Raw genomic sequence first — 54,220 nt, 5'->3', positions numbered from 1 at the left:
CTAGGGGACCTCACAGACACAGCCATGATCCTTGGGGCCTTTCAGGGACGAGGGGCGCCTCCAGGTACGTTCCTAGGGACGTGTGAAGAGATTGCTCCCAGAGGCCCTTCCAGCGGTGGTGGCACCTTCAGGGGCCCCAGAGAGGCGGTGGCTCCCCAGGCCTCTTTGTAGGTGCCAATGCCAGGGACCCTGCCAAGGCCTGTAACTGGCAGACCACTCCTAGGGGAGGCGGCGCCCCAATACAATGGATAGTGGTGTAAAGTACATATTGCATTCTTCAAGTAATCTCTTCCTTAGCATGATTGGTGGAATAAAGAGTAGCATTAATGCAACTACAGCCAATAGAAAAACAGAGGAATCCAGTCAGCACAACACCCCAACTTATGTTTTGCTGTTGAATATTTTATTCTCCTTTTTCATTGTTCAGGTTGCGATAATACTGAAAATGCTATGGGCAGTGTGTATTATTTTATTTGCGTCATATCTCCCAGAGTTTAAAAATTTAAAACGAGAATTAATATCAGCAGCATAAGTTGGGGTATTGTTGTGCTGACTGATTGCTCTGTTGCTCTATTGGCTGTAATTTGATGACGTTACGCTAACTCCACCAATCACAGATAGAAAATCAAAGAGATTTCTGGGCCGAATGCAAAATGTATGACAAAACAATATTAACTTGGGGCGTGCTGCATGTGGAAGGGCCCCTAGAGTGTGCCCCTGGCGAACCCTGCCGCCCTGGGAAGAGCACCCACTGCTAGGAGGGGCCCATACCACCAGCGCCACACGGGCCCTAGGAGGGCTATAGGGAGTGCAGCCTGGCAGACCGCCCAGGGGCAGAGGCCCCCCATAGAACCCTGGGGAACACCGCCTCTGGAAGGAGCCTGAATGAGCCACCGCTGGTATGGCCCCTGGAGCGCCGCCGACCCTGGGAACACCCTGAAGGGGCCCCGTCCCTATGAGGACCTGGGATCCTCACTATCCTGTGAGGGGTCGCATTCCATGCCAGGCAAGGAGGCACCCCCACCAAAGGCCATCTCAGGGTCGGCCTTTAGAGAGGGGACATTCAGGCGCTGGATCCACCAAGGGCTCTCTTAGGGACAACTGCAATCCTAGGGGCCTTCTCCAGGGGAGGCCCGGAGTCACAGGGGCTCCTCCAGGAACAGGCAGGCTTTCATGGGCGGCCTCTCAGGGACAGCAACGCTCCACAGGACCCTCGCAGGGGCGGCAACACTCTAGGGACCATCACAAGGACGGCGGCGCCCCATGAGCCCTGCTAGGGGCGCTGGCGACCCTAGGGGCCCTCACAGACACAGCCATGATCGCCCAGGGGCCTTTCAGGGTTGGGGGCGCCTCAGATGCGTTCTAGGGCGTGGTGCTCCCAGAGGCCCTTCCAGCGGTGGTGGCGCCTTCAGGGGCCCTTCAGAAGGCAGTGATGGCTCCCCAGGCCTCTTTTATGGGGTGCCAATGCTCCAAGGGGACCCTGCCAAGGCCTGTGGCCCACAATAGGTCACTCCTAGGGAGGCGGCGCCCAAAACAATGGATAGTGGTGTCGTACATATTGCATTCTTCAAACCATCTCTTACTTAACTGTGATTGGTGGAATAAGAATGCGTCATCAAACTACAGCCAATAGAAAAACAGAGAATCAGTCAGCACAATACCCCAACTTATGTTTTGCTGTTGGATATTTATTCTCCTTTTCATTGTTCAGGTTGCGATAATACTGAAAATGCTATGGGCAGTGTGTATTTTTATTTAACCTCATATCTCCCAGAGTTTAAAAAGTGAAAGGAGAATAAATATCCAACAGCAAAGCATAAGTTGGGGTGTTGTGCTGACTGATTGCTCTGTTCTCCTATTGGCTGTAATTTGATGACGTTACATCTTGCTCCACCAATCACAGTTAAGTAAGGGATTTCTGGACGAATGCAAAATGTATGACAAAACAATGAAGTTCTTGGGGCGATGCTGCATGTGGAAGGGCCCCTGGGGGCGCCGTAGTCCCTGGCAGAGACCCTGCCGCTCCTGGAAAGGCACCCACTGCGACTAGGAGGGCCCATACCAGCGCCACCGTCCCTAGGAGGGCCAATAGGGGCGCCGCAGCCTCTGGCAGGGTCCTTGGGGTCAGAGGCGCCACATAGAAGGACCCTGGGGGAGACACCGCCTCTGGAAGGGCCTCTGAATGTGCCACCGCAGTGGTATGGCCCCTGGGAGCGCTGCCGTCCTTGGGAACACCCCTGAAGGCGCCGCAGTCGGTGTAAGGGTCCCTAGGACCGCCACTATCCCTGTGAGGGTCACTTGTCCATGCCAGGCAAGGAAGCACCCTCAGAGCCCTCTCAGGGACAGCGGTGCCCCCAGGGGACCTTTCAGGGGTGCTGGATTCACCAGGGGCTCTCTTAGGGACAACTGCAATCCTAGGGGCCTTCTCAGGGAAGGCGGCGTCCATAGGGGCTCCTACAGGAACAGCCGAGCTTCCATGGGCCTCTCAGGGACGGCAACGCTCCACGGCTCCCTCGCAGGGACGGCAACACTCCTAGAGACCATCACAGGGACGGCGGCGCCCCCATGGGCCCTGCTAGGGGCGCTGGCGACCCTAGGGGCCCTCACAGAGACAGCCATGATCCCTGGGGCCTTTCCAGGGATGGGGGCGCCTCCAGGTACGTTCCTAGGGACCGTGGTGCTCCCAGAGGCCCTGCCAGCGGTGGTGGCGCCTTCAGGGGCCCTTCCAGAAACGGTGGCTCCCCCCAGGTCTCGTTATGGGGTTCCAATGCTCCCAGGGACCCTGCCAAGGCCTGTGGCTTACAATAGGTCCTCCTAGGGGAGGCGGCGCCCCAAAACAATGGATAGTGGTGTCGTACATATTGCATTCTTCAAGTAATCTCTTACTTAACTGTGATTGGTGGAATAAGAGGTAATGTCATCAAACTACAGCCAATAGAAAAACAGAGGAATCAGTCAGCACAACACCCCAACTTATATTTTGCTGTTGGATATTTATTCTCCTTTTCATTGTTCAGGTTGCGATAATACTGAAAATGCTATGGGCAGTGTGTATTTTATTTAACGTCATATCTCGCAGAGTTTAAAAAGTGAAAGGAGAATAAATATCCAACAGCAAAGCATAAGTTGGGGTGTTGTGCTGACTGATTGCTCTGTTCTCCTATTGGCTGTAATTTGATGACGTTACATCTTGCTCCACCAATCACAGTTAAGCAAGGGATTTCTGGACGAATGCAAAATGTATGACAAAACAATGAAGTTCTTGGGGCAGTGCTGCATGTGGAAGGGCCCCTGGGGCGCAGTAGCCCCTGTGGCAGAGGCCTGCCGCCCCTGGAAGGCACCAGCTGCGGCTGGGAGGGCCCATACCAGCGCCACCGGCCTAGAAGGGCCTATAGGGGTGCCCGCGGCCTCTGGCAGGCCCTTAGGGGCTTGAGGCGCCCCAGAGGACCTGGGGAGACACCGCCTCTGGAAGGGCCTCTGGTGTGCCACCGCTGTGGTATGGCCCCTGGGAGGCTGGGTGCATGGGAACACCCTGAAGGCGCCCCGTGGTGTAAGGGTCCCCTAGGACCCGCCACTATCCCTGTGGTCACTTGTCCATGCCAGGCAAGGAGGCACCCCTGACCCTCTCAGGCAGCGGTGCCCCAGGGGACGCCTTTCAGGGGCGCTGGATCCTGGGGGCTCTCTTGGGGACAGCTGCAATCCTGAGGACCTTCTCCCGGGAGGCGGCGTCCTGGGGCTCCCTCAGGAACAGCCGAGCCGCATGGGCCTCTCTCAGGGACAGCAACGCTCCCACGGTTCCCTCGCAGGGACGGCTTAGCACTCCTGAGGACCATCACACGGGCCAGCCCTCGGCGGGCCTGCTAGGGCGCTGGCGACCCTAGGGGCCCTCACAGGGAATAGCCATGATCACGGGACTTTCAGGGACGGGTGCCTCCAGGTACGTTCTAGGGACGTGGTGCTCCCAGAGCCCTTCCAGCCGGTGGTGCTTCAGGGGCCCACCAGAAGCGGTGGCTCCCCCAGGCACCTCTTTATGGGGTGCCACGCTCCCAGGGACCCCAAGGCCTGTGACACAATAGGTCCTCCTAGGGAGGCGGCGCCCCAAAACAATGGATAGTGGTGTCGGCCACTATTGCATTCTTCAAGTAATCTCTTACTTAACTGTGATTGGTGGAATAAGTAATGTCATCAAACTACAGCCAATAGAAAAACAGAGGAATCAGTCAGCACAACACCAACTTATGTTTTGCTGTTGGATATTTATTCTCCTTTTTCATTGTTCAGGTTCGCGATAATACTGAAAATGCTATGGGCAGTGTGTGTATTTGATTTAGCGTCATATCTCGCAGAGTTTAAAAAGTGAAAGGAGAATAAATATCCAACAGCAAAAAGCATAAGACAGAAGTGTTAATGCTGACTACTCTATTAACATGGGCTGATGACATTACATCTTTAACTCCACCAATCACAGTCGCTGAGATTTCTGGACGAATGCAAAATATATGTTTCTGCTAATAAGTTACTGGGGCGATGCTGCATGTGGAAGGGCCTGAAGTGTATGGCCTGGCAGAACCCTGCCGCCCCTGCAAAGGCACCCACTGCCATTAGGAGGGCCCATACCAACGCCGCCGGCCCTAGGAGGGCCATAGGGGCGCCGCAACCCCTGGCAGGTTCCTTGGGAGTATAGACGCCCCATAGAGGGACCCTGGGAGAGACACCGCCTCTGGAAGGGCCCCTGAATGCGCCACCGCTGTGGTATGGCCCCTGGGGGCGCCGCCGACCCTGGGAACACCCCAGAAGGTGCCTTCGTCCCTGTAAGGGACCCTGGGATCGCCGCTATCCCTGTGAGGGTCACTTGGCCATGCAACTCACGAAGGCGAGCCCAGGGCCCTCTCAGGGACGGCGGTGCCCCCAGGGGACGTGTCAGGGGCGCTGGATCCACCAGGGGCACTCTTAGGGACAACTGCAATCCTAGGGGCCTTCTCAGGGAAGGCGGCGTCCACAGGGGCTCCTCCAGGAACAGCCGAGCTTCCATGGGACTCTCAGGGAAGGCAACGCTCCAAGGGACCCTCGCAGGGACGGAAACGCTCCTAGGGACCCTCACAGGGACAGCGCCGCCCCCATGGGATCTCCTAGGGGCACTGGTGACGTTAGGGGTCCTCACAGGGACAGCCATGATCACTGGGGCCTTTCCCGGGACAAGGGCTCCTCCAGGTACGTTCCTAGGGACCGTGGTGCTTCCAGCGGCCCTGTCAGCGGCGGTGGCGCCTTCAGGGGCCCTTCCAGAAGCGGTGGCTCCCCCCAGGCCTCTTTATGGGGCGCCACTGCTCCCAGGGACCCTGCCAAGGCCTGTGGCTCACAAGTTGTCCTCCTAAGGGAGGCGGTGCCCCAAAACAATGGATAGTGATGTCGCACATATTGCATTCTTCCAGTAATATTTTCCAACTTAACTGTGATTGGTGGAATAAGAGGAACGTCATCAACAAATTACAGCCAATAGGAAAAACAGAGGAATCAGTCAGCACAACACCCCAACTTATGTTTTGCTGTTGGATATTTATTCTCCTTTTTCATTGTTCAGGCTATGGCAATACTGAAAAATGCTCTATGGACAGTGTTTATTTATTTTAACGCTGTATCTTCCAGAGAATAGTGAAACGAGAATAAATATCCAACAGCAAAAAACAAAGACGAAGTATTATACTGACTTTATTATATTCTCCTAATAACAGCAATTTATTCAGTACATCTTGCTCACCAATCACAATTAAAAGACTACTGAACGGAAATAAAATGTATGACAAAACAATAATAAGTTCTTAGGGCGATACCCATATGTGGAGCCTAGAAGTGTACCGTAGCCCCTGGCAGAGACCCTGCCGCCCCTGGAAAGGCACCCACTGCGACTAGGAGGGCCCATACCAGCGCCACCGGCCCTAGAAGGGCCTATAGGGGTGCCGCAGCCTCTGGCAGGGTCCTTGGGGGCAGAGGCGCCCCATAGAAGGACCCTGGGGGAGACACCGCCTCTGGAAGGGCCTCTGAATGTGCCACCGCTGTGGTATGGCCCCTGGGAGCGCCGCCGTCCCTGGGAACACCCCTGAAGGCGCCCCCGTCCCTGTAAGGGACCCTGGGATCGCCACTATCCCTGTGAGGGTCACTTGTCCATGCCAGGCAAGGAGGCACCCCCAAGGCCATCTCAGGGTCGGCGGTGCCCCCAGGGGACCATTCAGGGGCGCTGGATCCACCAAGGGCTCTCTTAGGGACAACTGCAATCCTAGGGGCCTTCTCAGGGAAGGCGGAGTCCACAGGGGCTCCTCCAGGAACAGCCGAGCTTTCATGGGCCTCTCAGGGACGGCAACGCTCCACGGGACCCTCGCAGGGACGGCAACACTCCTAGGGACCATCACAAGGACGGCGGCGCCCCCATAGGCCCTGCTAGGGGCGCTGGCGACCCTAGGGGCCCTCACAGACACAGCCATGATCCTTGGGGCCTTTCCAGGGACGGGGGCGCCTCCAGGTACGTTCCTAGGGACCGTGGTGCTCCCAGAGGCCCTTCCAGCGGTGGTGGCGCCTTCAGGGGCCCTTCCAGAGGCGGTGGCTCCCCCCAGGCCTCTTTATGGGGTGCCAATGCTCCCAGGGACCCTGCCAAGGCCTGTGGCTTACAATAGGTCCTCCTAGGGGAGGCGGCGCCCCAAAACAATGGATAGTGGTGTCGTACATATTGCATTCTTCAAGTAATCTCTTACTTAACTGTGATTGGTGGAATAAGAGGTAACGTCATCAAACTACAGCCAATAGAAAAACAGAGGAATCAGTCAGCACAACACCCCAACTTATGTTTTGCTGTTGGATATTTATTCTCCTTTTCATTGTTCAGGTTGCGATAATACTGAAAATGCTATGGGCAGTGTGTATTTTATTTAACGTCATATCTCCCAGAGTTTAAAAAGTGAAAGGAGAATAAATATCCAACAGCAAAGCATAAGTTGGGGTGTTGTGCTGACTGATTGCTCTGTTCTCATATTGGCTGTAATTTGATGACGTTACATCTTGCTCCACCAATCACAGTTAAGCAAGGGATTTCTGGACGAATGCAAAATGTATGACAAAACAATGAGGTTCTTGGGGCGATGCTGCATGTGGAAGGGCCCCTGGGGGCGCCGTAGCCCCTGGCAGAGACCCTGCCGCCCCTGGAAAGGCACCCACTGCGGCTAGGAGGGCCCATACCAGCGCCACCGGCCCTAGAAGGGCCTATAGGGGTGCCGCAGCCTCTGGCAGGGCCCTTGGGGGCAGGGGCGCCCCATAGAAGGACCCTGGGGGAGACACCGCCTCTGGAAGGGCCTCTGAATGTGCCACCGCTGTGGTATGGCCCCTGGGAGCGCTGCCGACCCTGGGAACACCCCTGAAGGCGCCCAGTCGGTGTAAGGGTCCCTAGGACCGCCACTATCCCTGTGAGGGTCACTTGTCCATGCCAGGCAAGGAGGCACCCCCAGAGCCCTCTCAGGGACGGCGGTGCCCCCAGGGGACCTTTCAGGGGCGCTGGATCCACCAGGGGCTCTCTTAGGGACAACTGCAATCCTAGGGGCCTTCTCAGGGAAGGCGGCGTCCACAGGGGCTCCTCCAGGAACAGCCGAGCTTCATGGGCCTCTCAGGGACGGCAACGCTCCACGGGACCCTCGCAGGGACGGCAACACTCCTAGGGACCATCACAGGGACGGCGGCGCCCCCATGGGCCCTGCTAGGGGCGCTGGCGACCCTAGGGGCCCTCACAGAGACAGCCATGATCCCTGGGGCCTTTCCAGGGACGGGGGCGCCTCCAGGTACGTTCCTAGGGACCGTGGTGCTCCCAGAGGCCCTTCCAGCGGTGGTGGCGCCTTCAGGGGCCCTTCCAGAGGCGGTGGCTCCCCCCAGGCCTCTTTATGGGGTGCCAATGCTCCCAGGGACCCTGCCAAGGCCTGTGGCTTACAATAGGTCCTCCTAGGGGAGGCGGCGCCCCAAAACAATGGATAGTGGTGTCGTACATATTGCATTCTTCAAGTAATCTCTTACTTAACTGTGATTGGTGGAATAAGAGGTAACGTCATCAAACTACAGCCAATAGAAAAACAGAGGAATCAGTCAGCACAACACCCCAACTTATGTTTTGCTGTTGGATATTTATTCTCCTTTTCATTGTTCAGGTTGCGATAATACTGAAAATGCTATGGGCAGTGTGTATTTTATTTAACGTCATATCTCCCAGAGTTTAAAAAGTGAAAGGAGAATAAATATCCAACAGCAAAGCATAAGTTGGGGTGTTGTGCTGACTGATTGCTCTGTTCTCCTATTGGCTGTAATTTGATGACGTTACATCTTGCTCCACCAATCACAGTTAAGTAAGGGATTTCTGGACGAATGCAAAATGTATGACAAAACAATGAAGTTCTTGGGGCGATGCTGCATGTGGAAGGGCCCCTGGGGGCGCCGTAGCCCCTGGCAGAGACCCTGCCGCCCCTGGAAAGGCACCCACTGCGACTAGGAGGGCCCATACCAGCGCCACGGGCCCTAGGAGGGCCTATAGGGGTGCCGCAACCTCTGGCAGGGTCCTTGGGGGCAGAGACGCCCCATAGAAGGACCCTGGGGGAGACACCGCCTCTGGAAGGGCCTCTGAATGTGCCACCGCTGTGGTATGGCCCCTGGGAGCGCCGCCGACCCTGGGAACACCCCTGAAGGCGCCCCCGTCCCTGTAAGGGACCCTGGGATCGCCACTATCCCTGTGAGGGTCACTTGTCCATGCCAGGCAAGGAGGCACCCCCAAGGCCATCTCAGGGTCGGCGGTGCCCCCAGGGGACCATTCAGGGGCGCTGGATCCACCAAGGGCTCTCTTAGGGACAACTGCAATCCTAGGGGCCTTCTCAGGGAAGGCGGAGTCCACAGGGGCTCCTCCAGGAACAGCCGAGCTTTCATGGGCCTCTCAGGGACGGCAACGCTCCACGGGACCCTCGCAGGGACGGCAACACTCCTAGGGACCATCACAAGGACGGCGGCGCCCCCATAGGCCCTGCTAGGGGCGCTGGCGACCCTAGGGGCCCTCACAGACACAGCCATGATCCTTGGGGCCTTTCCAGGGACGGGGGCGCCTCCAGGTACGTTCCTAGGGACCGTGGTGCTCCCAGAGGCCCTGCCAGCGGTGGTGGCGCCTTCAGGGGCCCTTCCAGAAACGGTGGCTCCCCCCAGGTCTCGTTATGGGGTTCCAATGCTCCCAGGGACCCTGCCAAGGCCTGTGGCTTACAATAGGTCCTCCTAGGGGAGGCGGCGCCCCAAAACAATGGATAGTGGTGTCGTACATATTGCATTCTTCAAGTAATCTCTTACTTAACTGTGATTGGTGGAATAAGAGGTAACGTCATCAAACTACAGCCAATAGAAAAACAGAGGAATCAGTCAGCACAACACCCCAACTTATGTTTTGCTGTTGGATATTTATTCTCCTTTTCATTGTTCAGGTTGCGATAATACTGAAAATATTATGGGCAGTGTGTATTTATTTAACGTCATATCTCCCAGATTTTAAAAAGTGAAACGAGAATAAATATCCAACAGCAAAGCATAAGTTGGGGTGTTGTGCTGACTGATTGCTCTGTTCTCCTATTGGCTGTTATTTGATGACGTTACATCTTACTCCATCAATCACAGTTCAGTAAGGGATTACTGGAGTAGTTTTTGCACTATTTAGAACATCACATTTCCAAAAATATAGCATTCTGAAGAGGGTAACAGTGGATAGTATCTAACAGGAAAACATAAGTTGTGGTGTTGTGCTGACTGACTGTTCTCTTCTCCTATTGGCTGTAATTTGGCAGGTTAAAAGAATGATCCACCAATCATAGTTCAGTAAGAGACTGCTGGACGTAGGTAATGTATGACACAATGAACACGCATGCCATAGGGACCCTGAGGGCCCATGGGAGGGTCCCTGGGGGGACGCCGGCCCTTGGAGGATCCCTACAGGTCGCCTTCGTGTCTGGATGGGTCTTCAGGGATCCGCTGCCCCTGGAAGGGTTCGTGTGGGCGTCACCGACCCAAGGAGGGTTCATGGGATGGTCTCTGTTTGTGACCCTGCCCCTGGGAGGGTTTCTGGGGGCGCCACCGTTCCTGGGATAGTCCTTGGGTGAGCTGCCGACCCTCGGAAGGTTTCTGGAAGGGTCAGGGTGCCGCCGTCCATGGGAAGGTCCCTGGGGGCACCACTGTCCCCGGAACGTCTCTAGGGGTGCCGACACCCCTGGAAGGGTTCAGTGGGTTTCGCAACCCCATCCAGGGACCCTCCCAGGGGTGGAAGCGCATGCAAGGACCATCCCAAGGGCGGCGACGCCCTCAGCAACCCTCCCAGGGCCGGCGGTGCTCACAGGGACCCTCTCAGGGACGGTGGTGCCCTGCAGGGATCCTCACGGGGATGGTGACCCCCCAAGGATTCTCTAATGGCCGACGGTGCCCCCCAGGGACATTCCCATGGACAGCGGCCCCCCCAGTTACCCATCCTGGGACCCTCCCAGGGACGGCAGTGCACACATGGGCCATTTCAGGGGAGGCAGCTCCCCATGAACCCTCCCAAGGGCACAGTGGCATCCAGGAATCATCCCAGGAATCATCCCAGGGTCCCACTCAGAGGCGGCAGCGCTCCCAGGGGTCCTCCCAAGGACGACGACGCCTCCAGGGGCCCTGTCAGCGGCGTTGGCGCCCCCAGGGACACCCCCAGATGCGGTGGCTCCCCCAGGGACCTTTTCAAGAGCGGCGGCGCCCACAGCGGCCGTCTCAAGGACAGTGGATGCTCTCTCAGGGATGGCGGCGAATCCAGAGTCCCTCCCAGGGGCAGTGACGCGCCCAGGGGCCCTCCCAGGAGTTTCGGTGCCGCGATTTTGGTGTTAATGTGTTATTCTGTAAGTACTTAATTAGTTAAACCCATTAAATTTCAGTTCTTAATTAAAAGTATACTTTTGGCCTAAAATTAGATTTTGTTGAAAATCACATTATACTGTAGGTACTCCTGAGCATGGTGATTTCGAATATATGCTCCACGATTCGATTGTGGGGTAAATAGGGGCAGTGGCGCTCCCAGTTGCCCTGTGTGTGTGTGTGTGTGTGTAAGGAATCATGGTATATTCTGAAGGAGTTAACAGCATATTTTTCAGAAATATTTGATATTGCCAACTTTTGGTGTGGGTGGTGTGTACTGGTGCGTGGCTCGCCTGACACAGCCACCAGTAACTTGCACATGTAACAAAATCCGTGGCTGCCAGGGATCTTGTTGGCAAAAATTATCAGGGTATTAAAAATGCAATTTTCTTTATTAGTACATATCTAATTATATGAAGATATTATTAAAAATAATATTTATTTACAGTAATGTCAACAGGAAGCAAAACACACACAAGAAAAATCAGTTAAGATGGCACAGTCGCCCTGTGTATATGTGTGCCTACCTCTTCTACCATAAGAATTATACTCAATGAAAACTTATAAAAAGTAAATAATACTAAATTGTACTGAAAAAAATACTTGCGTACACAGAAGACGAAATTTTATGGCTTAAGAAATACTTAGAATATTTATACCAAAAAGTAATCTCTTGTTAATCTTATTCAATAATCAAAATTTATAATTTTTTTTTTTTTACTTTGGCAACTGAAACAGCAAGGTAGCAGCCTAACGTGTCAGTGACCATTTATTACCATGTCATGCGATAAAATCAGATCATACTAACTTGAGAATACTTTCAAGATCACTACTTGACGATGCGTTCAAGTTTCTACTACTACTACTGCGACACTACTCCTTGGCACGATGGAGGCGGCGGAGACGACGCTCACCAATCATCTTACACTTATGATAATTTTTCGCAACAGCACTAGACACTCTTAACACACATCACTGACGTCACCCATACCTTTTAAGCTCCGCCCACGGTCTTACCCACACACACACACACACACACACACACACACACACGTTTATTATTATTATTATTATTATTATTATTATTATTATTATTATTATTACACACACTTCCATATATCCCATACCCATTCTCTTATTATCCGCCTGCACACCTCAACCTTCATCATGAATATTAAAAATAGTCAAGATGGTTAGAGAGTTGTGTTGAGATTGAGAGGCGTGTGTATGCAGGAGTTGATTGTTGAACTTGAGCAGAGATACACTGAAGTTGTCTTCCGTGGGTGAGGGAGGTGAAGGGGTGTGGATGAGGGAGGTGTAAAGGTGTGTGTGAAGGATGTGTAGGGCTGTGGGCGAGGGAGGTGTAGGGGTGTGGGCGAGGGAGGTGTAGGGGTGTGGGTGAGGGAGGTGTAGGGGTGTGGGTGAGGGAGGTGTAAAGGTGTTGGTGAGGGAGGAAATAGCCGCAGCACACCATGCTGGTCGTCCTAAATTGTTGAGGTAAGATGACGGATCCCAGCGGTGCTGCACCACAACACCGCCTTTCACTTACCATCATCCTTGCTGATATATTATGGATCCGCGTTATCAAGATCCTTTATAGCATTATATATATATATATATATATATATATATATATATATATATATATATATATATATATATATATATATATAAGTTTTGTATATGCGGTTGTGGGTGTGTGAGTATCAGTTATATTTACACTACATTGTACACTGCACATTAGTTAACAACCTACAACAGGTGCGTGTAGGTGTAGAGGCAGGTATGGTCCACCAGATATACTGTATATAGGTTAGTGTGTGGTGGTTGACTTACCGGCCAGCGGGCAAGTTTTATCGCCGTGGGTGTCACACACACACACACACACACACACACACACACACACACACACACACACACACACACCAAGATAAATTTCCGGCAGCACATTATATGTGACTTGCTTAGAAGAATCGACAGCAGGAGGCAAGGGTGTTCTTGTTGTTGTTGTTGTGTTGAGACAGTAATACACGTCAGAGATACATTCCTGCTGGGGGACACCACTAAGGAAAGTGGAACACGAGCAATTATTATTGGGGGTCCCTGTTTTACAAGGTTACGCAATTCCCAGCAGAAGACGCACACTAGTCGGCACCACTGTAGAGTAGCGTAGTAAAAGTGTGGCAGCGTTGCACTGTGAATCACACCCGTAAGTGTGTCACATCCTACTTTACAGAAAGAACCAACACACGAACGCACGTTTGAACACACACTCACGCACACTGTGCGTCTCTTTGTGCTACCCAGCCAGCGATCACAGCGCTCACTGCCTCCTGTTATTACCGCTACGGAATGAGTAATAGTCAGAAAGTTTGTGAAGCGTTCTCTCCCGGCAGTGAAACCGTGGCAACACACACACACGCCATCAAGGAGGCCACACCCCACTACTGCTGCCATACACACCACATGTTTACCATACACTTTATAGCTTCAATCATACAGTAACTACACTACCATACACCATCTACCATACACTTTATAGCTTTGATCATGCAATAACATACACTACCATACACGTAATAGCATCAACCATACTGCAACATTCACTTCCGTGCACCATGTAACATCAACTATACAGTATATTAACATGCACTACCTTATATGTACTACCATACACCTTTTAGCTTAATCCACACATTAACCTATTTTATCATATATCCCTTTAGTCCAACCATTAATTAACATAAATTACCATACACCATCTACTACTATAATCCATACATGTAAAACCATACACCAAACATCCGTTACAATACACTATGTAACCACGACTACACAGTAGCCTATACTACCATACACATACTGCACCATACACCAACCATGTTGATTCACACAGTAGCCAACACAAGCATAAACAATGTTACCTCAATGTAGCCTCAACCACACAGTAGTCTTAGACAGTGGTTCTCAAACCTTTTAAACCTGGAAATTTGGAACCAGTTAATTCAGAAAACTACACACACAAATACCTTATACAGGTATCTCTTATGGTACAAAGTAAAAATATATAACTAGTTTCTCATCAACATTAATGAATTTTACAAAAATGTCTTCGCTCTCAGTTCAGTAAACAATGCACCACACATAAATATCGTGAACCATGAGAGCAGTGAGTTAGGTGGGGCGACTCTTGCTGATTCCTTCATCACAGGTTATGCTCAGGTAGCTACGTTTCATAGACCCACTTTGAGGCAGGAAACAGGTCATCAAAGCTTCATAGTGGGATGTTCTCTGATCCACCCCATCATCTAGAAAGGTGAGAAAGCAGAAGAATATCATGAACTAAAATCTGCGTACAGTGCATGATAGTGAGAGTAAACGTCTTAATTACCTCGCCAGAATAATACTGTTCTGTTCAAATGTGATATTATTTGTTTATAGATGTAGAGAGTGTAGTTTATGGCGTGTGTGTGTGGTGGGACACGCACGTACGGATGCTGGTGTGTGAGTGAGTGTGTTAGCAAAATCAGTTAGTAGGCCGTGATAATGACAACATACACTAGGTGCATGGCCCCTGAAGTACGCTACCCACACCCACCACCAGTAAAAGTGTTCCCCGCGGAAGATGACCGTCCACACTTTCCAGGAGACGTGGGCCAGTTGCGTCAGGTGAAGGAAAGTAATTCTCCTAAAGTGTTAACGCAGGCATGTACCGGGAAGGACCTGGGTGAAGGCTGTGGCGTCACATCCCTCCCGCCCGGACATACAGATGAGCGGTTCTCTGGCCTGGTCTGGTCGGGTCAAGAAGGTTGCGTGTATAGTCACACTGACCCACTAAGCTGTGTCCTGTCTCCATCGATGAAGCACACACCAGAAATATTCCACAGTTCCGGCTGTGTGCGCGCGCGTGTGTGTGTGTGTGTGTGTGTGTGTGTGTGTGTGTGTGTGTGTGTGAGAGAGAGAGAGAGAGAGAGAGAGAGAGGTGTAGGTCAGTAGGCTGCCTGGGAATGACGAGTAAGAGAGAAGTGAAGATAATACAAGAAGACAAATAGAGATGCAGAAAAATGAGGAAAGTATGAAAGGGAGTATGGCGAAATCAGAGGGAAAGGCTCAGGTAGGAATACTATACATCATATAAAGTACAGAGACGGTGAAGTTAAGGCGGTAAGTAGAAGTGTAAGAAAGTATTAAAGTAGTATCTGAAGTTAGGAGTAATCAAGCTTCGATTTATCATAAGATTTCGGCTACATGTAAAACTTTAATGATTATCTAACCTGACCTGACCTGACAAACTTAGTAGTATGTAACTTTTTTCTCAGTAAATTAATTTAATATAATACGCTGGCTTCTCGACCAACCACTTACTGCCAAAAAAAAAAATGGCACCATGGGGAGAGGAACGACTGGTTCAACCTGAAAAAAAGGATACTCGTTAATTCAAGTCGATATCCTATATTTTATTTTATTTGTTTATTTTCAATTGTGATCATCGTCTAGGATTGCTTGTTACAGGGAAGAGTCAGAAAAGCTTATTAGGATACTTTACAGGTGTTAAATGCTAGTAATGAGTTCTGTACACACACACACACACAAGGAGGCGGGGGATACAGACACATACTTGTTAACCGGATCTCTTAAAAACTGAGGTTCCGTAAGAGAATACCTGCGTGTGTGTGTGTGTGTGTGTACTGCCCTCCAGTTAGGTGCCAGCTGACGCCTACTGGTATTCTTCTTAGATCTGTGACCTCAAATACACAGAGTTCTAGGGGTGGTTATGGTGACAACATACACACTGGTAAGGTCCTTCAGCACCAACACTGGGAGGCCTCTACTAAGTTCTTAAAGTAACGTGTTTGTTGTTTTGTTATTTACAACACACCTGTAAAGAAAAAAACAAATTATGTAATACTAAAAATAGGTTTATTGTTTTATTATTCACATGTGTTTGGGAGCTCCTTCACCTTCAAGGCTCCTACACCAATGCCTTCTGTGCCTACTAAGTAATCTGCTACTGCATAACATAACACAACGTATAGACAGTGTGAGCGATGTTCTGCACTAGTCTGAAAAAGGCAACAGTTTTCTGAGGACCGCGGCCATCATTTAAAAAAAAAACGTAAATTGATGGATAACTAAAGTATTTTGACAGCCAACAGTAGACGTACAACTTGTTTATATTATACCTGGAAAAGAAGATGTTTATATCTTCAGGATTAAAAATTATTTGCAATAAATATCTACAGTAGCAGATATCAATCAACAAATTATCTAGAATACGTTTAGACAAAACACTTCGTAAAACAGGTATTTTTAGTGTGCTTCATAAATATTTTATTTGGCTTATATAACACATGACTAAAGTAGGTCATCTATCTTAGTGATGAAAGAAGTTCTTTAACAAGTGTGTATGGACGAAAAACTAAATCCTATCATTGTATTAAAGCTTGAGCCAGTACGAGTAGTAAATGATGTCTGGCCATAGTCTGAGGTATGTACTGAACTGTGTACGTGAGGGAGAGGTGGTTACTGTCTACTCATCGGCTACAGCATCCCAGATCTTACTCTGAAGAACAGTCATAAATCTCATCAAATAAGCATTATAATGACTTTCTTCACTATCCTTGGTCAAATCGACTTCCTACTTATCATTGTTTGTATACCTGCACTGTCAATGTACATTGTTTGTATACCTATGCCATGTACACCGTTTGTATATCTGCACTAATAATTTTCACTGTATACCTGCACTGTCTAAATACATAATCCACCTGCAGTATCTATATACAATCTAATTCAGTGTAAACTTGTATGACAATCTAACCGAATATCAATCTACATTAGCTACCCATTTTGTATATAGAAGTCGTCTGTTCAATACACATCCGTCTGTAGTGGAACCTTCACTGCTCCGTTCACTCCGGAAAACTCTTACAGGGTCATTGACCGCTGACACACCGTCCCGTCCAACAGTCTTATCGACAGTCTTTCTGGCGAGTCTCTGATAATTGAGGTTAAAATAAGAGGACTGATTGTGTTTATAGGATACCGGAAGTGTTCATGTCATAAGAGGCAGTGTGGGAGAGGCAGTGTGGGAGGCAAAGGGTGTGAGAGGCAAAGGGTGTGGGGCAGTGTGGGAGGCAGTGGGTGAGGGGCAGTGTGGGAGGCAAAGGGTGTGGGGCAGTGAGTGACAGGCAGTGTGGGAGGCAGTGGGTGAGGGGCAGTGTAAGAGGAAAAGAGTGAGAGTCAGTGTGGGAGTTACAAATTGAGAGGCAGTGTGGGAGGCAGGAAGGTAAGAGCCATCATAGAGATACTTGTACGACACAGTACTGACCACCCTGCCCACAGACCTCCACCCAGCCCCCACACCTCCACCCAGCCCCCACACCTCCACCCCCCCACACCTCCACCCCCCACCCCACACCTCCACCCCTGCCCTCACACCTCCATCCGGCTCTGCCACCCACCCGGCTCTGCCACACCCACCCTCCCACCAGCACCTGTCTCTGCCACCCCGCCCTCACACCTCCACCCCGCCCTCACACCTCCACCCCGCCCTCACACCTCCACCTGGCTCTGCCACCCCGCCCTCCCACCACTCCCTCAGGGTCATCCAGTATGGTTATCTTATAAGCCAGGACCTGATCCCTTAACTTACTCATTACTAAATTATTAGCCAGAATAAAACCCTTAAAGTTGTTCTTAGCTTCAGAGGTTAAGAGAGACAGTCTTAAAGGCTGGTACAGTGAGTGTTCGTTGTAACTGAAGACTGAGTTAAGCTAAAGGAACAGACTAAAAACATCTGTATTACACTAAGACTCTACCTGAACTAAAAACGATCTCTTGGCAACAGTTGGGAGACACAATTACGGAAAAAGTTGTTTCATATTAATATCATTGTCTGTTAAGAGAACTTTTCTACTTGATAGAGCAGCTCGATGAGCGGCTGACAAACAACCCGAGAACTAACAACTTGAATCTGATCCTGAATGGAGTGTCCTCAAAGCTGCCATCACAACGACCTACAGTGAGACCCTCGGCCAGTCAAAAAGAACAAAAAGAGATTGGTTTGACGAAAATTACCAGGAAATCGACGTACTTCTCTCTGGTAAACGTGCTGTCTTCATTGACTGGAAAAACTACCCTCATTTTCAGATCAAAGTAACTACGTTCCGCCAACAGCAGGCAATGCTCCAACAGCAAACAGAGCCAAGCCCACCTGTGCATCCGACGGCCAGCTATCCTCCACCCTGTGCATTAGTGAAGTGCACGGCGAAAAATTTTACGTAGGGAGTCAGGGAGAATGAAAGAGAGGTGAGGAAGGAGGCATGAAAATGAGAGGCAGGTAGGGAAGGAGTCCGAGAGAATGAGAGGCAGGGAGGGAGGGAGTCAGGGAGAATGAGAGGCAAATAGTGAGCGAGGCAGCGAGAATGAGACAGATAGTAAGAGACAGGAAGAATGAGAGGCAGGAGGGGAGGGGGGATGTGGAGGTAACTGTAGTGTACATCTGTCATGGTGATCGACCTTGTTTCGGGGCTACAGTGCGGAAAATGGACCGAGGCCGCCCCTCTGCCGCGCCATCCTCACCCCCGAGTACCGCAACTTGAGGAGACTTCATTAGTATCCCTCAGTCATGCCGACAACTTTTTTTTTTACGAGATGATTCAGATTCCCGGAATACTAATAAAGAGATGAGACTTATTGCGTAATGTAAGGGTAATAAATGTGTGTGGCATTCTGGAGAGACCACCAAAAGGGGAGCTACGTCACTGGTAGGGGAATTATTGGCGTTTCTGGCAGCCGTATTGACCATAAGAGCCGGATGTGGGGGGAGCCCAAGCAACACAATCACTAGTAATTTACTCTCCTTCACTTAAACCATCAGTAGTGTACCACATATTCTCCAGCGACAAGACCCAACCCACCATGACACTCAACAATTGCATATAAAGACACAGGTGAGACCTTACTAGTTACCTTAATGACCTCACTTATCTCTACTGTATTAGGCAAAAGTTGTAAGTAATAGTTATCATCATGATTTAAGTTAATTATTATTGTAGAAAAATATACGAAATGCTACGTGATTTTATGAGTGTAGTGGACGGGGTGTCACACACCATAGTAACCAAGTGTGCCGTTCTCTTCTTGGCCCACTTGCCTCCCGCGTTGAAAACAGTGCTACCAAAGACCGGCTCTTTCAAACTCTTTATAAGGTGTAACGATTTATCCTACTGATCCTTCCGTGTACATTAAGTATTAATCCTGGCCCTAAATACCAGATAAACATTTTGAGGCCCTAAAATTTCACATTGTTTAACGTAGTTTCATCCAAGAACTTTGACCGATATATACGCGAATGCAGGCGGTGGTGGAGACTGGCTACGGTGTCGGCACCTAACGGGAATCACGTGTTGCGTCATTGAGGAGCAGAGCAGCACCCAGGGCGTGACTCTCACAGTGCGCACGGCTGCCTCCCCAACCTTGTTTCTCATGTGTGTCACCTTCCTCAAATATTACCTCTCTTCCGGATTACAGAAAATGATTATTACAGAGAATATGATATATTCAGTAATATGTGGAATGAAAGGTAATGTAATGTTATAGTCTGTGCTGTAGTGCAATACTGTAATTCTTCTCTTCCTGTGAGATAAACTATAACTGAAGACGTGCCACCCACACAATGCTAGAAGAAGCCCCACTTACATGCATTATCATACACCACTCAACACACTTACAAGCCACTGTTACCACACACACAAACACACAATAAACACATACAATAAAAACAAAATATTTAGTGATATATCGTAAATGAACTCGACTTAAGACCCATTTATAGTAATTGGAGAAACACTTGATCAGCCCAGTGATCCATATGATAAGTCAAATGTATTGAAACTTTAATGCAAGTGAAGAACGCATGTAATAAACAACTTAATGAATCACTAAGGCACATTACAGTAACAAAAACATCATTAACTAGTAAACCATCTGGCGGAACAATATTTAGCGACAAAAAATCTAAAGAACCGCATTTGTGAACCTCTTATAGTGAACCGCGTCTGATGGATCCCGGTGAATGAAGCACATAATGGATCATCAAATAAACCACATCTGGCGGTGAACATTCAGTGGACCACATCACATGGTTCACACTCTGATGAAGGACACCTGGCGGATATACAGTAAATCCCCTGAGCGGTTAACAAACACCACTTAACCTTAACATACTCAAGTAATACCCTAAGATGACCTAAATCCCCGTACAGGAGCCGAACCTAATGGATCAAGTCGACAAACAAGTAATGAATCATCTCAAACGGACCTCTTCCAATACAATATTTATATCGAGTAACTTGGTGTTCAGCTCACAAGCCTCCCCACTACTGACCTACTTTCTCCAAAATTAAATATATTCTTCCTTCATTAATCTAGTCCCATCTATCAAGTTTCACGAAGACGTACTCACTAGACAGATATACAGAACCACAGCGAACTCCTTAATCCCTCTTGTTGGTCGTCCATGGCTGAGTTAATAAAACCACATTTAATTATGTACGTTCAGTGGTTCATGAACTATTAACCCCTTGTGGTTACCAGGGAAAACATCAGCCGCACTCTGATTGGTTAAATTTTTGACGTCGTCATTGCTCAAGTGCTGACTGGCTGCATTTTTTTGACGTAGGAAACAGAGAGTAAATAAAAGTGACGTGTTACAGTGACGTGAAGGTTGTGGAGGAAAACAGTGCTACGCTTACTGGCCACATTATTCTGAACAACAAGCAGCCAACAACTCGTAAACAAACTGTGTCCGCGAAATTTCCCTCAACATATATTTATCGTATTATTCAACAGTTATAATGAAAATGAAAATTACCTACACACACACACACACGCGCGCACACGCATGTGAGTATATGAGTGACGAACGGTGTATGTGAAGAAGGAAGGTCTCAACTTTCTTATGTAATACTAAACTGATCAATCACTGAAGATCTGTAACACAAGCAGCTACCAAGCGTCCATCAGCCAGGCCGGGACTGCATGGAACGCGTACACAATCTTTAAGTCTAAAATAAACAACTCTATACCAACTAAACCTAACCAAACTGATCATCAGGTTATGCTTGGTTATATATTTTTCTATTTATTTATTTATTTTAGAAAAATGACGCTTCGTGTTTCAATCAACAATCACAGCGAGGATGAAGGACTCGGTCACACGTATCTTGCTACACAATCTTCATGACACAGGAGCTGCAACACATCACTTTAATTACTCCCAGTTCCCATGTCGAAAATTTAGTCAATCAGTGTCTGGGCCACAGTGAGGTTAAAAGCTGGACCAACGAGAGATTGGCTAACGCTCTTTGTTTAGCCGCAAGTCTTCTAACCTTACTGTCTTGAAATATTTCCTGTAAACAGCATAGACAGAACCAGGTCTAGCCGTCCATAACCTGTCACCCTCATCCAAAGGAACATGTGCAGTGAAGGACAGTAAATGAAGTGTGACTAACGAGCCGCTCAGTGAACTAATTGGATGTTTTCACGCTGTAAGTTTGTTAGCGTAGGGGTGATCCTCCCTGGAGTTAACTGTGTGCTTCTCACACCTCTCGACGAAGGCAGTTTTTAACAACTCTGAACTTATCGACAATATGAAGTAAAATCTTTTCTAGAGAGTTTGTAATCGGTTCAGCTGGTATTTTAAGTTTCCAATTTGTCTTTCCTATTTAAAGTGTAAACATAAATTGGGCAAAATGTAGACGATCTTTATGCGATACGATTTATTTATTGTTTATATTTGTGTTTTTTGTTGTTGTATTTGTCATCTATACTGCTCCTCAAAACTCTGAGTGTCTTATGAATCATCGTGTCTTATAAACACTATTATAAAATCCTCTATTTTTATTTCTCTTTATTTTTTCATCCACTTTTGATTGTGTCTATGCCTTTACAGACTCCCACTTATGGAGGGATGTCGTGCTGCTTGTGAGAGAAGGACGCCACTTGCAGACTGCGCTAGGTGCTACCTCTGCCTTACCCGCTCACTACCCCACACCTTCTTCCTGTTCACCACCGCCTCTCTCACCTTACCTCCCCACTCCTACACCTCACTTAATATATATTTTAATTAATGGGGTCTATTTTTAGTTAATGGGGTCTATTTTTAATGAATGGGGTCTATTTTTAGTTAATAGGGTCTATTTTTAATGAATGGGGTCTATTTTTAGTTAATGGGGTCTTAATTTTAATTAATGGGCGTTATTTCCCACTGCTTTAAGAATTAAGTCCTAGTTCGTGGGAAATTAATTTTGAAAATAGTCAGACTGGCTCATGTGTAGAGTACTACAGACCATACACCAATCCTCAAACAACTCCCTCTTCATGTCATTCTCCACATCTTTCTCACCGGGGTGATTTTTGTCGGGTTTTTTTTGCCCCTTTTCCCGCTAATTTTGTCATTGGCGATTTTTGGCTGTTCTTCCCGCTACTGCATGCTCCTGCTACCTATAAGACATACAGGTCCTATATACGACATACAGGTCCTATATAAGACATACAGGTCCTATATAAGACATACAGGTCCTATAAAAGACATACAGGTCCTATATAAAACATACAGGTCCAAGTTGGTCTCCTACTCACCCCATGGTTAGTGGTGACCTGAGGGTTAACCCCCGGGAGAGTGAGCAGTTAGGTCGGTGTACGTGCTTATCTTTTACATCTGGGTGACTGAGCTCTGGCTGAACCTCCCGCGTGATGACATACGAACAGACATTACTGAAAATAAAACAATTCATATATGTAGAAAGTAAATAATAACAACAACAACAACAACAACAATAATAATAATAGTAATAATAATAATAATATTACTACTACTACTACTTATAATAATAATAATAATAATAATAATAATAATAATAATAATAATAATAATAATAGTCTAAAAAGAGATATATATATATATAACCTCCAAATTGTACCTATCAACATAAAACCTCAAAGAACAATGAATACAAAAAAAAAACGGAGACAATATTAAAAGTTACAACATTTAAGAGAATTATTACATCTGCATTCTGTCATTAACATCAGCATTTTGTCCCACCTCCAAAGTCTGCCAGTTTAGTGCTGATGTTAGAGGCTGAGAACTGTGTCTGTGGGTGGGTGTGTGTTAATGTCATTGTGTTGCTAAATATATATTTCCAATCTTAGAATTGCACAAAAAATTCAGGTGTATTGTAAAAATTCATTCTCTCGTTAATATATACATCACCAGAGAAATACAATAAACTAGTAAATTCATGAAGCGTGAATTACTGTGAGTCAGTGTAATGTAAGACAAGTTCATTTTCTTGATAATGAAGACTGGAGTAAAAATGTTGAAGTGGGCAAATTATCCACGTGGCTCGTGACCTGTGCACCGAGGTGTTGACTTTACCCTCAACATCATTTTTTCTTAATTATTTATCATTGGTAAAGACGAACAGAACATTGAGTGAAATTAAAGAGGAAACAGGGATTACGGAGTCTGTTTAATGGTGACCTACAGGGGGTCATCTACTGCGGTGGTTGACCTGAAGTAAGATAAGTTAGTTGAAATCATTTTTAATTTAAAACAGGCAGGTGTTAGTGAGGCGTCCAGGTGGGAGGTTGTGCGTGACAAGACTGAGGACACGCACACATGACCGACAACCCAACCCGGAATGAGGGCGAAGGTGGCACGTGAACCGTAAGCCTTTGTTGCTACAGCTCACCTCCACTCCCCGCCCCTCGCCACACCCTGACCAGGACCTCCACCACCCAACACTTGCTCTATCCTGCCATCTTAGGTCAACACTGGTGCAGGCAGAGGGTGAGCCTTGTTCCAACACGCCCTGGTGAAGGTTCTGCCAGCGGAAGACACAATGTTCACTAATGTGGCCGCTGGTACACCTGGCACAGTCCTTGATGCAATATTTTTCTAGTTTTAAAGAGTTAATTACATGTGTAACTGAACTTGACTGCAAGTAGCACGCTGTTCCACCTTATGACGTGGTGTAAGACGAAGGTATTTATTGTTAAACATCAATGTTGTCTTCATTAAGTTCACCGACACATGAACGGTGGAACCCCGAACGTTTTACCCACACTACCCAGTATCTATTACTAGTTACACAAACATGTGCTGGCGGTTAACAAATAACACTTGAAGATAAGAACAAAATGATTTACATCAATAAAATCCTGAATACCACAGTAGACCACCACACTCAGGCACCTCACAGGATCCACACTTATAAATAGGTTAAAGTGTTTATGGACGGGTGACACAAACAGCTAAGGCAGGTAGTAATCACAAGAACGGTTTCCTTCAGTGCAAGTGTACAGTATATGGTGGGATTTATGACATAAGCGTCCGGATCCTTAAAGTGAGGAAAGCTGCAACACCTGGCTCCTGGCGCCCTCAACTACTTTATCAACTTTTCCAAAACGTACATTGTCTACTGAAAGTTAATTCCACTATATTCTGTTTACTCAGAATTAATATGACAATAAATCAAATAATGAGCGAAAGGGAAATATAATAAAATAGAGGAAGAAACGGGATGAGATAAAGAAGAAAAACATGTTGCTTGAAAACAAAGAGTAACCTTACGTAAGGCAGCGAGGAGGTGTGTGGTGTGGTGGCAGCACGGTGGGTCGGCCCTGGCATGCTGCCTGCTTGCCCTCTTCCTCCACAACCCTGGCGGCAGGGATGAGAAGTATACCCTCACGACCAACCGATAATGCCACCCCACCTCCAACCACATAAAACCTAACCTAACCTAGTGTGACACAACCTCACCCAGGAGACTGTGTACGGTCAAGTTACGCTCGGTTCAACATATTTAGTTCGGTCATCTGAAAAGTTCCACCGTGGCATCCTCATTGGGCCTTGTGGTGTGTGACGTCATGCAGCCAGCCCTGGTGGTGACGTAGGGCTGCTACTCCCTTCCACTATTGCTAACACTCTCTATCAAACCTTTAACAAAATATGACACCGATCACAGGCAGGAACTGGGTGTTCACGGAGAAACTGTAGGAACAAAGCGAGAGTTGTACCTGTGAAGCACATATGGCGCCACTGGTCACAAGCTGTCAAGTTAAAAAACAGACGAAATTTAGAAAAAAAGACGAAACATTAACCAAACAATCTGAAACTGTTGCCAGGTAAATAATCCTACATTCACACACACACACACACACACACACACACACACACACACCTATATATATTATACGTTCATAAACAATCACAAGTACACTATATTTTTGCCCCATGATATAACTAATTACGCTCTTTACCACTCTAAGATAATGCTATAGGAGTATAACATAGTTGTGGGTGTCCTACATACCTGCCTGTGATCAGCAGTAGGAGAGGCGTGGGAGTCCTACCTACACACCTGCCTATGTGGTGGTGATAGCAGGGCTGGTGGAGGTGTTTAAAAAGAATAGGACTAATATTAGTTCCTCTCTCTCTCTCATACATCCAGGAAGGTCTCCACTTGTTACACTTATACTTGAATAATAGAGAGAGAGAGAGAGAGAGAGAGAGAGAGAGTATCTGTACGCAAGCAAGTTGTGCGTATTTATGTATGAGTATGTGCACGTCTGTGTTCGTATGTAAGTATTCGCACGTGAGTCTATGCAGTATGCCTGTGTATGTGTTTACGGGGCACGTGTGTACCAGTGTGAGTACCAGGCCAGGAACCTAATGACAGATACACTGATTCAACACAAAATATGACAGAGAAATCAAACATCTGGAGCATGAAGGAAAGGAGTACTGTGATGATGATGACGTCGTGAGTTGTGCTCATTATCACCACCAGCAGGTGAGACATAATCATTACTCTGTCACTACATAAATCTACTTGAATTTACCTTAATTGTATGGAGCAGCAGCGGTGTGTGATTGACGCTTCATGACATTTCTAGAGTAAAAACAGTGATGGTCATAATGATTTAGTGAGGTGTGGTTGGTTAATAAAACACACACACACACACACACACACACACACACACACACACACACACACACACACACTATACTACTACTTTGCTGTCACTCGGAATCAAGTATGACGATCATCCAGCTATGATACAATAATATGGGTTAACCAAGATGCCACCGTTGGCGAGCTCTGAAGTGAATAGAGAGGCCGATACGGGACCGGCAAGGCCGTCCAGAGATGTTGCACGTGTGGAGGGCTACTTCTAGTGCGGGAGGGGCGGCGGCAGTTTCTTTCCGGCTCTGGCACTTGTGTGTGTCGGTATGAAGTTGAGCTAACTCGAAAATCATAAAAAATTCCAATGCGATGCTTTTCTAAAAGTTGCGGTGTGCATTAATCGTCTCCCAGGTGAGAGGAATCGATTTGGCACTTTTTCAGGTTTGTGTTAAGACTATCCTTACACATCTCTTTTTGGCCGTTAGCCTTAGATGAATGTAGAGCAACTGATTTGGCAGTCTACTGTTGTCCAGGCGGGTAACATGGCCAGTCCAACGTGGTTGTTCAAGGATAACACACACACAGTACTGGACCACGACCCATAGTAGTACTCAACACATACACAGTACTGGACCACGACCCATAGTAGTACTGAACCACGACCCATAGTAGTACTCAACACACACACACAGTACTGGACCACGACCCATAGTAGTACTGAAAACACACACAGTACTGGACCACGACCCATAGTAGTACTGAAAACACACACAGTACTGGACCACGACCCATAGTAGTATTGAACACACACAGTACTGGACCACGACCCATAGTAGTACTGGGACCACTACCCATAGTAGTACTGAACACACACACAGTACTGGCCCACGACCCATAGTAGTACTGAACACACACACAGTACTGGACCACGACCCATAGTAGTACTGAACACGCACACAGCACTGGACCACGACCCATAGTAGTACTGAACACACACACACAGTACTGGACCAAGACCCATAGTATTACTGAAAACACACACACACACAGTACTGGACCACGACCCATAGTAGTACTGAACACGCGCACAGCACTGGACCACGACCCATAGTAGTACTGAACACACACACACACACACACAGTACTGGACCACGACCCATAGTAGTACTGAACACACACACACAGTACTGGACCACGACCCATAGTAGTACTGAACACACACACACAGTACTGGACCACGACCCATAGTAGTAGTACTGGACACAGTCTCAGACCTAGTAGCACAGTAGCACTTAATTGTTAGTTTGTGCCACTGACACCGAATGGTTTTTTCTGAAGCCACTTGCAGCTGTTCCCTCTCCCAGGCAGACAAGCTGGCCACGACGAGAAACTTTTAATACTGTCATACTTTATATTGTTTGGGATATAATTACTAAGAACCGCCACAATTAATTAATCTCACAACAGCTCAACACCTACCGCACTGTACATTCCCAGCTCGTTACTATGGGAATCACCATCACTGCGAATCCTTCCTTCTCTTTAACCTAAACAACCATAAATTCCTTTTAATAGTCACCGATTTGTTTTTGTTCAAACTTCCTTCAGACCAGTTTATAAAGTCCTACTGACCGATTCTTGCCAGGCGAGTACAGTACTGGTGACGTTACGGTGGTGACTTACGAATAGTGTAGAGTGTGTGTGTGTGTGTGTGTGTGTGTGTGTGTGACCAGCATCTGAACGTGTATCACAATACCAGCTTAACTATCATAGTATCTTCCGTCAGCTTTAGCCGTCTCCCTTAACACCTAGTCAATCCTTTTCTACGATGGACAGAGAAAATGTCAACATAGTAACTTACAATTATTTTCACAATTATCTTAACATACTCTACTGTAGCTGCAATGTTGGGTCTTCACTATAATCACTAAACCAAAGCACAAACTATTTTTTTTATTACTGCTATAGTCTTGTATACAACAGCTTATTTTGTACTTCTGGGTCAAAACGTATTTCGTTATTTCTATGATCACCTTATTTCTAACCTAGCGATCTGAGGTGTAATGGTCAGACTACTCGCCTCGCAAGCTTTGGGTTCGATCCCCCAGGCAGGGTGAAACTATGGATAAATTTCTTTATGTCCTAGGGTAATGATATGCCAGTGCAGCTAGGGAGTTGTCCGGACCTCTTGGGCCATTCCTTGAAACTGGATCAACTCGTTAATTCAGTGTGCTGTTGTTGTGTTGGCGACAGCTTCTACACCCTTAACAAATTCATACCTAGGTGGCCTTAGTGCCGGCCAGCCTCGAACACAAGGAAAACCAAAATAAATTTATTATCAACCTATGAATTATATAAACAAAATAGCGAGGTTTTCCACGACACAGTATAGCTTGCCATACTTTACGGCAACAACCAGGGAGAGGTGTCGTGGATGGGACGGACGCTCTCTTAAACACAGCTGAACTAAAAGACACACTCATTATGGCACAAGCTTGCAGTATGATCCCGTCGTCCACGCACACCCTCACACTTCATGCTCCATCATGATACAGTGGAGGAATGTTCTCAATATCTTGGTCCGGGTTCACAAAGTCACTTCAGGTATATTGTTCGTAATTAAAGTTGTTATAATATACTTAACCGGTTAATTGAAACTGAAGCAAAATGGCAACATTCAAATTGTTATCACATTATACTGGGACTTTACCTTAACTACTTAGGTTCACTTGTCATCAGTTAGGAGACAACTTTCTGTACTCTATTTTGGTCCTGTAACTGGCTCTAAGTTTACGTATCTAATTAAAATTGTCTTAGTTTAATTTAATATTACTTCTTAATTATACTAATACTAGTGGTTAAGCCAAAGCCAACCAGTTAGGTAGATTATGAGGAATAATCTCTGTCAACCAAGACCCTGTACCTTCACTGTTGTGTCAGAACAAACTGACTTAATAAAAATGATGTTACAGTACAGATGTCACCTACTGTTAGGAAACTCGAGACAGTTTGAATTATATAAAATTTGAGTCCCAAATATAGACTGTTTGGGCGAGGTATAGAACTACCTGAGTACCATCACTTATTATAGTAATTCATTGCGGTATGACTGGAGGGAGATTTTGTGTGGACAGTGAGAGGCTGGTGGTGCAGCCTTCCCTCGGTACAGGGACCTAGTTGGCGTGTGTCTAAAGTGAAACTTTTTCCTTTCATGCTGCGCTAAGTTAAACAGCAGAGGAGTAGCTTCATCACCGTGAATTTCAGTTATCTAATTAATGAGATTTTCTATCAAAGCTTAGCATATTTACTAGTTATTTATGGTGTATTTTAGCTTCATTTGGTAAGAAAAGTTGACTAGTAACAAGTGGTGGGCTGCTGATGGGGTGGGACTGGCTGGTGTAGGTTGGCCGACGACGGCTAAGTACGGTAGGAAATTTTCCCAGTTTCAGTATTCATAAAGCTGTCTTAATCAATCAAAATAACTCCGACAAGAGAAGGTTCCAGAGTAAAGGAGTCGTCACAGGGTTCAGAGTTTCCTGCTGGTTCCCGCGTTTCTGAAGTAGTCCACGTCACCCCCCCCCCTCCCCCCCAAAAAAGAAACTCCTAACATAAAAGATTATTTATGAATCAATATACAACAATACATTAAAACATAAAAAATGAAGTAGAGGTTCAGGTCAATTTTTTTCAATTATTATGTGTAGCGATTCTACTATTTTCAAATCAATATAATTACCGACTTGTTTATCGATTACTGTACTCGATAATCTTCCATTTCTATATGTCGTCCTAGATTCTCTGTTCCTATATTACAGAAGGAAAAGGCTAACTGACAGGCCACAGTGTTATAAACCCAAGGCCCATATACTCAACACTTTTCAATTACTTTTTTATGGAATTTTAAATATGGGAAGCGTTAGTACTCTTACAATCTTTTCTTCTGCATTAAAAAACCCCGATGAAGTATTATTGGCAGTGTACAGTTGTGGGGATTACAATATAGTAATAAGTTCTATTGTTAGTGGTAAAAGTTAAAAGTAATTACGGTGTTTGTTTAAGATCACCAGTATTACCGTTATTATACAAGTTAAACAAAGAGTTACATTAAATTTAATGAATGTCCATAAATTGCTTCAATATATCGTTATAATTTGTTGGGGAAGTGTTGGGTGGAAGCCGGGAATGTTAGCCTGACTGACACACACACACAAGGAACTGTTCCTCCCAAGACTACCCCTGTATTTAGGTCGATGCCACACGTGAAGGTGGAACTTCCTGTGCCCTTTATGTGACAACGAGTGATACCTGACACTGAATATATTAAGCGAGATTAGGGAGTAGTACTTTATGTAACAAGCTATAATTTACGACAAGTTAAGATAGATGTTAAAAGTTTACTTCTGTTTCCTTTACCTCAGATTAATAGTTATATATCTCATGCTTTTAATGTGTTGATGGGTTTAGTGTAGTTAGTAACCGTATTCCGCGCTTAAGGACCCGAGTTGTTGAAGCGCTGGGATAACATTGTAACTGACCTCTGACCTTAACTACTGACCAAGTGTTCTTCGTCTCTGACCTATTTAAGTGAGAGATATCATAATATTATCCTTGACTTAGGAATCCTGTCTTAACCTCAACATTATAAGTAGGACACATCAAATAATAAGTGTCCTTGGAAGTAATGGTAGTGGTGGAGGTGATGGCAGTGGTGGAGGTGACGGCAATATGGGCTGGGGGGGGGAGGGGCAGCACACTATAGTCTACCAACCAACAGAATAAATGTATTACTAACTTAAACACATTACGTCTCATACAGAAATACGTTATACAAGTGTGTGATTGTGTGTGTGTGTATGTGTGTGTGTGTGTGTGTGTGTGTGTGATGACTAGAATCGTTATCAATAAAATAATATAAACAATTTTACTATTAAACAATAACTAAGAGTAAACAACGTGATTGACTAACTTTTACGGCCTCACCACCTAATAACACACTCACGGCCCCACGACCTGACAAACACACAGGAACAAGATACATATAACAACACTGACACATACTAACATCCACAACGAGTCATGGATCACTGTATCAGGAGGTGCTCTAGTGACGCCACACACACACACACTGCCTGACGGAAACACAGACGGGAAGCATTAGCACCGTCTTTCTGCCCTGACGCGTGAAAGTGGTGCCATAAACCTGACTGCCTCCGAAGAACAATATGGAGACAACACTATAGAAGGAATTATTATTGTATATATTTCAAGGTAAAATAATAAAATGCTGCTTGAAATACCTGGTACCGGTCGTAATAGTGGTAGTAGTATTGACGGTGATGGTAGTAGTAGTAGTGGTTCAACAAACAATCTAAAAATAACGTTTAGTTTAAACAAAAACAAACAAATAACTAAACAAGTAGTGAAACCTCTATTTAACGGAATATACACCTATGGAGAGAGAAGTCCGTTATAAGGAGGTTTCACTGTATGCCACCCTAACATAACACCAACATTTAACATCAACACACATCTGTAAGGTCACCAGACACAACAGTAAACAATGTACCTCCATAAACATTCCTCCCACCTAGCCCTAAGCATAATCACACGACACGCAAAACTCACCAAAAAAAAAAAAAAAACCCCACTATGGAGAGCATCCCAGCAACAGTCCGTCCTCTCCCGTGTACCGCTCAGCACTCCCTGTGTCCACTACTCTATCAGTTATATACCCCAGTCTAGATGATTCACTCCTGGTTCATATTATTATCTCTTCGAAGCTTTGAGGTGAAGGGGTTTGTTTCGTTCCCTGAAGTGAATCATGACACGGTGGCCAGTAAATGTAACAACCACAACCATTACAGTGATGATGGTGGAGGTAAGGATGGTAATGGTGGTAGTAATGATGGTGATGGTAATGATGGTAGTGGTGGTGATAGTGGTGGTAATGATGGTGATAATGGTAATAATGTTGGTGGTGGTGGTGGTAGTAGGGGGTGTTTGTGGTGGTAATAGGGGTGTGGTGATACTAATATGTGACGATGGTTGTAGTAAAAGTGGTGGTGGTGGTGTTGGTAGTAAGTAATAAAGTAGTGGTGATATTATAGGGTGGTAGTAATGGTGGGAATGGTGGTAGCAGAAATGTTCGTAGTAGTAGTAGTAGTAGTAGTAGTAGTAGTAGTAGTAGTAAGAGGAGGAGAAGAGTCGCGATGGTGGTTACGTATTAATGGTGTTTGAATATGGGTGGTGATGGTGGTGGTAGAGAAAATGGATGCAGCAGTGGGAGGTAAGAGAGACTACTGGGTGTGGAGCCATAAGGTAGAATGATATACAGATTTAGCAATGAGGACAGTCGTGTAATGTGGCGGGTGGCAGTAACAGCTGTGAGGGTTGTGGTGGAGTGGGTAGTAGGGTGTGGCTGGTGGGAGGGGAGGGAAGAGGTGGAGGAATGTAGGTGGTGGTAGTAGTGGTGGTGGATGAGGTGGAGGAGGTGGTGGATTCAGGCAGCTCAGACAAGGTAAAAAGTGTGGAGGCATCGTACCGTGGCGGGGAGCTATTGGGGTCACTGCCGGCAAGAAGTTGGTTCCTTACACCACCACCACCACACTGTCTGTCTCTTACACCACCACCACCACCACACTGTATCCCACACCACCACCACCACATAACGACTCAGACTAACACCTACTACTGTACCCTACTGTAGTGCCTCACGACTGTTCTTGATATGAGTACAATCGTAGCTGAAACTTTTGTCCATTCCCACCTAACCTTACCTAACCTAACCTAACCTGACCTGACCTGACCTGACCTGACCTAACCGTGAACTTTTCTTATCTTCTTCATTGCTTTTTCTTCTGTTCATATTTTTCCTGTTCTCTGCTTTCCTTCTTATTTATTCATATATTTCTTCTTCTTTTCACACCATCCTCCACTCACACCATCATCCTCCACTCACACATCCTCCACCCACACCATCCTCCCCCTCACCATCCTCCTCCACTCCACCATCCTCCACCCACACCATCCTCCACTCACACCTCACACCATCCTCCCTCCACCCACACCATCCTCCTCCACACCATCCTCCACCCCACACCATCCTCCAGTCACACCATCCTCCACTCACACCATCCTCCACTCCACCATCCTCCACCCACCCCTCCACTCCCACCATCCTCCCCACTCACACCATCCTCCACCCACCATCCTCCACTCACACCATCGTCCACCCACACCATCCTCCACTCCCCATCATCCTCCCTCACACCATCCTCCTCCACCCACCACCCACACACCACTCCTCCACACCATCACCCTCCTCCACCACACCCATCATCCTCCACTCACCTCCTCCCACCCCACCATCCACCACCCACCACCCACACCATCCCCACCCCACCCTCCCCTATCCTCCTCCACTCACATCATCCTCCCCTCACCATCCTCCCTCCACCCACCATCCTCCACCAAACACCATCCTCCCCACCCTCCTCCCACCCACCATCCTCCACCCACACCATCCTCCACCATCCCCACCACTTCCTCCACCACACATCCTCCACTCACACCCATCCTCCACCCACACCATCCTCCATCCTCCCATCCTCACCATCCACCTCACACCATCCTCCTCCACCACACCCATCCTCCACCCACACCATCCTCCTCCACTCACACTCCACCCACCCATCCTCCACCCACCATCCTCCACTCCACCATCCTCCTCCACACCATCCTCCTCCACTCCTATCCTCCTCACACCATCACCCACACATCCTCCACCCACCCATCCTCCACCCACACTCCACCACCATCCTCCACCCACATCATCCTCCAACCACACCACCCTCCACTCACATCATCCTCCACCCACACCACCCTCCACTCACACCATCCTCCACACCTCCCCCCACATCATCCTCCACCCACACCATCCTCCATCCACATCATCCTCCACCCACACCACCTCCACTCACACCATCCTCCACCCACATCATCCTCCACCCACACCACCTCCACTCACATCATCCCCACCCACACCACCCTCCACTCACACCATCCTCCATCCACATCATCCTCCACCCACACCATCCTCCATCCACATCATCCTCCACCCACACCATCCTCCACTCCACACCATCCCCCACTCTCACTCCATCCTCCACCCACACCCATCCCCATCCTCCTCCACCCACACCATCCTCCACTCACACCATCCTCCACTCACACCATCCTCCACCCACACCATCCTCCACCCACACCATCCTCCAATCACACCATCCTCCACCCACACCATCCTCCACCCACACCATCCTCCACTCACACCATCCTCCACCCACACCATCCTCCACTCACACCATCCTACAGTTATGCCTATTTCGCGGCGTGACGTCAGTGAGAGGTTCGGCATGACATACAGACTGGAAGGAAGGAAGGTGGTGAGGTGAAGGAGTTACCAAGACCGCAGCAACTGACTTCCCCGGGCGGCACGAGGTTCACCCACGACTAAATTACCGGTTATGTGTCCACCTGTACCACACTATATTAACCTTCACACACACTAAGACACAAAATATTCTCGCTAAAGTGTAGATTTTACTAGTGGGATCGTGTGAAGAATCAGTTATTCTGCTCTTAACTTATTTTATCTAATGATTAAATATTCTAACACTACTTGGGTTGGGTTGGGTGATGTTAAGTCAGGTTGATATTATGTTAGACTGGATTTGGTTAGCGTTATGATGGCTCATCTTCAGGTAAAATAAACTGGGGAGGTATAATCTTCAGGTGATCCTACCAGTGTTAATTACATCATAGTCTTAAGATTCTCAAGCATGTATACATCAACAGTCCTTCCCCTACCGCAGGATAATAGAGGACATCTTTACCAACAACGTCAAGTGGACCTGTTAACTCCACTCATATACCAACAATTCCGGGATGATAACGAACGAACTTCTTTGTGAATCCAGACCAGAGATGCGTAAGTTACCTCAGTGCAATGTGGTACTGTGTGGTAGTAATGAATACGGGAGTGACAACACCTACACGCCTCATATAAATCATCATGGTTTTAATTTACTGTTATGAAAGTTAAGGAGTAAACTTATTGGTTCATAAGTGACACGATGATGGTGTGTGTGTGTGTGTGTGTGTGTGTGTGTGTGTTAAGGAGTAGTTTATAGTCTGTCCATGGGCCGCAAAAAATCAGTGTCATGTCAGCAGTAAGGGCCTGAAGTGAGCCCTTGGGTGTAAAATATTTCTACGTGACAGTCATAACTAGACACACAGGTCACTGAACCTTCTTATGACTCAAACACTTACTTATCTACAAGTTTAATGTCAGAATGAATTCACATAAGTTAATGAAAGGCAGCGTGCGTGACGACCTTTGTATTTTACGCCTCTGAGGAACAATATAATACAGAATTTGGTCATGATGAGGAAAACATCCGTGTCAAGTTTCATTACAATAATTAGTATACCAGTTCTTATCTTGTCAAAGGTCAAACGCTTTTACCATGACCTTTGACTTCCTCTAAAATTAGATTAATTGTTCACTGGCCGACAACCAAACGCACATGCCAATGACACAATTATCATTATGGCGGTGATGATGAAATTTTAGACAGTACAAAACAATCATTGGCCGGGACTGTAGGTGGACGTAGAGCTCAGACATGTGTCCTTTGTCATCTCTAGTTTCTTTGTATTTGAAGAAGCTCTCAAGATATATAAAATCCGCGAAAAGTTAATTATTATTATTTCTTGATGAAGTTAACTGGTACAAAACTGAGCCTGCAAAGAGGTCGACGTGTTTTCAAGATCGAGAAGAGAAAACCCTACGCACAAACATGAAATAAGAATATTTTTTAATATATTATTAAGAATTATATATTGATGTGACTGTTTCTTATTAACAACAACTAATGATAATACAGCGGCATATTTGTGATCTTTATTTACGTCACTACACACATACACTCAACACGTTAATTAGTAGATATAATCTGGCTATTTGTACTTGAGGTGTGTAACAGCTGTGTCAGGACGCGAAGTTGAACATCCCCTTTTTAAACCTGTAGGAACACAACTCCTGAATGGTATATTCATTTACACCCAAATTTAGAAAAGCAACATCTTATACAGTAATGAACACAAAAAGTTTTTTATTATTGTACTAAAGGGTTACTAGTACCAGAGTCCACTCGCTGGGTTATCAGTAACACAACTAAGGGGTACTGCATCCAGCGGCGGGAGAGAACTTTGGGCCAACTTTACCACAAGTTACGCATGTTTGGTGTTAACATTCGCTCTCTGGTTCTTCCTGCAAAATTGGATTGAAACTTTTTTTTATCGTTTTACGTCAAACATCTCGTAAATGTTTCGCCTTGAGAAATACTCTACTTAAGCTTTATAAACTGATATATATATATATATATATATATATATATATATATATATATATATATATATATATATATATATATATATATATATATATATATATATATATATATATATATAATTTAAACAGTCTACTTAGGCAAATATTGCTTAAAAATCATCTTCCCAAACTCCTAAACCATGACACATTCAAGTTACATGATACTGTATTTCCGAAAAGAAAGTTCAAGTTGGTGCCAGAATACAATACACATAAATTATGATTATTTGCACATGTATGACTTTTTCAAGTACTTATTACATATTTTTGTCTAAGTCTCTTACCAAACCATTACACTTTTCCTGGTATATTAATTTGGCCAGTTACTTATTAAATTCCAGTACAATATTGTTTCTCTGTTCCTTTGTTGACAAACATTTAAGAACTTTCTCTCACACTGTGATACAGACGAACGGTAACTAAGGTTCAGTAACACAACACAGGATCCGCAGTGACCCACACAAGCAGGACCAAACTGCAGAAAAGTAACTCAAGCAAAGGAATCTGTAGAGAATCATATGGTCGAACTCTAGTTCACAAAGTTAGTCATGCAGCCAAGGCCCGGGAGTATCAGGGAGGTACAGCACCAACTGTGGCGATGCACCTGTTAAGAAAACTGGATATACTGTAATTAATATTACTTACCAACACCTAAATGTAGCGTATACAATCAATATATTAGCTATAAAATTTTGACAAGCATCAGAGCAGCAACTTGTACACTCACTACATGTACAGCATCTCACGTCCTCTTAACTTTCTTCATCCTTTGGGAAGTAAAAATACGACATACCAGAGTACTTCTTATGGGAATTTCGCCAAAGTATTGCCAAAAACACTGCGAGTGAATAGACATGTTTACATCTGGGAGCACGCCACGTACGCCGCCAGAGGTGCTCCCGTCGCCAGTGTCACTGAGTGGAGTGTCTTGTCCTGAACATTCTTTACACTACAAATTACAGTGGAGTCTACTGGATAAATATCCACATTATTACAAACAGGTAACGTGGTAACTTCCATTATCTATTCATTCTGTTCGTCAATTGAGAGAAATGTTAATTCAATGTCTGAAGAACTGTTAGAGATTATATCTATGAATTAATCAAGACAAATGTTATTTTATCCCACAATAAAGTCTATGTAACTATAATTCAATACGTACATGATTGTATACGAGCAGAAAAAAACCCTCTCCAAATTATCGTAAATGAAATCAACGATGAAAATGAAGTTACAGCAATTATTTAAATATTGTTTTAATCTACCCAAAGTTGTATGGGTGGCAGAGGGAACTGGACGAGGAAAAGATGTCACCTATCTATCAGGATTTATGAAGGGCAACAGGACAGCGGTAAAGCCCACCAACCTTCACACCCTGCCTCTCTGCCTTATGCCAAGCATCACCAACCACTCCCTGCCTCCCTCCTCCCTCCCCTCGCCAACCACTCCCTGCCTCCCTCCTCCCACGCCTTGCCACCCACTCTCTGCCTCCCTCATCCCACGCCTCGCCACCCACTCCCTGCCTCCCTCCTCCCACGCCTTGCCACCCACTCTCTGCCTCCCTCATCCCACGCCTCGCCACCCACTCCCTGCCTCCCTCCTCCCACGCCTCGCCAACCACTTCCTGCCTCCTCCACGTCCCCCTCCCACGCACACCTCACCATCCATTCCCCTGGAGAGAGAAGAGAGTGGGAGCAGCCGTGAAAGTATTACAGTGGTACAGCCACTTGACAGTCGGTATACAGCTGGTAGATCTAATTAGCGTTTGAATGATCCACAGCTCTCCCGGCTCCGGCAACAGTCTGACAAATCCAGTCAGAACTTAGACCAATTAAGAGGTACAGTCAGTTCAACTCATAACAGGAGGATACAATGCGACAGGGGAATAATGAGTGGTACAGTCAGTAAGGCAGTCAGGGCGAAGAGCATGTGTGTGTGTGTGTCATGTGAGGCAGTTGATGGTGTCACACAAGTAATCCTTCTCCCGTGTCACCTCTTCTTACATCACCGACTAGGCCACCAGGGTCCTTCCTCCTCACACCCGTTCAATATTGAGTGTTTTATAACAACACTTTACTCGGTGAACACAAATAACATACTAGAGTTCATAATGCATTAATACCAGTGTTATCAACTCTATACCAAATAATGATAAAGAAAAAATATAAACACGACGAAAGGTAATCTATATTGATAGTGAATCTCTAATAGAAATACAGTACTAGTTTTGTATTCAAGGATGTGTTAAACTAGTACAGTATCTTGGTATTATGTGTAGCCACGAGCATCACTAGCCACAGTCCTCCTCTACTGAAGTGAAGAGCGAGCACTGATACGGTGCACGGGGTCAATGTCCTCTACCACCACCACCACCACCACCACCACCCCCTCCTCCTAATACCACCACCACCACCATTATTACCACCGCCACTACTATTACCATCATCACCATCATTACTACCACTGCCACTACTACTACCATCATCACCACCATTACTACCTTTAATACTACCCAAACCACAACAATCACCACTACCATCATTACCAACTATCCTACTGCTTTACAAACCTGCTTTAAACACACCAGCACCTCAGACACATTATAAACACTAGTTCTCCAGGTAGACACATTATACACAGGTTCTCCAGGTAGACACATTATAAACTAGTTCTCCAGGTAGACACATTATAAACTAGTTCTCCAGGTAGACACATTATAAACTAGGTCTCCAGGTAGACTCATTATACACAGCTTCTCCAGGTAGACAAAATATAAACACAACTACAAACTCATCACACATTGGCCCCGTATAAACAAAAGTCAACAAACGTCTTATTATACTTTACCTTGAACCAAAAACACTGCCAGTCATTGTACACAATTTTTTTTACAGCACACACACACACAAACATACACATACTGTATATATATATATATATATAATGATTTTATTATGCAAAAGGCAGTATATTTAAAGATAAAGCCTCAGTGAATACTAAAATAAAGAGATGAAAAAAGCTATAATAATAATAATAATAATAATAATAATAATAATAATAATAATAATAATAATAATAATAATGATCATCAGTTCCCTTCATCAAGTGGTTAAGACCTGAGTCAACAATCTTCCCATGCACGGACCTGTACCACACCAACACCAACCTGTGACGGACCTGTACCACACCAGCACCAGCCTGTGACGGACCTGTACCACACCAGCACCAGCCTGTGACGGACCCGTACCACCTGTGACGGACCTGTACCACACCAACACCAACCTGTGACGGACCTGTACACACCAACACCAACCTGTGACGGACCTGTACACACCAGCACCACCTGTGACGGACCTGTGCACACCAGCACCAACCTGTGACGGACCTGTACCACACCAACACCAACCTGTGACGGACCTGTACCACACCAGCACCAACCCAGACGGACCACCACACCCACCAACCCAGACGGACCTGTACCACACCAACACCAACCTGTGACGGACCTGTACCACACCAACACCAACCTGTGACGGACCTGTACCACACCAGCACCAACCTGTGACGGACCTGTACCACACCAGCACCAACCTGTGACGGACCTGTACCACACCAGCACCAACCTGTGACGGACCTGTACCACACCAACACCAACCTGTGACGGACCTGTACACACCAGCACCAACCTGTGACGGACCTCCACCCACACCAGCACCAACCTGTGACGGACCTGTACCACACCAACACCAACCTGTGACGGACCTGTACCACACCAGCACCAACCTGTGACGGACCTGTACCACACCAGCACCAACCTGTGACGGACCTGTACCACACCAACACCAACCTGTGACGGACCTGTACCACACCAGCACCAACCTGTGACGGACCTGTACCACACCACACCAACCTGGACCTGTACCACACCAACACCAACCTGTGACGGACCTGTACCACACCAGCACCAACCACGGACCTGTGTGACGGACCTGTACCACACCAGCACCAACCTGTACCACCAGCACCAACCTGTGACCTGTACCACACCAGCACCAACCTGTGTACCCACCTGTACCACACCAGCACCAGCCTGTGACGGACCTGTACCACACTGACCTGACCGGACCTGACCAACCTGTACCACCACACCAACCACGGACCTGTACCACACCAACACTGCCCACACCAGCACCAACTGTGACGGACCTGTACCACACCAGCACCAGCCTGTCCAGAGACCTGTGCACCAACCTGTGACGGACCTGTAACACCAGCTGTGACGGGAGCTGACCTACCACACCAACCTGTGAGCAGCCTGTACCACACCAACACCAACCTGTGACGGACCTGTACCACACCAACGACAGACCTGTACCACACCAACACCAACCTGTGACGGACCTGTACCACACCAACCTGTGACAGACCTGTACCACACCAACCAACACCAACCTGTGACGGACCTGTACCACACCAACAACAACACACATTATGCACCCTCCTACAGCACTACAGTTCCTAAACATTCATAACATTTATCCAATGTTTAGTAAGAGCAATGTTAACCAGAGCATAATTAAGTGTAATAACATCAGGCAGGTGTAGGAGAACCACCACAACACCCACCTGGTCACCATAGTGAAGCACCACCTGGCCACCATAGTAAAGCACCACAACACCCACCATAGTGAAGCACCACCTGGCCACCATAGTGAAGCACCACCTGGCCACCACAGTGAAGCACCACATAGCCACCACAGTAAACCACCATAACACCCACCTGGCCACCATAGTGAGGCACCATAACACCCACCTGGCCACCATAGTAAAGCACCATAACACCCACCTGACCACCACACTCTCTGCTCACGGCTTCCACAGTAGCCAGAGGACCAGGTAAAAATGCAAGTTTTTACCTGGTCATTTTTGTCCCTATAATATGTATAGGTGGGTTGAGAACCTGCCCCAAGGAGAAGGAGGGGGTAAGGGAAGCCGAGATGGGGGACTGAGAGGGCCCTGGGATGTGGGGGACCGCGGGAACTTAAATGTGGGTCACCTACTTTACCTAAGAACGAGGAACTGTGCTGAGAGTAAGAGTGAATGATCTAGTTATTATTTGTTTTACAGTATGATGGATCAGTTTCCTCTCATAACGTACGTAAGGAAGACGCTCAGTGTTGTCAAAGTGCTTACACCCACCCGGTACAAGAGCTGAACAGAGGAACAAGAGTTAGCTAGGAGCTCCGGGTGTATCGTCGCCAGCGGATCAGGGAGCGAATCGCGGTAAGGAGGTCTGGGGGGGGGGGGGATGCATTAGAGGGAGCGAGTGAGGGGGGTGCGCGCCAGTCCTAGATATTAAACGCACCGCCCATAGGCTGCCGTCCTCTCCCAAAAAGAAAACTTTACCTTCAAAATTTGCCTTTCGTCACAGAGACCAACTTCTTGTGAGGTGTTAGTTGTCATATGTTATAAAATTAAGAGAAACACAAAATGGTGAAAGAGCAAATGTTGAGAATGTTGGTGGGCAGGAGGTCGGGGTTCCTGAGTGTGGGTCAAGAGTCAAGAGCCAATCCGAGCTGCTTCCTTCACTCCTCTCTCTCTAAGTTCTTGTGTTTTCTCTCGTGTGGTTCTGGTGCTGTGTCGTATTTAACTCTGTAAAAGACAAGAGGGTGTTGAAAAGGCTCCTGTGGACTATTTCCTACACAGTCTACCCACAATGCCTCACACGGGGTGGGTTCCAGTGTCAGGGCCAAGGATGGCGGACTGGTGGTGCTGGTGGTGCGCTGCGAATGTAGGCCAGCTAGCTTCAGTCTCGTTGTGACTGTGGCAGTTGACGGACCTTCACGCTCTCGCTCTCTCTTGTGGGGTTATTTATATTACTACTACTGCTACTGTTGTTACTGGCTCTGGTGCTTCTGCTGCGTGTGAACTCTTACTGTGCACCGCGACACCACAAACATCTCCTTGAAGGCATCGAGTGTATCAGTTGTGCTGTGGATCTATTGCCTGTGGGACCCCTGGATGTTAATCGAGTTCCAGAAACTATTATATTGTTTAAGCAAGTTCTGTGCTTACCCATCATCACAGCAACTTATAGGTGAGTGGCCAGGAAAAAACCCTAAAATGTTCTTTGGTGATGGGTAATAACTCAAACCGAAATGCAGGTGTTCCATACGCTGTGTATAAGGAAACATGATTGCAGTTTTAAGACACACACAAACACACACACACACACATTATATATATATATATATATATATATATATATATATATATATATATATATATATATATATATATATATATATATATATATATATATATATATATATATATATATATATATATAGTGTAAGAGTGAAGGGTAACCTGGAAGGGTAGTGAAGAAGGGGGCACTGTTATCACAAGGTGTGGGGGTTGAAGATACTCTGGCAGGACCTCCACAACGACCCAACAGGTTACTCGGGTGCACCAAACGGTACATCAAACGGGACAGTCACTCCAAGCAGACCAATGTTTGTGAATATCCCTGGCTCTCCTGTGGTCAGGACATTCCTAGGGGCAACGTGGGCACCTGGATTTACCCCTTGCCTCCCGAAAATACCCATCTGCCCCAGGGCCCTGCGACAAGGTGTATAATCTGGGCATCAGGTCGACCCAGGTTGCTAACGGTATCTGAGCGCCATAGCAGTACCTGATGAACACCTCGCCATCTCTATTATATTTATACTATTTTGGTCATTAACTGCTTTTTTCAGCACCTTTAAATTCACTGTGATAAAGTATTAATACTAAACGGCACATAAAGTGTTTCTGCTGGTGACAATCACATGAAAAATTAAAACAGAGCTTGAAGAAATACGACACAGACGAAATACAGCGGGAAATGCTTACCGTACCCCAGAGCCGCTAGCCTAGCGGTCCCAAGGACTTTGTCCCGCCACCTGTACGTTAGTGAACACTCCTTAGTTTATGTTGCACACTCCAGCTGTATTTTGGTATCTCTAACCGCTTACCACACTCCCCCAGCCTGGAGAGATATTTTTTAGGAATACAGAGTGTGTGTGATGGCACCAAGTACCTGCAGAAGAGCGAGTGACCATGTCCATTAGCCTCCACCCACACCAGCCGCCCCCTCCGGCCACCCCCGGGATAACAACACACACACACACACGCACACACACACCTCACTTCCTCACCTTTAGTCATAATTCATATGTTCAACTATCCAGTTAGTAAATACTCTTTTACCTATATATATACTGTATACTTTAACAACACTGCCATCTACACTAGCTCTAAGGCGGAGTCTATTAATACATTAAGATTATTGTGCTTATCTAATACAACGCTGGCAACTACTGTGAGGTGCTTACAGATACAAGTATTGATCTGTGCGACTGGAGAGAGAATCTGGCGGCTAAAAACAACATCATCCACACATCTATAAATAAAATCAAGAGACTAAAAGAGTTGTAAGATAAACACAGTCAGCGATAAACAATATATACTTGGTAAGGTATTATTACTAGAAACAAGACGGGAGCAATAAGTAATAAATGAATAGTTATATGTAAGAGGGTAGTTGAAGATAAGGAGGGAGGTAGTGACGGAAGACTGCTGGTGTTTATCAGGTAGCAGCAGGCAACAGCAGTTCTCGCCACCAGCTACGTGGGAGACTTGAACGCTGCAGCCCAGGTAGTGATCCAACGCTATCTATGTCAGTGGGTTAGCCTACATGACAAGAACATTCGCATTATATTTACTCGGTATAACATGGCAGATTGAGTCCGGATTATCTTCATCTAACTTCTGTCCATATTTACGTAGCATGAAAACAAACTACACTTTAAGACATCAACTTTTATATGAACTTTGTACCTAATAATGACTGTGTGTGTGTGTGTGTGTGTCTGTGTGTGTATGTGTGTGGAATAGTATTATGAAAGGAATTAAGTCGATGTCAATATGGCATTTCGTAAGAGAGAACACATGAGTTGTTCTATATACAGTAGCGGGTGTTCTATTTACTAGCTCTGTGTAATGTGAGACAACTAGTGATTGATATAATTGGTGATGTACAGCCATAAACACATCTCCTAACCTGACCTAACCTAACCTAACCTAACCTAACCTAACCTAACCTACCCACCCTAACTTAAACTGTCTCTCATTCTAACCAAACTATTTCTACTGCCTCTCACCTTACGTAACCACTGTCACCATCACCACCACAACGTAACACCAGCACTATCAACAACACCATCACTCCTAATGTCACCACCACCACCGCCACCATCACCACCACAACGTAACACCAGCACTATCAACAACACCATCACTCCTAATGTCACCACCACCAATATCACCAACACCAACCTCCATCACAGAACCACCGTCACAACACCACTGTCACCATCACCCCTACCACATCACTACACCAATCATTACTAACACATGACCACCATTACCATTACTATCATCATCACTACCATTACCACATCTCCATTATAACTACTACCACCACTACTATCATTACCACCACTACTACCACTACCACCGCTATTATCATTACCACCACTACTACCATTACCACCACTACTACCATTACCACATCACCACCACTATCACCACTACTACCATTACCACATCACCACTATTACCACCACTACTACCATTACCACCAATACTACAATTACCACCACAACTACCAATACCACCACTACTACCATTACCCCTTCACCACCATACACGGGGTCTCGTGGTCACTGGCAGGACTTAGAGGCAGGAAATGCATCATGTTGACCACCACCAGATACCCTTGGTTCCTGGAAGTGTGCCATCACCTGCCCTTCCATCTATTATCTACCCTTCCCTCCATCACCTTCTCTTCCCTCCATCGCCTACTCTTCCTTCCATCACCTACCCTTCCCTCCATCACATGCCCTTCCATCCATCACCTATCCTTCCCTCCATCACCTAACCTTCCCTCCATCGCCTACCCTTCCCTCCATCACCTACCCTTCCATCCATCACATGCCCTTCCATCCATCACCTATCCTTCCCTCCATCACCTAACCTTCCCTCCATCGCCTACCCTTCCCTCCATCACCTACCCTTCCATCCATCACATGCCCTTCCATCCATCACCTACCCCCTTCCTCTATCACTACTCCTCCCTCCATCACCTGCCCCTTCCATCCATTATCTACCCTTCCCTCCATCAACTGCCCTACCATCCATTATCTACCCTTCCCTCCATTACCTACTCTTCCTTCCATCACCTTTCTTCCTCCATCACCTGCCCTTCCATCCATTATCTACCCTTCCCTCCATCAACTGCCCTTCCATCCATTATCTACCCTTCCCTCCATCACCTGCCCTTCCCTCCATCACCTAACCTTCCCTCCATCACCTTCTTCCCTCCATTAACTGCCCTTCCATCCATTATCTACCCTTCCTCCACCGCCCTTCCATCCATTATCTACCCTTCCTCCATCACCTGCCCTTCCTCCATCACCTAACCTTCCCTCCATCACCTCTCTTCCCTCCATTAACTGCCCTTCCATCCATTATCTACCCCTTCCTCCATCACCTGCCCTTCCCTCCATCACCTAACCTTCCCTCCATCACCTCTCTTCCCTCCATTAACTGCCCTTCCATCCATTATCTACCCTTTCCCCATCACCTGCCCTTCCATCCATTATCTACCCTTCCTCCATCACCTGCCCTTCCATCCATTATCTACCCTTCCCTCCATCACCTCTTCCCTCCATCACCTGCCCCTTCATCCATTATCTACCCTTCCCTCCATCACCTAACCTTCCCTCCATCACCTTCTTCCTCCATTAACTGCCCTTCCGTCCATTATCTACCCTTCCCTCCATCACCTTCTTCCTCCATCACCTGCCCTTCCATCCATTATCTACCCTTCCCTCCATCACCTAACCTTCCCTCCATCACCTTCTTCCTCCATTAACTGCCCTTCCATCCATTATCTACCCCATCCATTATCCACCCTTCCTCCATCACCTTCTCTTCCCTCCATTAACTGCCCTTCCATCCATTATCTACCTCCCTCCATCACCTTCTCTTCCCTCCATCACCTGCCCTTCCATCCATTATCTACCCTTCCTCCATCACCTACTCCCTTCCTCCACCTGCCCTTCCATCCATTATCTACCCTTCCTCCATCACCAGCCCTTCCCTCCATCACCTGCCCTTCCATCCATTATCTACCCTTCCTCCATCACCTGCCCTTCCCTCCATCACCTGCCCTTCCATCCATTATCTACCCTTCCCTCCATCAACTGCCCTTCCATCCATTATCTACCTTCCTCCATCACCTTCTCTTCCCTCCATCACCTGCCCTTCCATCCATTATCTACCCTTCCTCCATCACCTGCCCTTCCATCCATTATCTACCCTTCCTCCATCACCTTCTCTTCCATCCATTATCTACCCTTCCTCCATCACTTGCCCTTCCATCCATCACCTTCCCTTCCCCTTCATCACCTACCCTTCCCTCCATCACCTACCCCTTCCCTCCATCACTTGCCCTTCCATCCATTATCTACCCTTCCCTCCATCACCTTCTTCCCCCATCACCTTCCTTCCCCTCTTCATCACCTACCCTTCCCTCCATCACCTACCCTTCCCTCCATCACCTGTCCCTTCCATCCATTATCTACCCTTCCCCATCACCTGCCCTTCCTTCCATTATCTACCCTTCCCTCCATCACCTTCTTCCCTCCATCACCTTCCTCTTCATCACCTGCCCTTCCTTCCATTATCTACCCCTTCCTCCATCACCTTCTCTCCTCCATCACCTCTCTTTCCTCCATCACCTGCCCTTCCATCCATTATCTACCCTTCCCTCCATCACCTTCTCTTCCTCCATCACCTTCCCTTCCCTTCATCACCTACCCTTCCATCCATTATCTACCCTTCCCTCCATCACCTGCCCTTCCATCCATTATCTACCCTTCCTCCATCACCTTCCCTTCCCTTCATCACCTACCCTTCCCTCCATCACCTTCTCTTCCCTCCATCACCTGCCCTTCCATCCATTATCTACCCTTCCCTCCATCACCTGCCCTTCCATCCATTATCTACCCTTCCTCCATCACCTTCTTTTCCTCCATCACCTTCTCTTCCCTCCATCACCTGCCCTTCCATCCATTATCTACCCTTCCTCCATCACCTGCCCTTCCTCCATCACCCACCCTTCCTCCATCACCTTTCTTCCTCCATCACCCACCCTTCCCTCCATCACCTTCTCTTTCCTCCATCACCTGCCCTTCCCTCCATCACCTACCCTTCCCTCCATCACCTGCCCTTCCCTCCATCACCTTCTCTTCCCTCAATCACCTTCTTCCCTCCATCACCTTCCCTTCCCTTCATCACCTACCTTCCTCCATCACCTACCCTTCCCTCCATCACCTCTCTTCCATCCATCACCTTCCCTTCCTCCATCACCTACCCCTTCCCTCCATCACCTACCCTTCCCTCCATCACCTTCTTCCCTCCATCACCTTCCTTCATCACCTACCCTTCCCTCCATCACCTACCCTTCCCTCCATCACCTCTTCCATCCATCACCTTCCCTTCCCTCCATCACCTACCTTCCTCCATCACCTACCCTTCCCTCCATCACCTCTTCCATCCATCACCTTCCCTTCCCTTCATCACCTACCCTTCCTCCATCACCTTCTTTTCCTCCATCACCCTCCACCTACCCTTCCCTCCATCACCTCCATCTACCCCTTCCCCTCCACCACCTCCACCTACTCTCTCCCTCCACCCACCACCTACACCTTCCCTCCATCACCCACCACCTACCCTTCCCTCCACCACCCACAACCTACTCTTTCCCTCCATCACCCACCACCTACCCTTCCCTCCATCACCCACCACCAACTCTTCCCTCCATCACCCACCACCTACCCTTCCCTCCATCACCTCCACCTTCCCTTCCCTCCATCACCCTCCATCTACCCTTCCCTCCATCACCCTCCATCTACCCTTCTCTCCATCACCCACCACCTACCCTTCCTCCATCACCCACCACCTACCCTTCCCTCCATCACCCTCCACCTACCCTTCCTCCATCACCCTCCATCTACCCCTTCCCTCCATCACCCTCCACCTACCCTTTCTCCATCACCCACCACCTACCCTTCCTCCATCACCCACCACCTACACTTCCTCCATCACCCTCCACCTACACTTCTCTCCATCACCTCCACCTACCCTTTCTCTCCATCACCCTCCATCTACCTCTCCCTCCATCACCCACCACCTACTCCTTCCCTCCATCACCTACCATCTACCATTTCCATCACCCACCACCTACTCTTCCCTCCATCACCCTCCATCTACCCTCTCCCTCCATCACCCTCCATCACCTCCACCACCCTTCCCTCCATCACCCACCACCTACCCTTCCCTCCATCACCCACCACCTACTCTCCATCACCTTCCAGAGCAGTTAATAATAATATCAACAACAAAAACATCAATAATAATAATAATGATGATAATAATAATAATCAATTCTCACAGAGTTTACAGAAAATAAGAGATGAGGATGAGTCATTTTGGGACAGGGGCTGAATGATGGGCAACGGGTATGGGGCATGGGTTGGGGGAAGTTGGGATATGGGCGCGCGTCTGGCTGATACAGGACATGGGTTGAGTCATTGGTTGGGGACGGGGTAGGGGGGGAGCTGGGATGGGTGGAGGACAGTCAAGCACGTGGAAAATATTCTATCAGTTATGTCGTTCCTTACATGGTAGGTGGAGGGTGGAGCAGTGTTCCCGGGGAGGCGATGGATGGCATACTGTATAACTGTAGTCACTCTCTCATCAGCACGAGGAGGAAATTGCTTCAGTATATCTAGTCTGGATTTTAATAACAGGTTGTCTTGGGTTCAACATTAGCAATTCTATACCAGCGATCTCTATGAAATTAAAGCTGTCACTCTAACGTATACCTGAACACCGGCCCTAGAGCCCCGAGTCGTGTGGTGACGGACGGCTACTCACCCTGGGTTGTGTTCTCGCCTCGTTTCGTCACACTGATGTAATTGTGAAGGCTGGCTGGTCCAAGGTCCTGCCGAGTGTAGTCCTCACGAAAGGCAAACATACAAGGAGTAACAGTGTGAGGTTATAAGTTGACTCACTCTACCTCCAGGTATTTTATGTAAGTTAGAGGATGTGTCTTATCTTGTATTGAGGTCTTAAGTGTTAATATATAAGTACGGCACTAAAAGCTTCTGAAGACGACACATGTGGTTAGAAATGAAATACATCTCAAAAAATATAATAATTGCTGAATTGAATTTGGACGTTGATTCCTAGACAAGTTTACCATCTACTATATTATATATTGTACCGAAAGATGATTGTGTTCTTCACAAATAATTATAGGTGTTGGAAAATTAGAACTGATGATTAACAATTACCGAGAGAAATACTAATAACCCGCACAACATGTTATATATAATTATTAGTAGCTGCTGTATACTGAAGATGGTTCTTAAACGGGGGTATATACATCAGAAGAGAACAACATCTAAACACTTGACAATAGAACCTGTCTGTGCAGGTTTTCGTAGTAAAGATAAAGCTAAAACGTACAAGTTCAGGAAGAAACAGAATCGAGGTTAGCGTTACACTTGATAATGAAGGAAAATACTTCTCCCACCCTGGCCACGACGAGTCCTCCTAGCTCGAAGACCAAGATAAAATTTGACAGAATATGGTGGGCCGGTGATGGTGGTGGGCCAGTGATGGTGGTGGGCCGGTGATGGTGGTGGGCCAGTGATGGTGGTGGGCCATGATGGTGTGGGCCGGTGATGGTGGTGGGCCAGTGATGGTGGTGGGCCAGTGATGGTGGTGGGCCGGTGATGGTGGGCCGTGATGGTAGTGGGCCGGTGATGGTGGTGGGCCGGTGATGGTGGTGGGCCGGTGATAGTGGTGGGCCAGTGATGGTGGTGGGCTGGTGGTGGTGGGCTGACAGTGGTTATCTCAGCACTGAGAGAGACAACAGCAGAATAAGTCTTTAAAAGTGTCTTGGAAGCCGAACCTAACCTAACCTAACCTAATCGAACCCAGAAAGATGAGCAATGGCAGCATAGTGTGTGTAGGGTCATGGGTGGCAGCATGGTGTGTGTGGGGTCATGGGTGGGAGCATGGTGGGTCAGGCAGCATGGTGTGTGTGGGGTCATGGGTGGCAGCATGGTGTGTGTTGGGTCATGGGTGGCAGCATGGTGTGTGTGGGGGTCATGGGTGGCAGCATGGTGTGTGTAGGGTCGGTGGCAGCATGGTGTGTGTAGGGTCATGGGTGGCAGCATGGTGTGTGTAGGGTCATGATGGCAGCATGGTGTGTGTGGGGTCATGGGTGGCAGCATGTGGTGTGTGTAGGGTCATGGGTGGCAGCATGGTGTGTGTAGGGTCATGGGTGGCAGCATGGTGTGTGTGGGTCATGGGTGGCAGCATGGTGTGTGTAGGGTCATGGGTGGCAGCATGGTGTGTGTAGGTCATGGGTGGCAGCATAGTGTGTGTAGGGTCATGGGTGGCAGCATGGTGTGTGTGGGGTCATGGGTGGCAGCATGGTGTGTGTAGGGTCATGGGTGGCAGTGAGGGCTGATCTTTGAGGCCTCATGACGCTCTTCTGTTGTCTGTGTCGGGTGAAATAATCGTCTGGGTGTCGTGACTTTTGTGTGTGTACTTCCAAGGTTTACACACACACACACACACACACACATACTGCTCGTGTGACTCACATTCTCTATAAGTATACTTTTACTTGATAGATAATTCAGTATACACTTCTTGTACTTAGTATATTTATTCACCCCAGCACTAGAGCCTGGTGCTGGTGGAGGCAGACCTCGTTCACCAACTCCGTTCTACAAAATGTTGCTCTTCTTCCCAATGAAATATCTAAGTGTCTATTCCGTGATATTAACAGGAACAAGACATAATAACACATCATTCAAACACCTTGGATTACTTTATAAATACTGTTGAAATCTCTCCCCTTGACAGCACTTTAATGGGAAGGTCTAGTGATAAAAGATTGAATCATCCGTAAAAACCGGTAATGTATATGGGCTCTTTAATGATGGTAACGTCACACATAGCCTTGGTCCACCCACGCGTTACTTAAGATGCTGGGAGCTACGACTGTACTACACTGTTCTAAAAACTTGCTCCAAATTGATATATAGTTAGTTACTTGGACACGCGCGCGAGCCCAGAGTAGGCGGGAAGTAGAGCCATGTGTCCAGAGCCCCTGACTCGTCCAGCCGACTCTGGCTTCGATCACTGCTCGTACGACTTCAACTCAAAAACGCGCTGAGAAGGATACTGCAACGTTATATCACCTTACTTAACGTCTGGTATATGAACGCATGCCAGTAAAATATAAAGTGGTACATATATAGTGAGCCACGAAACCATGATCCATCCCCTAGAATGGTGGCGGTAACCTAGATGAGTGATCACGATCTAGGTCGACCAGCGCGGCCAGGCAAGAGGCGGCTTGGCTACTCGGCGTCGTCTTGTGTTAGTTCCAGCACCGCCCTCACGGTTATATTCACACTAATATATAATAAACACAACTATGTATACTTTATAAACGATAACACCAATAATACATCTCTCTCTCTCTCTCTCATCATACACGTCATGTTACTATATCTATCATACACGTCATGTTACTATATCTACCATACACGTCATGTTACTATATCTATCATACACGTCATGTTACTATATCTATCATACACGTCATGTTACTATATCTATCATACACGTCATGTTACTATATCTATCATACACGTCATGTTACTATATCTATCATACACGTCAAGTATGATATTAACAACTTAATTATTAATATGAAGATTCTTAAAGTCGTGACTGCATACATTTTCTCGACTTCCTGCAGCTTAGTATTCGTGACTTCTGCCCACCAAGGTCATGTGAACTTTCTGAACACTGAGGTTATGTGAACTTTCTGAACACTGAGGTTATGTGAACTTTATGAACACTGAGGTTATGTGAACTTTATGAACACTGAGGTTATGTGAACTTTCTGAACACTGAGGTTATGTGAACTTTCTGAACACTGAGGTTATGTAAACTTTCAGGTTATGTGAACTTTCTGGTTATGTGAATTTTCTGAACACTGAGGTTATGTGAACTTTCAGGTTATGTGAACTTTCTGAACACTAAGGTTATGTGAACTTTCTAAGCACTGGATATAATTGAACTCACAGAACCTAATACTAATTTTCGTAATGTTCACGGTCGTCACTTGGTTAAATAAACTTCACAGTAACCAAACTGAGAAGACTTAAACCCTCAGTATCCCTCATTACTAAATGTTTTAACCCTATGAGACCTGAAGGGTTAAATCATCGTCGTCAAAGAGTTAAAAAAAAATTGCCGGCATCTTCCTCTTATCTTCACACTAGAAAGAGGTCCATTATGTTATTATTAATACTTTCAGTGGCAAAACTTCATGAATTGTTCTAGGACTAATTTGGTGTCACTAATTTGGATTATTTAAAAACATATTCTACACACACACACACACACACACACACACACACACACACACACACACACACACACATACACATCCACAAACATACACAGACACATGCAGACAGATACAGACACACACAGAAACACAAATATACATACATACATACATACATACATGCATATAATACCCCTGTCGCTCTCCCAACCCCCCCTAATTTTCTGTTCCTCAATAAGCACTACACAGCCAACACCTTCCATGATATCTAGAAATGAAATCCTTTAAGACTTACCGCCAATATTTCATCGGATTAAATAATAACGTGTATATTCCCCATCTTTAAATCAACAATTCAACAAAAACTGAAGAAATTACAAATTATCTCTCGAGCGACGACTTCCTCATTGTGTTGTTATCATTAAAACACTTCACTCAAAACTGTATCCCTCCAGTCACGTACTGTTAATCGCTTTACTCCAGCAACAAGATTAAACAGCTACACAACTTGATAAACCGTTCTTTATTATCTACGTCACGCCATCCATCATAAACCAGTTAAATATAAACCTAAAACCCCCAAGACGCGTCCTGGCAATACGACCGTGGAGTATATTAATATGAAGCTTCACACACAAGCACACTATGTTTCCGCGGTGCACTTGTTACTCTATAAAACAAACGTAAATTACTGTAGTACCTCGCTCCAGTGAACATAACGGAGCAGTAAAATAAAATTAACAAACGACAAAGAGGAGTGAGGGTGAGACACACACGACCAAGCAACACCTTTACAATTTGAGGTCGAACAGTTGGATCCGATAGAACTCTTCCTCCACTTTTTCCTTCTTGAGCCGTATTGTTCTCCTGTACCCGCGCCCCCTCCCCCGCCCAGCCTCGTCCACCTCTTCACTCACACCTCTAAATGGACTCACATAACAGGATCACAGTATCGTCGACTATAACACTATTTCTCCGATACACATACATCCAACATGTCAGGCCACCTCAGCAGTACACAATCATTACAATACTTAGTACTGCATTAATCATTAAATACTTGTGTCTGAAGGACTGGTAGTGTACCAATGGAGATGATCTTGTGTAGTGAGGTAGTTGTGTTGTGTCCCACGGATGGATAACCCATAGATGTTGTTCTGTAATTCTGTGAGTTATGTTACAGTGTGTAGTACTCTCTGTCACACCATAATACGTTACCTCACACAGTCGAATTGAGTGACCTGTTACTACACTGTTACGTGCACTGAGTATTATACACACGTTAGCTATTTCCTTTGCTAAAAGCCT

General features: G+C 46.7%; 2 protein-coding genes and 1 long non-coding RNA gene across 6 annotated transcripts in view; 2 read left to right on the top strand and 1 right to left on the bottom strand.

The window, feature by feature from the left end:
- Window positions 1-9,940: 9,940 nt before the first annotated feature.
- LOC121866552 (basic salivary proline-rich protein 1-like) lies at window positions 9,941-10,852 on the top strand. Its single transcript, XM_042366318.1, has 2 exons — window positions 9,941-10,037; window positions 10,170-10,852. Exons 1-2 carry the CDS (start codon window positions 9,941-9,943, stop codon window positions 10,850-10,852), a joined length of 780 nt encoding a protein of 259 aa, XP_042222252.1.
- Window positions 10,853-12,612: 1,760 nt separating this feature from the next.
- LOC121866591 lies at window positions 12,613-22,707 on the bottom strand. Its single transcript, XR_006088996.1, has 3 exons — window positions 22,576-22,707; window positions 15,295-15,342; window positions 12,613-14,237 (listed from the first exon to the last, which is right to left on the bottom strand). It is a non-coding gene; the product is annotated as an uncharacterized LOC121866591 (long non-coding RNA).
- Window positions 22,708-42,156: 19,449 nt separating this feature from the next.
- LOC121866493 (transcriptional regulator CRZ1-like) overlaps window positions 42,157-54,220 on the top strand; it is a 61,663-nt gene continuing 49,599 nt past the window's right edge. For all 4 annotated transcript variants that reach the window (XM_042366216.1, XM_042366214.1, XM_042366217.1 and 1 more), the window contains exon 1: window positions 42,157-42,454. The gene's annotated coding sequence lies outside the window, so the exon portion shown is untranslated. The remainder of the gene's footprint in view (window positions 42,455-54,220) is intronic.

The sequence above is a fragment of the Homarus americanus genome, unplaced genomic scaffold (genome assembly GCF_018991925.1).
Source record: "Homarus americanus isolate GMGI-L3 unplaced genomic scaffold, GMGI_Hamer_2.0 scaffold16430, whole genome shotgun sequence".
Taxonomy (NCBI): Eukaryota; Metazoa; Arthropoda; class Malacostraca; order Decapoda; family Nephropidae; genus Homarus; species Homarus americanus.
Note: the sequence above shows the minus strand (reverse complement) of the source record. Positions and strands in the feature narration are given on the sequence as shown.

Excerpts from the sequence above, each read along its gene's own strand:
- LOC121866552 (XM_042366318.1), top strand. The coding sequence starts at position 9,941 with ATGGGAGGGTCCCTGGGGGGACGCCGGCCCTTGGAGGATCCCTACAGG. Across the intron at positions 10,038-10,169 it reads GATCCGCTGCCCCTGGAAGG|GTTTCTGGAAGGGTCAGGGT; the intron begins GTTCGTGTGGGC and ends GACCCTCGGAAG.